Source organism: Anopheles merus, chromosome 2L, assembly GCF_017562075.2.
Source record: "Anopheles merus strain MAF chromosome 2L, AmerM5.1, whole genome shotgun sequence".
Lineage (NCBI taxonomy): Eukaryota > Metazoa > Arthropoda > Insecta > Diptera > Culicidae > Anopheles > Anopheles merus.
In genome coordinates this window covers 5,987,071-6,048,018 of record NC_054083.1, presented here as the reverse complement: position 1 = coordinate 6,048,018, position 60,948 = coordinate 5,987,071, and the positions used below count along the sequence as shown (strand labels likewise).

The 60,948-nt window shown below is 39.7% G+C and overlaps 2 protein-coding genes across 7 annotated transcripts; one reads left to right on the top strand and one right to left on the bottom strand.

The window, feature by feature from the left end:
- Nucleotides 1–2,227: 2,227 nt before the first annotated feature.
- Nucleotides 2,228–46,951, bottom strand: LOC121591436 (ras-related protein Rap-2a). Of its 6 annotated transcripts, none has more exons than XM_041911906.1 (6): nucleotides 46,653–46,951; nucleotides 45,431–45,544; nucleotides 23,885–25,765; nucleotides 7,457–7,594; nucleotides 6,351–6,468; nucleotides 2,228–3,782 (listed from the first exon to the last, which is right to left on the bottom strand). In XM_041911906.1, exons 3-6 carry the CDS (start codon nucleotides 24,017–24,019, stop codon nucleotides 3,625–3,627), a joined length of 549 nt encoding a protein of 182 aa, XP_041767840.1. In that variant the 5' UTR covers nucleotides 24,020–25,765; nucleotides 45,431–45,544; nucleotides 46,653–46,951; the 3' UTR covers nucleotides 2,228–3,624. The 6 variants fall into 6 exon arrangements, with proteins under 6 accessions (XP_041767840.1, XP_041767842.1, XP_041767843.1 ...); XM_041911908.1 differs by lacking the exons at nucleotides 45,431–45,544; nucleotides 46,653–46,951 and adding an exon at nucleotides 29,398–29,543 and having other exon boundaries at nucleotides 23,885–24,659; nucleotides 24,888–25,765; XM_041911909.1 differs by lacking the exons at nucleotides 45,431–45,544; nucleotides 46,653–46,951 and adding an exon at nucleotides 29,398–29,543 and having other exon boundaries at nucleotides 23,885–24,659; nucleotides 25,740–25,765.
- On the top strand, nucleotides 39,595–41,652 carry LOC121591435 (periodic tryptophan protein 1 homolog). Its single transcript, XM_041911904.1, has 7 exons — nucleotides 39,595–39,798; nucleotides 39,868–39,929; nucleotides 39,995–40,149; nucleotides 40,231–40,395; nucleotides 40,475–40,757; nucleotides 40,828–41,435; nucleotides 41,505–41,652. The coding sequence occupies exons 1-7, from the start codon at nucleotides 39,703–39,705 to the stop codon at nucleotides 41,603–41,605; spliced, it is 1,470 nt and encodes a 489-aa protein (XP_041767838.1). The 5' UTR covers nucleotides 39,595–39,702; the 3' UTR covers nucleotides 41,606–41,652.
- Nucleotides 46,952–60,948: the final 13,997 nt, after the last annotated feature.

The window sequence follows — 60,948 nt, the reverse complement described above, 5'->3', positions numbered from 1 at the left end:
CACTGTGTTTCAACAGTATCCTCTTATCGAAGTAACAGAGTTATCCGCAAGCACAATCAATCAAAGCAAAGATCAAGCACGATTCAGTGTTTAAAATGCAGGATGTGATACGTACTTACCACCTTTCATAATGTTTACTAACCGGAGCGGTCCAGCCGTTTGGATAATTTTTCGTTCGAATTTCGGGCCAGCAAAAAGTAAGAAAATCGTTGAATGGTACAGCTCACGTACATTTTACTTTATTGTAACTTAGCGCACCATTTTCTATCCGTTCCGCGTTTCTTCAAAATTGGGCTTTCCTCCATCCGTCCCGCAAACCATTTTGCTGCTCCTTTTACTACGGGATACACCTGGTAGTTGTAGGTAATTGTCCTATTGCCATTTACCCTCCTGTAATCCACATATGGTGGTTTCTTTTCTTTTTTCCTTCATTTTATATGTATGCTTGCTACATGGTTTTTGTTTCCTTTTTACATTCCTTCCCCTTTGTATACAAAATTTGATACGATAAAAATAGTCTGTTTCTTATTTATTGATCGATCCTTTCATTACATTCCTAGCTTTCTTTCGTTCGGATTCTTCTCGCGAAGAACTCGCGCTACTATTATATGCCATGAGGTGATCTTCTCCTTCCTAAATTACGCCTAATAATATGTATGCATGTGTTACTATTTATGAATGTTCACCTTGCTTTACCTCTCTCGCTCTCAAATGTTCGCTCTTTCGTGCACCAATCCCCGCCCTGCCAGTGGAACACGCGGGTTCGTTCTTAATGTGTAGATTAATGCTTCATTTGATCTCCAATTGTTTTAATTCTTGCTTTTTGGTGTACATACCTTGGTAAAGAAAACCAGGAGGCGAAACTAAGGAGATGCGCATCGTCCTTCCGGAACGTTCGCGCGCTACACGCACCTCTCATCATGATCATCAACTTCAACATCATGACAATGACCTTCCATCATCTCCACCTGTTTAGGCTGCTTTGATGTTGATTTCTTAAATGTTCGGCACCGGCAATTTGCTAAATGTTCGGCACACCGCCTGCTACAAACACAATTCCATGTTTATCCTTTGGAGTGGTGGGTAGGGTAATTGCTGCAATCAATTTAGGTTTTGCATCGGGTTCACGTCTCCGTAGCTATCACATTGGCAACGTCTAAGTGCCGTTCAATGCGGCTCCACCACTCCATTTCACTAATAGAATGTTGTCGGAGAGGGGATGGATAAGTGTATTACAAATTAGGAGCCGATCATCTGCTAGGAATAAAAAAAGCAATATTGCGTGCTAGTGTATTTGCATACGTCCTACCCCCAACCCCGACGACACCTCCCCCCTGCGTATTTCAGTCGGGACCGGATTTCGAATCAAAGGGTGAATATGCGAAAGAACAACGCAATTAGAAAAGTTAGTGTGTGACAGACAAAGGAGTGACAAAGGAAGGAAGCATCCTGTGTACCAGGCCATCGTGAAATGGCACATATTTTCGTTGCATAAAAAAAACTTCTACAAAGATTACACCTTATTAAGCAGCGACTAAAGCGACAGTGAATGCCTGCACGTGTGACACACACACACACACGCATACATACGCGCACACACAGACACACACACACACATACACACACAGACACACACACTCACACACACACACACACATGCATACACAAACACGCGAAGGAGTAACAGCGTGTTATGGATGTTTCTCTATATCGATCAGCAGCAATAAACGAAAAACAAAAAAAAACAAAGGAAAACAAACAAACATAAACCTCTCCGCCGTTACAAAAGTTCTACCCTCATTATACATACGGTTGATCTTGCGTTTCCCGATGCGATGCCTTTTGCGCGTCATCCCATCCCACACTGGCAGACAACATTGTTACGGATGTATAGTTCCCGTTTTCATGTGCAATCATGCCACATGAGAGATGCATTCTCGCATCCCGAATTATTAAATCTGAGAGATCGATCGTTTGGTTACGGCGCTGCCTTGTTTTGTGTTTAACTATACATCAATTGATTCGCTTCTCCGTTCTCCAAAGCGACTCCGGAACGATGCTTCATGTGCTTCGCGTGCTTCGGTGTGTTGTGTGTTGTGTGAGAGATAGAGAATTGTTATGCTTGTTTGTTTGTTTGTTTGTAGCGTGTTGGTTTCTTTCTAATGAAATGTTAAATTTTCTACCCAGCCTTTTCTGGTGCACTTGCAGTCTCATTCCTGTTTTTTTAGTGTGTGTGTGTGTGTGTGTGTGTGTGTGTGTGTGTGTGTGTGTGTGTGTGTGTGTGTGTTTTTCATAAAATATCATGTAAAAATTTGAGAACCTTCCGTGTGACTTGTGTATATTACATCCGTTGTTTCCTTTACTCTTTTTGCTTTCCCTACAAGAGCGGATTTCCCAGTTTTTTCCCTCCATCTGCTACCACCCGGCGGCGGGGTTGCTACTTTTAAGAACCATGCGAATACACCATGCGAGTACTAAATCCCGTAGGATTGTGTTCGCTCTGAAGCATATATCTAAATGTATACACACTATACCACATTTGCTATCATATTGAGGTGAAAAACTGGAGGTTTCGGTAGGGATTTACAGGTTTGGTTTAGGTTGGTGTGTGTGTGTGTGTGTGTGTGTGTGTGTGTGTGTGTGTGTGTGTGTGTGTGTGTGTGTGTGTGTGTGTGTGTGTGTGTGTGTGTGTGTGTGTGTGTGTGTGTGTGTTTTGTTGTTGTGTCTTTCGCTGCATTGTGTAATTGTTTTGCCGTTTGTTGCTATTTATCGCACACTTTAACATCCCTCATATACACATAGCTGTTGTTGTTAGTTTTACTAATAATTATTATCTGTTACATGTAATATTTTATTTCACTTCTTTAGATTCCCCCCTGTTTATTGTATGCGCGAAATTTGGTTGCTTTCATTCGATTCTGATGCAGACAATTTGATAATTTTCCACACATCCACAAACAAAATTCTCATCCATCCTATTTTCCACCGTTGCCGGGATAAAGTCAAAATGCCCAACAAATACACATACACACACATACGCACGCATACACAAGTGGTTCCTGTTCCTGCCTCAGTCCTATAATAATTACCCTGTGCGCGGTGTAGCAACCATCCTGTCCCATTCCCATCCTCCATAATAATCTATTGTAAATCCCAAAACGGCATTCATTTGGGCGTTGGGTTTGCCGCATTCCAGGAGGAACCTTGTAAAATCTGCTTTTCGTAGGTTAAAAACAAAAGACAGAAATGTATAGCAATAGCTTGAGCCTAGAAGACTCGTTCGATCGATCGCTCTCTAGCATCGAACAGATTCACAGTGAATGTGGAGCTTTCTTCTGGAGATTGAGGAGGATCGTTCGTTCTGTACAGTTGCCACACAGCACCACCACAGGATATCGAGTGGGGGAAACAGCCTAAGATTTTGCACCATCAAGTAGGCTATAATTCTAAGCTTTGTGTGTTTATTGTTTTGCTGCATGTGGCCGGCGCATCGTCTTCTCGTCCGTTTAAGCGCTTCACTCTCCTGTTCGCCGGCGCATGTGGAGTGTGTGTCTTGATGTTTGTTTTTCTTTTATTAATTATTATTATTATTAATTAGGTTAAAAATTAGACTTAATGCCTGTTCTATAATAATGTACAACAACAGTAACTTTTCTTTTGACGCTTTTCGGAGGTCATATTCATCTCTCGGACGACAGTAGCGAAGACTTCGTTCACGTTGATGCGATCTTTCGCGGATGCTTCGATGAACGGACAGTCCCACTGTTCCGCAAGGGCGTTACCTACGGATAAAGCAACATGGAAATATAGTATTAAAAAGTGTAGTTTCAGGCATGTGTAGTGTTACTGATAATTTAAAAATAAAATGTCATGTGAAAATGGAAGATGGTACAAATACAATAACATCCCTTGAAGCATCTCAAAGTGCATTATCCTCGATAGTGTATTATTCGCCGTTGTAGGGATTAGTACTAGGGATTAAATATAAGACAAAACAAATATTAAGGAAAACTAAAACTGAGCGTCCGAAAGAATGAACGGTAGAGAAAGAAATTTATTAAAATGAGATTCGAATATTCCTGCGATATGGAAGTACAAGCTGCGCAATAACGTTCAATTAAAAAAACAAGGGAGCACCCGAAAAGCTGAGAGATGACAGAAGCGAAACCGGAGAGCAGGGCGAAAACATACGGCAACTGAGGAAGCAGAACGACGAAAAACTTCAGTCTTGTGATTGATCTCGAAGAGAGCTGTTGGCTGTGCAAGACGGAAACGTAATAAAGAATCACAAAAATTGAGTGAAAATGAGCGGAATTCACCACAGCCGTATCAAAAGATATGGACTAGTGATATGAAGCGCACCCACGACTCCGATCCGACTCCGACTATTGTATGTTCGATTCCGACTCCGGCAAAATGGAACCACTAGATCCGCCCGGAGTCGGAGTAGTTCGGAGTCGTCCGAAGTCGTCCGGAGTCGTCCGGAGTCAACGACTCCGAACGACTCCGACTCCGGGCGACTCCGGGCGACTCCGGACGACTCCGAACGACTCCGAACGACTCCGAACGACTCCGAACGACTCCGAACGACTCTGGACGACTCCGACTCCGGGCGACTTCGAACGACTCCGGATGACTCCGAACGACTCCGAACGACTCTGGATAACTCCGACTCCGGGCGACTCCGGGCGACTCCGGGCGACTCCGGGCGACTCCGTACGACTCCGGACGATTCCGAACGACTCCGGATATTGCAGCGCGGACCTACCTTCCGGAGTCGATTCCGAATTTATTGGAGTCGGATCGGAGTCGACTCCGGATTTTTGCCAACTTTACCCATGACTAATATGGACAGCAACAAAGCCAAGTAAATACACAAATTATACTTTTGTGGGATGCATGCATTATCTTTGTTCTACTATTGTGGGACGCTTCAAATAATACTGGTTTTGTGTATTTCTGTCACAGTCCTAGGTTTTACGTATCGGGAGCTCAGTTCATATCGGGCTTGAACATATGACGGGCATGATTTTAGGTCGAACGCTTCGACAAGTGCACCATGGGACTAGCCTACTACAGAGCCAGCTCAACACAGAAAGCGAAGATAACCGCAGTGTGTTCTTTATTTCTTCGACCTTGAACTGGACTGGACCTACCGGCCGGTTTGTTTACGCTTAAGACAACACATTCATTTCAATTCATTTATATCGGAAAAATATTGCACCGTCGCGTCTAGCAGGTGTTTGCCGCAAATAACAATGCTCTCCATACACATCTATTCATTTTAGGGGATCCAATCACTATACAGTCGAAAGAAAGCAAGCACCTCAGCCTACTAAGGATAGGTGTGATACATGAAATTATTTATAGCGCAACACGTCATCGAGCTCATCTCGCGCATAGCCATTATAATGGAACACACATAGCATGCACGCATGGCGCTCACCACTTCATTTCCGGATTGCACAGACTACACGCGCTCAATGGTCGGTGGAGAAAAAAGCTTCCCATTCCTAATACCTAGTAGACATGAGAACAGAACGCGAAAAAAGCTGTTTGTTTTTGTTTTCACAAAATATGCCATACTTAGAGATACTAGATGAACAGACCTTTGTGTGGTGCCTTTTATTCACACTCAGCCCATTAGGGCGCCAATAATACCAGTATGTGCCATACACAAGAGCACAAGGCAAGCACGCACAATGGCGGAGGAACTGACTGTTGTGCCAGTAACTGATTTACATTTGATGCCATTTTCTTAAGTGCATGGTACAGATTCACTCAGCGTGGCTAAATTTAGATGTCATTTCATTACTAGTGCAGGCCAAAATGGTAAAACGAAAATACATTTTCCATCGCGAAACACAATAAATACATCACACATTCGACCCGTGCTGGTGCGCGCGCGATGCTTTGGAAAACAAAACGAAAATCCGGCACATTATGTGTTTTGTCGAGGCACTACCATCTCTGTTAGCTTCAATTTTACAAATTTTTGAACACAATATCTAAATGGTCAGACATCAATCGTACAGTAAATAGTAAATAGTAATAAATGTTTGCGTAAAGTTGAAATTGTTTATGGCATACAAGAATGTGAGTACGGGCACGAGCTTTAATCACTACGCCATAACAACAACGTTATGGTAGGTAAGAAACCGGTTGGATTTTAAATTTTGAAGGCAAAGCAGAACACTAATTTGCTTACTCCCACGTACGTAGTCGGTAGATGAACGGCTTTTAAGGCTTCTTTTGATTAGAAACGTGTCTGAAGGCACATGAATGTCCAGTGATGTAAGCTGATGCTAGAATACTAAGTACGGAAACACAACTCCGCCGAAACAACTTACCTTCGGCCGTGGACACTTCTCTTTGGCAATCTAAATCTAGCTTATTGGCGACTAGGAGGATTGGTGCTGGCTGACTACCTTTCACACGACTGATCACATTTCTCATACTCGCAATATCCTGTAACAAAAGAAACAAACAATCCCAAACCATTACATTTAAAATTTGTTAGAATGATTAAGAAGTGCTGTATTTGAAAGTATGCAGGTAAGTTCTGGTAAAGTTGCTAACCATACGAATAAGGCGGATTATCATCATCATCGATCGCTAACATACATATACAGTGATGTGTATTCAAAATCGGACGCTTTTACGAAATTCACATCGAAGTCCAACCGCTCTTGCTACTTTGCGATCCATATATCATTTTCCTAGAATTATGAATCGTCATGAAAACTGTGCAGTGGGCTTCTTATATTACCTTTCTACACGGGAATGTAAAATAAGAATCAAAAATAAACTTTTTATAGGGGAATAACGGGGGGAACATTCTTCATGGTAGAAAGAGCGTCCGAATTGGAAGTGTCCGATTTTGAATACCCACCACTGTATCGGTTGTAACGTCTTTGTATCGAAGTAGTAATACTTTTTAAACCAACTTTTCACCAATCAATAGCCATATCATTATCATGTCTAGATTTAAATAAAAACTGCATTCAAATCTGACCGCAACAACCAGATGCTATCGCCCCCCACAGCCAGTGCATTGCCATTACACACGCCATTAATTATCGCTTTTTTTAACTACGACGACGCTGAGACGGCGGCATGATAAGAGTAGAAGTTACGATGAAGCATGAGCGGATGCAACTCAACAACAACAAAAAAGTAATGTTTTATGCATTGTCTACAAGTATCGCTTCATTTCTAACAAGTGGACGACGAACGATTCCACACGATACAGTACTGCACCAGCATAGATCAAAGTCAGTCGCATGCAAAGATGAACGAGATGAGACATATAGCAAACGCCTTTTCGCTGATTTTCGTTTACGCTTTTGTAGTAATTATTTCATTCTTTGACATTTCTTTAATATAAAATTGTATTACTGAACAGTATTGCACATTGCAGCCTGTTGAATGGTTCATTTTTACAGTTTCTACCTACCTGAAATGTCTGGTGGTTGGTTAGCGAATACATGACGATAAAGCCATGCCCGTTTTTTATATATAAGTCCCGCATCGAAGCGAACTGTTCGGTTCCCGCTGTGTCCAAAATTTCCAACACACAAGGAGAGTTGTCCACCTGTGAATTAAAAATAAAATACAATTAATACAAACATGGCTTCTTTTCAACGTTTCGTGTACTATTTGTGACAGTAAATTAAAGTGAATGGTTCTATGGTATCTTCTGTGTCTGTTGAAATTAATAGTTACTTCTTAGTCATAATGTCTGTCCTGTGCACTGTATTGCTTGAGGATTCCATAAACAGTACATACCGGAGGGCAAGTATTGAAGTTTCCGTCATTAAATATAAACGACCATGTAAACGACTATGTAATGTAAATTTACTCTAATGTTTGACGTAGAAAAAAACTACAAAGAGTATTCCACAGAAGAACAACATGACCCTAGAAAGCTGACAACAACACACACAATCGTGTTACAGTGTCCAAATTTTAGGTAAGAATATTAGTACCTTTTTATAGAAGTTTTAATCATCAAGTTATGAGATATTTTGTAAAAACATGTCCTAACTTAGCTGACCAAAGACCCATTTGGTCGTCCTAAACACAAACACATGTGAGCGTTGACGACAGAACGTCTCGGAGTTATTATATACACCCGTAATTACCGTTACAGTTTACTAATACCGGTCTAGAATTGATTCCGAACCTATGTCGATCTTGGAACCTTTACAGAACCCATACCGGCCCTGAAACTGATTCCAAACCCGAACCCGTCTCAAAACTTATCCCGATCCCATATCGGTACTGGGATTGATCATGAACCCATAACGACCATGCAACGATCATGGCTGGAACTGATACTGAACGCCAAGCTCGACTGGACTAGTTCGGACTCGCCTGGAAGATATTTATCCGGAGTCGGATTCAGTTTTTCAGAGCAGATCCACGACTCTCTACCTGTGTTTGTCTTATTAAAGGAATAGATAACGAACCTGTCCCGGTTGTAGGAAACGATTCAGTACCCAGTAACTGATCCCTCTACCATACTGGTCAAAGAACCATTCCGTACATCAATTTTATGAAAACACGAATGCGCGTTTTCTCTTAATATAATTTGTACATCAAGGTTCTCAAAACAGCATACTTTTGCTTTAGCAGAAACCTTCGCTTTAGGGAATGATTTTTGCCTTAAGATTTAATTTTTTATTATTATTTTATTGCTTAATTGTACATGGACTATATCGTTTTGCACTCCAGATTGTACTTTGGAATTTAATATAACACAACATCTTGTTCCAAAACGTGAGCAATAATGCCGATTAACATTCATTTGAATTTTATCGTTATCACGAGCTTAATTGGCTCTTAAAGTGGTACTATAAATATTGCGGGCATGATTAACGTAGTTACTTATTTCGCAGGTGTCTGCAGCACCGTTCATTCGTACATTATGAACGAGTTGGTGGCAATAATGTGTATGCTTTCGTGCAGTTCTGTCGTCGGTGAGTAGAAGTAGTTTGCGATTCATTTGTCACATTTCACCGTCGCCAAATACCATGTTCTGTTGACTTTATACCATTCAAGGTTTCCAAATCATCCACCCGATGGCCAACAAGCGATCAAATCAGCTGGAACCACCTGTATCGATTTTAAATGAGACAACTCAACGGATCGTGGGAGGACACGAGATTGACATTGGTGCTGCCCCGTTCCAGTCATCGGTTCAGTCGCACGGTGTGCATATGTGCGGTGGCTCCATCATCCATCAGCAATGGGTTTTAACTGCAGGACACTGTGCAAGTTCATCGAAAGAGCCCAACAGTTTGAGTGTAAGAGTCGCTAGCATTCACCACAACTATGGAGGCCAGATTGTCAACGTTGAAGAATCTATCAGACATCCTCTCTACGATGAGCAGCTCATAATCGATTATGATGTTTCGCTTTTAAGGCTGGAACAGTGTTTGACATTTTCACCCAACGTACAAGCCATCCAACTTCCCATTCAGGACGAGTTTTCCAGGATGGAACTGTGTGTGTGGTCAGTGGATGGGGTGCTACACAAAACCCGGTCGAATCAAGTGACCGGCTCAGAGCGACGGATGTACCGCTGGTTAACCATGCGGTTTGCCAGACGGCTTACATCTCGGCCGCAGCCACTATGACCGACCGAATGATCTGCGCTGGCTATTTCAGTGGGGGACGGGACGCTTGTCAAGGTGATTCCGGAGGCCCTCTCTATTACGAAAACACATTGATTGGCGTTGTCTCGTGGCGAACAGGCGGCTGTGCGGAGGTCAACTTTCCAGGCGTGTACAGTAGGGTAGCTTTGGTACGTGCATGGATCTATGAAGTAAGCGATGTGTAGTTTTCTAGCGTGTGCACTTGTTCCCTAACCCGTTCCCTGTGGTCAGAGATTGTTGGATTTGTATATTGTTTAAGCAATTCAATTTTCATTACAGTTTCAACATGTTTTTTATGTCGTTGTTGTTCTGCTTTCTTTATGCTTATTTTGTTGCGTCTTTGCACACTTATGCAAACCTTTTTTCCACACTGTGGCCCATGCGTACCCATTTGCTACTGCTGGTGCTAGGCTCTCCGATATGTCTACGATGCGTGTATATGGCGTTTTTGGATTCAACCCACACAACAGACTGATTTTCAGCGCTCAGATGAAGTCACCACTTCATCATTCGGCCAAGGAAGATGCTTCAAACTTGCCTATTTTGAATACATTTCGATTGCATGTGGGTGCATCGCCATTAATCGTCACTTTACCGTCACGAAATTGTTTTGTTTTCGGAAACAACAGTGATATTTTTGGGTGAAGGTTATCTTCTCAAGGTCACTAGAAACCGTCGGTAAATAAAAACGCTCGTACAACACACACTTTGACCAATATAAATAATAAATACTACCATTCTGCAACAACCGAACACCACATGTGATAGAAAAAGCGTTATTTATCATCTTCTTGTGTCTGTTACACTTTCCACAACGAACTTACCACAACTAACTACATAATTTGATAATTTAGACTAATATTGTTATTTCATATTTCACCTCAAATATCCCAAGATAAACATCCTATACAAAAATGCATTCTCTATACAACATTGCTTTGCCGGCCATTTACAAGCCAGCTCAACATTGGAAGTAAGCATCATATCGTACTCGTAGCAAAATGCATTTCAACTATAAAAAAATGGAAATACGAATGTAATGATGTAACGTTAATTACGTTTTCACAATTGATAAGTGAAGCGATTTGTACGATAATACGATTTGTGGCCCTGCACACGTGTAGAGTAGCTTCGCTAGAATTGTTCTTATACATACCATGATCAAAAAGAGATACTCACACACCAAGCCTCTACCCTTTTTACAGACGGTACAATATTAACATTTTCCGTCAGTTTCCTAAGCGGAAGTGACATACCGTCATTGAAAGAGACATAAGATCGTGTGTAAAATATTGAATGCGCTCACATTATCGCTTCTACACAGCCAGCCACTGGCTGTGCTCGGCGGCGGTGGTATTAGTTTGTCTTTTTTTCGCTCTTGTTTTTTTCATTTTTTTCTCTCTCCCTTTCATTCTTTCTTTCTAGTTTTTTTTACTGTTTGCTCGCTTTGCTTCTCTCTGGACACTATTTATTAATGGACAAAAGGAAAGGAAACATCTTCTGGTTGCTTATTCCGTTTTATTGACATTTATGTATTCTGACCGCTTGACTAGTCACCCGTCCGGCATTTTCAATCGTATGTTGCTGCTCTGTGACAACTCAACGTGTTGTTTGTTAGCGGACCATTTATATTGCAATCGTCCTATGCATTATTGGTATATTGGGATGTAACATTTTCGCACTACGATTTATTTGCATGTTAGTAGTGATGCGGTCTAGTATGCGGGGTTGTGTCCCGTAGTACAGTCGTCAACACGTATGACTCAATAACATTCCTGTACTAGGTTCAAACATAAAATGGACCCGCCGTCCCCCCGTAGAAAAGGACTGACTATCGCCAGGCTGCGTATGGTATTGAATAAAGCCTCGAAAGCCTATGTAGATAGGCCAGCATGTGTCCACGCGTAGGACGATTACGGCAAATAGAAAAAGAAGAAAAAGTATTGATACGTTCAAAAAATAGATCCTTATGCAACTTTTGATTCGAAGTTTAAATGCCAATTTGTTTCTTCAGCTCTAAAATTGAACTCATATTGTACATAAATCTATCATCCACCAGCATGCTACTGCCCCCGTGAAGTTTAACCGTTGTGCTTCGCCTGGTATGGCGCGATGGCAATTGGCAATGGTTTCTAAACGCCAGTCACTTTCACATCACTATCGATGCGTGTCCAGCAAAACAATGCCCTTGAAAACAGCCTAACTATATCACCCACACACCCACTTATTGAATCACGAGCAGTGTGATTTTACAACAATTGATCAAAGTTTGGTAACATCTTATAAAAAAAAACGATTACTGTTACTCTTTATTGGTATGAAATGCTGTATCGTAAATATATTAAATATATTCCCAAGAGTTTTTCCACTACATCGGATTTGAAGCGTCTAAACGTGTTGTAAGCTGTTTGTTTGTGGTTCGCGTAGTATGTTCTACACATTAGCATTGAGTAAAAATCTACACCATAGTCTGCGTCATACAAACGAAGGTCAACAACTCGGCCAGTGACGACAAGTGACAAACATCGACTGCCTGTTGCTTTGCTGCGGCTTGTGTGTAGTATGTGCTACTTTTCGCGGACTTAGCTTGCAATTGGGTGGAAACGAACTTGATCTCGCTCTCTCTCACATCTCACAATAGAATTGTGTTGTGCGCATATATGTAACTGACTGTTAACGAATTTAGCCATTCAAAACAATCACCATTTCCTTTCGGTGTTCAATCGTTCGATAAGACCATTTGGCCGGAAATAATAATTAACCGAATGTCCTTACAAGCCTTCTGTCCCAATTCATGTCTTTAGTCATGTATCCACTTCAGCTACAGCTAGAACGAAAAATTGGACAGCTAAACGACTTGCTATGTTGCTCTGTGTAAAATCATTGTTTGCTCTACAACATAAAGGATTTGGTACAAAACAGATCGAGAATCGAGAAATATGTTTGACGTATGTTCATATCTCATTATCATATTATTAGTATATAATTATTCTTGGATTTAATTAGACTTCGGATACGTTAAATCAATGAAATCGAACTGAAATTTTTTATTAGCAGTGATTAACCGCTGCTACAATTTAAGCCAGAAAGTAGAATTTTAAGCAGAAAAATACACGTTCACTAGGGGGCGGATTCGAACAAATCACGGTCATAGGTTATTTTTGGTATCTTTACTTATAAAACATGATTTTAAGTGTTGTAAATTTAGATGGCGCCACTGTACATAGGTTTTACAGGCGATTTCACATGTTAGAATATTATGGAACACAATATAGAGACCTTCGGCCCAATAGCTGATGCTGATCAAGGAAATCATTGCATCATGTTGATATTTACACTCTAGAAAAAATCTTTATATTGGTGGCAAAGTATTTTGAACAAGTGAAAACCCTGTATCCCTTTTCTGTACATTGCTCTACAACATAACACAAACACATATTGCAAACGGTGAATACAAATAATAGTAAAATAATAAAATAAACGTTTCAAATATCCAAAACAAAATTTAAATCACTAATAATGCAAGTAGTTAAAAAAATAGGCACCATCTATTTTCCTTGTGCTCTGAGCACCACCTTACCTTAAACAATTCGTCATTTAAAAAGGAAAATAAAATAATGATTTAGGCAGCAACTTTATCTCGATCAAGATTTTTGAATAAAACAAAATATATAAATAAAATCAATATTGTCAATTAATTGATCTAAATTTAACACAACGTTTTCAATCCCGCTTTGCGCCGCTTCGAAGGCGGTCAGTTCATTTTAGACTGGAAATAGACGAACCGAGATCGTCGTGGTACCGCGAAAATCGCGTATGACTTGAGCTGTCAATTCTGTTATAAAATGTGACAGATAGGCGAGATAATCGCGGTTCGTGTACGGAAGCATCCGAGGTCTGGTGACGATTGAATGTGCCAAGAAGCAATATTGTTTCAATCAATTCAATCAATTTGCGAATCAAATTATTACATAATTCATACAAAATAAAATACAAAATTCGTTTCTCGACACGAGTTTTCACACAAATTTTCCACCAGAAAAAGTAAAAATAATCTGTTCGCGCTACCGCGAAAATCTCAGCAATACCGAAGTTGGGTATATATGCGAAACAGCAGGCGCGATTGGAGGCGCGGAAGATTTGACAGCTCAACTGTTCTACAACTCTTATAAACAAGGCGCGAATTTCGCGGTACCGCGACGATCTCGGTTCGTCTATTTCCAGCCTTATGTATCTTTGTCAACAACGCTTGAACCTTCCGTGGATACAAACAATGTGTTATGGTTTCTGGATATGTTGTTACAAAATTGAACATCAATGAAGACAGTGTTTATCCATTCTAGACCAAATTATGTATGTCTCAGCAAATATATTCCATCATACATGAGCTAATCTGATGGAGCTTGCGACGAATCGGCGATTGTTTGCCGTTTGGTTTTGTATAGTGTTGACATGATTTTAGCCGCCAACCGTCGAACTTTTTTTTTTTTAAACACTCAGCTTGAATTCTTCTAACTTGAAGAAAATACATTTTAAACCAGCAGCAATGTTATGCTACTGATTCCCTCAGGTGCAATTTAACACAGTCAAAACATTAATGTCCAGGGCCGGTCGTGGTGGTACAATCGTCAACTCGTACGACTTGGCAACATGCCCCCCTTCATAGGTTCAAACCCCGAATGGGACAGTGCCTAAAAAGTAGGACTTTGACTATCTTGCTTACCGTGATTTTACCTCAATTTTACATTAAATCGACATACCTTTTCTTTTTATACAATTTTTGCCCATAGCACTATCGTACGAAGCAAACATTAGTATAATAGCCTATTTAAAAAAAAAAAATAAAGAGCCTATTTTTAAACTATAATTAAAAATACTCATAAAATCAACCAAACATAAAATGTCCTTAAATAAAATGTTCTAGTAATCGATTCGTTTGCCATCAGTTTGTCTACTCGATTATTATAAATAAAGTGGAATCAACATCTTACATACTATTTTTGAATTATTGTTAGTACCATCATTTTTACGAAAAAGCAAAGCGTTCACCATTATTCGTGAGAAAGAGAACGATTCAAAAAAGGGAAATTATAAAACGTCCTGTTATGGATCCACCAAGTACGGTGAGATTTACGCAAACAAGGGCCTGCAAACGACCATGGCATGACAGCATCGTTTGAACCAAACACTCGCAAATTGCCTCCGGGAGTGTTGAGGAGTTGCGACAGCACCTTCTCTAAACTCAACATCGCATTGAACTTCGTTGTTGTGTGGCGTGGCATTAACCGCAGTGCTGGAGGCAAAACTACTAATTTCGAACACCTTAAGCCAAACCGCTTTTCGTTCAACACATTAGAGTACATCAAGGGCAGCAGACGGATATACGGACAGAAAAAAAAGAAGCATCGGTCACCGGAAATGGGGATCTTTCCCATCGTGTCTTTACCATCTTGTACGTTGTTTTATTGTGCCGCTTGCAACACTATACATGCAATGCAAACTCAACCAAACCATGCATTCATGCAGTTTCAATCGTATTATATGTTGTGGTTTTATTCGTAACACTGATAAAGTATTATATATGTTTTAAATTTAAAATAAAATAAAAGTACATGACATCTAAAACCAAGACATGGTGTGGAGGTCAAAACTATATCAACAAAGTTTTCAATGTAACGTAAATTAAATTTTATCAACAAATGCTACAGTTCTAACCAGCACAACAACAACCATAACATCATCCTCCACCATGCCACTGTTTTAACATTCCGCAATGTCGCAAGAAAGTGAAATGGAAGATAGTTTATGGGATGCAAGAATTTCTCAATGATACCGCAAAGTGCAGCTTCCATTGCCATATAAGATGGATCATCGCTTCGCAGTTAAAAGACACCTGGTACACGTCGTTACCGTCGTTACTTACCAGTTTGGTATGGAATGTAACTAATACAAAAATAGAGTGCCAACCGACGGCGGTGGCACCTTCTAGATCGGCTCCAGTTAGTACTAGACACTTACTAGTTTTGCTTATATGGCTAAATGGGCAATTCACTGATATCGATCCATTAGGATGTAATTGAAAAAGGGCTTTCGTAGGAGCATCGGTTTGAAGAATGGTTAGAACATACAGGGTTTTCCATTCCAATTAACAACTGTCCACAGTCAACTAGCAATCCTCGATTTGAAAAACACGATTGTCTACCACTTACAAACAAGTCAAGCCGTTTTTGGTACACTGTCCATTTCAATTTCACAATTGTCGTCTTCGAAAACACACGTCAGATGCGGCACGGGTTGTTTTGGTTTTGGCTGGAACGTGTATCACTTGTGTATAAGAATTGAACCATGCTGTAAACAGGTCTTGATTGAATATGAGAATATGAAAAAGTTGAGCAATATGGACATGCTAAGCAGTTTTATCATTTGGTTTTAGTTATTATTGGAGCGTTACAGTTTTTAAGTTATTTTGGGACGTTGTAATTTTTTTTTTTTTCATTTGCTACCAGTAAAAGCACTGATTAATGTACAAATTTTTGCATTGTATTAAAAATTAAAATATAGATAAAACTGCCTAACATGTCCATGTTGCTCAGCTTTCCCAACTTCAAGTGATACACGTTCCAGCCAAAACCAAAACAACCCGTGCCGCATCTGACGTGTGTTTTCGAAGACGACAATTGTGAAATTGAAATGGACAGTGTACCAAAAACGGCTTGACTTGTTTGTAAGTGGTAGACAATCGTGTTTTTCAAATCGAGGATTGCTAGTTGACTGTGGACAGTTGTTAATTGGAATGGAAAACCCTGTAAAATAGGAACAGTAATTCCTTTGTATATTGTCAAACACTCTCGGAAATACAATCTACTACACATTATTTTGTACATTTATTCCATCCCAAACCGCATTACACCGGATGATGTGAATCGCTTTGTACGTTCGTCAATATAACGCTCCATTAATAAAATGCTTTTCCTTTTCAATTTCTGACCCTGCCGTTTGGCAGTTGATGGGCTCAATTAAGAGTATTCCGGAATAAAGGCGGTTATAAGAAAACAACCTTCATGCATTGCCGTGGTAAAACATTGTCCAAACATCTTAATTAATTCAAATAATTTTAATAATTTTATTTTTACATATGCCAAGCGTTCTGTATCTTGCGCTAGCATTAATAAAATATGAAAACCCAACATACACTATAATGCTTTTGTTGCAGCCTTTTTATATTTTCAAATTCACGGGTAATTGTGGCACAGTCCGGGCTCAGTTCTCAGGTCCGCTGCTTCATACTAGGATGAATTTTATCGCACACAGTTCTTAAGCATCTGGACCGCTAGACTTAATCCAAGCAATTAAAAAGAGTTTAGTTGTAGCCCACCGCCGGTTTCTTAACAAGTATCGAATTCACCAACACTACTGCAACCAACACTGCAACAGAAGCGCAGTAGGATGTGTTAGTGCACGGTTTCGTACTTTTATCCAGTCTAACGTGTTATGTGGCATGATTGTACGCATTTGCTCTGGAAATAGCTTCTAAAATGGGACAAAATTCCCTCCCACTGGCCTGCTTTGCCAGCAATACACAACTAAACTTCAGAGAAAGTAGAATGATAGTATCAATGAAACGAAGGATTTTAAGCGCCTAAACCAAGCCAAAGCTTTGACTAGAGCATGTTATATTTCCCCACGGTTTCCCACCTTTGAAGGATGTGAAGACTTCTATATTTAATTATTTATTATTTGATCATTAAATATTTGCCTGTGATACCATAATACACTCATTTGAAGTATGGACAATTATAACAAAATGCTAATAAACTATGTAACATAGAATACCGCAAAATTTAAGTTTTACTTTGCAATGCACATGTAGTAATCTGTATCGATTACAGTTTACTAAGTATACTTTTTTTGCACAAAGTTTGCATTTACAATATCGAACGACTACCATAATTTATTGTAAACTACGAAAAATCAAAATGTTAGGCAAAATTTTACGATTCGCTTTCGTCTCTCCCCTTGCTCTACGGGTTTGCCGTTTTTCTGGCATTGGAGCATGTTGGGCTAATAATCTCCGCACCAGACATCGTCAGCTTTTTGTTTGTGATGCTATGCTTTGCACAGGAATTTTCACTGCCAACGCTAACGCCGTGAGTAGCCATGTCGATGGAAATCAATTTCACTGATGGGTGGTCACAGTGTATTGTACTCAAAAGCACTCCCACTGGCTCTCGTTGCTCGTTTTGTGCCAAACCCGTAAGCGTACGTTTAATTTACTTGATAACTACAACTGGTTAATCACCATCAAGTTCATCACGGTAAGCAAATTCAACTGTGCTTAATGAGTGATTTCGTTTTGCTTCGTGATTCATCATCGTGTACCGTCTTAGCGAAGCAAGCCATATCCGCCAATTGGACGACTGCTGAGCTCTTAACAATCTAATACTTGCTCATACAAAATAGATTTATGCTGTTTGCTCAAAACTTTGTCTATTTTTTGTAACTAAAAGTGGCATAAGAAATAGATTACATGATAAATTCAAATCGTATTATTACGTATAATCAAAGAGGCACTATATGCTATTGCGGGCCCGTACGATACGGGGTGACGTTACGATAACGTTAGGTATCAAATAACGTCTAAAAAAGTACTACATACAGGGTCTATGAACATGTAATTCATCAATGGCACAAGAAAAGTCCCCTGTCGGAGAGTTAAAAATGCCAAATCGTCTAACAGTGCAACGCTCTCTTTCTGCATTGAATTTGGTTCTCTGCGTCTCAAGTGGCCTACAATCAAGTGCCATTCTGGCATTGCATTACAAGCCCCACGTGCAAACGATATCTCATCTGTGCAAAATAGCAGTATCCGTAGAACATTTATATGTGTGGGGTTGCGTTTGTCTTTCACAGTTGCTGTTAACAGTACACTGCTTTTCAGTGCAGCACACTAGCTACAACTGTCGCCTTTTAATGGCAGGCACACGTGGGTTAATAAAACTTGTGGTTCAAAATACACCACAAATAATGTGTCTAATTTTATATGCTTACATGTTTTTATCTGTATTCAAACACTGTGCAATGAATATCCCATATGCTGGACCTTAGCAAATCTGTTGTTCAAAAAACAGTTACTCAACTATTGAGATTCCTCAACACTTAAGAGCTTAGTAACAGTATATGTCTTGAATGATGCCTTGAAATATACCTTAAATAAGAAATAAAATAGCGCGAATTGTGGATTATGAAACTAGAGCATTCTCTTTTCGCACGCCCAGCTCTCAGCCCAAAACAATGATTTTCATCAATCACTTTCACTTGCTAATGGACATCCATGGGGAAGAAAAGGGAGGTGTCAACGAATGAAAGGTGACGTAAAATTCTCACATGCACATAAGAAAAGGAAAAATGTCATTATTGTACTACCGTCTTGCGATGTCCACACAGCACCAAAGAGTTCATAATGTTCAGTTATTCGCATTAGACGATGCAAAAACGTCCATCAAGCGTTTCCGGCTAGTTGGATGACTTTCAGACATCTTATTTGATATTGAAGCAAGATAACATTTGATTTGAAGGTAAATAACAGAGGTACCAAATCAAACGACACAAAACATTCCTTAGAAAGTGTATCCCAGCATAAGTTTATATTTGTAATCATATACATAAAAGTAATGCAATGAGTAATTTGTACGAATTGTCCCTTTTTTGTATTCAATCAAATGTCGATTATAGCATCGGTTACACACAGTAAGCAAACCTTGTATGTAACGCACTTGGCCAATGTCTGATATGCTTGTACACCCATATAATGGGCCTGACAGTAGAAACATACACCAACGTTACATTATTTTGTTATTCTTCCACATACGGGCGCAAAACATTCGTTTTCTGTAGGTGTAGCCGCTATCGAGAAACTGCGGCATGGCACCATCATGGAACCTGAAGCAATGTGAGCAAAGAAAAAACATACCGCTTACATTTACCATCAAGCGAGCTAGTCGTTGACGGCGCTTTTCCGGTTAAGCATAATTTTCTTCGTCTTTCGAGCAATGGAAATCCGTTACGTTGGAGGAACGAACACACATTACAGTTTGGGGCGAGTTTTCCTTGGTTTTCGCTACAGCGCTCTCTCTATTCCTGTACAGCCCCACACATAGAAACACACACACACAAACATACCCCTTACAGGCCCCAATTCACTCTATCGTTGATAGGTGTTCAACTCAACCCTAAAAAAATGGTATGGTGCAAAACAGTGGCTTGGTCAATTGGAATGCTATGCCTACTGACACGCTACCCACATACAGGCGAGCCAAGGCAATGTGGTCTGGTATAATACGCGTGGGGCTCATTGTCTGATACTCACACAACAGGCGACCCTGTTCCACGGGGACGTTAGAGCTTACCGCTACGATGCAGTGTGGCACGCGGCTCTGAGGATTTTCGCACGTTGCAATTAGACTTGTCTGCTTCACACTGTTAAGATCGTACTGCTCTTAAAGCTCTTATAGTAATATAAATAAAATAGGGTGATATGCCCCCCTCATCATAAAGCTTGGCGGAGAAATAGAAGGGAGCAAATAAAAGCTCTACAGCTAAAATGGCACACATTCAGCATGAAGATAGCAAAACAACACTAACAAATACCACATTCGCGATTTCGCTAGACGCAATTTTCCTAATTTGACAGTTTTTCTTCTTCTTCTTATTTATTTGATAGCATTTGACCTCCTATACTGTCCGCATTCACGAATTTCATATTCAGAGGTGACACTACCCAGTTTGATTATGGAAACGATCATTACCCAAACAACAAAATCAGATACGTTAAAGCAATAAACTATATCAAAAAATAAATGGCAGAAAACGGGAAAAATAGGTACACCGATACATGAAAAACTAAAAGCAAAAAGGTTTTTCCCAATTTTAAAACAAGTTCAAAACAAAATTATGCCATACATATTTAAACTTCATGTTATGAAGAAGATATATAGATACTTGATAATATAGAGACGAGAATGATATAAAAACAAAGAACAGAGTACCTCTCTGAGTCTGGTACCTTTTTGAGTACTGGCTACACAAAATGAAGCTATCTGAAAAAGGAACATCCGATGTAAGTCAATCCCCGGAAACAGGGAGACACAAAATCCTGGAATGTAAAAAAATACAACCGTAACGAAGATATACCAAAAGAAAATATAAAAATGGCTAAACCAAAATGACAACATTTGCAAAAGATATCATAGATTTCATCAATGTGACAGTTCTTTGAGCAAATTGTACTGATTTGACACAGCAAATGTTCAACGCAAAATAAATCCCCTTTTGGTCGAATTTTGAAACCATTGTAAAAAGTACAACATTGTAATCTTCAGTTCAAAGCAGATCAAATAACTAAAGTGACTTTAACCTATCCCTTCAAGATAAATTAAACGAAAATTTTGCTACAATTTTACTAAAAAACCTTAAAATTCGTCTGACGCTATTATTCGAGATACGCGATTGCCTCTGGTCCGCATTAATAGCTTATATGGGGGAATACCTGTATTCACATTTCGCCAGGTCTCTCTCGTTGCCAACTTCTACAACACTGATGTAGCTTAAGAAGAGAGCCTGTAGAGGTGAATAGTTTGTCGACTAGGTGTTGTTAACGGTTGCAATGTCATGATGACACGCATTCCTTCCTTTGTTGACTGTTTTTTTCATAATGATGCCAATTATCGAACCACAAACTATAAACAAACATACTCACCTTGCTAAAAATGAATCTCTGAATTCCTACGGATTTTAACCATACATTATTTTGTCAAATATTTCCATAAAAGGTCCCCGCCAAAGGAAAATCACCCAGAAATGCTATAATTTTCCATAACCAAGCTTTTCCAGCCTTATAGTAACATGTGTGGCAAAAGTATAAAGCACCTGTAAGTGGTAAGTGTTTCAGACGGAAAAGTTTAGCGGACGGAAAAGTGTCAATTGTACTTAGCATATATCTATACAGAGCTACGCCACATCGTTATCCAGGTTCAGTAACACAAATAAAAAGTAATCGGTCTCGGAAGCTTTCGGGTTCGATACACTCTGATCCCTCAAAAACATCATAGCATTGCCATGCCTTACCAGCAAGTCTCACCCCGAGTATTGCTAGACACAAGGGCAAGCACCATACAACTCTATATGCCAGCCAAAGAAGGTGAAAGGCACCAAGCCGTGATGGGTATGGGCGTTGATTTCAACGGTGATTTACTCCTCACCGTATAACCGCTAGCCTGAAAGGTTCACAAATTGGCGAGCAGCCAGAATTTTAATGAGAATTCGCGGTATGCGCTTTCGTTCTACGCCCGTCAGAATGGTTTCCCCGACATGAGCTTCATGTAAATTAATCGTCTCGCTATTGATTCATGTACACCTCAACTCTGCTTTTTCTGTAATTGGTGTGAATACTTTGCTCCCGAAAAGCATTACATTGATAATATACTAAATACACCAATACACAAGCACACATAATTCGCAATACCGAACTCCTGGGGGTGTGCGGTGGCAGTATTTGACAGTGTGTAGCGTATAAAAAACTGGAATAATTTTCTTCTCTTCTATTTGCCGCCTAACGATTGACTGAGAATCGTTCTAGAACGCTGGACAGTAATCGAACTTTGCGAAGCACAATTGTAAATGTGTTTATGAGGAATTACGAGAGCGATAAGAATCTTAATGAGTAGATTTCCTCAGACAACGGTTCTCTTCTCCTCATTCCTGTTTACGATTCTGCCGCCAGTCTATCAACATGGCCATTCTCCGCATTCAGGGGTCTTTGCCTTCTTATGGTACAACAACAATAACAACAACAACAACAACAACAGTCGCATGTGCTAAGAAGGAGTCGAGAAGTTACTGTTGCATGAAGATCATAATTCCCCTTTCAGCCACCACCAAGGGAAATGCGTTGCAAAAAAAGCCTCCTGCCATTCTGGCTTCCTGCAACTGAGCAATGAAATAAGGGAACAAGCGATTCATATACAAATCTTTTCAAACATTGTAGTCAAGTCCTCCTGCTGCTAAACATGTTTCTTACTCATTTTTATATGCATTAATTAAACACACGGCGTGAAAATATGCGAAAAAATGCAATACCCTTTCATCACACAAGCAATACTACCACGTTGACGATACTTTTAAATACTATGCGGAACTTTCTACGCTTAAGTAGCGCTTATATGTTAGGTTTCTTCAACGTAGACGAAAAATATTATATAGAGTAGCATTTTGCAACGCTAAGCACTGTATTGAGTAGTTGAATGTACTCACAAAACTATGATTTAAGTTATTAAATAACTGCAAGAGAAACCCCTTATACAGTTCCTACAGCATGATCCCTTTTAAAGATTTGTTTTTTCCCTTGCGTGGTGGTGGTTTGTTAAGATTCTAAAAAAGAACACATTAGTGCGTCCGGTGCAGTATTGCGAAGCGTTCGTTTTATTTATAAAACTATCCCGACGAAATTCCGTGTCTTTGACATAGATGCATTGGTTAAAATGTACGTTTGTATGTTGCTACGCAAGATGCCGTGCACAGAACAAAGCAGAAACTACTGCTTGTGTTAGAGTTATACCTTCATATATTGTTACAACACCACAAACTACATAATAACAGAAAAAGTAAAAAAGAGATTTAGAGAAAACACAACTTGTCTAGTTATTTTCTATGTGCATTTTGATCAATTTACCAATTTTAAATAAGAAATCAATCCTCTCGATCATGCCTTTTACAGTTATAATAGGCTAATTTATACCAAGCCTAGTATAGCCTGTATAATCAAATTACGTGCGGCCTATACAGTCGCGTTTGCTGTTAGATCACTCAACTGCCCGGAATGATAAATAAGCATTTGGCTATATGGCTTATGATTGTTAACAAAAGAAAATCTTACAACCAGTTAGATAAGATAAAACCATTTGTTAAAGGGTTATCGTTTATGTCAATGAATCGCTCATCATTCTTCAAACATTTTTACACCCATACAGCAGCAGAACATAAATAAAACAGACACGACTGGTTCGTCAACAAGGTCTAACGCAAGATCGAATCTCAAATGAATGAAACCATTCCTTTCTTGCCTGCCTAATTGCTATTGCTATGTGCTATGTGTCTGTGTTCGGAAGGTCTAAAGAGTCCATAAGAAGTTTCGTAGAAGTACCAAGCTAACTAATATTAACTAAACTTACCTCAATCTCTTTTCGATAGAAATCCTCAATAGTAGGGTCATATTTTTCTATGAAGCAACCCGAAACGAACTGCACCGTGAGGGCCGACTTTCCCACTCCTCCGGAACCCAAGACGACAACTTTGAATTCGCGCATCTTGATTAATTGATGAATTCCTATTCAAATTCTGAATCACTCCACAAATAGGAAAAGTGAACTAGCTGGTTTTATCCGCGTTGCACTTACAGATGATGTATGCACAACTTCTTCCGATACAGATACACTTTTTGTCCCGAATGAAAGGATCAAAACACTCACTTAATCCTCACAGGAATATTAAGACCATTTCTCCAAACACTCCTTTTACTGGTAGCACGGAACAGCAACAATTTTGCACACAAATTGGTAGACACTGCTACAAACAGATGAATATATTTTTCCTATACTGAAACAGGATCACTGTTTGGTACAGGAGTAAAACTTATATTACACACACGCACACATCCAGAAACTTCACTTTGCAAATACCTTATACTGTAACAATGACACTCTTCCGTTTCGTAATCGGCTTCTCTTCTTAGTCGACGGACAGGAAGAATTATCAACCAGTTTTACACGAATGGATGATATGAGAAGCTACCAACACTACACGAATACACAAACGGTCGTTATTTTTATCGGTAACACTTGACGACATGCAGCTAAATACGAGCTGTTCGTAATAGATATGCTTTTCGCGCTCACTTCTTTAAATACGTGGGTACAGTACAAGAAATACTATTATCGCGGTTAACACCTACAAGCACCATATGCAGAAGAAAAATAACACACAGATACAGATACAGATGAGTTTGTTAAAAAACAAAACAGCACAAAACCTTGTGCGTCTACCAGCCAGCTTTGAAAAGGATGATTTCAACACTTTTAATATCCTAGCTCTTCGATCTGCTAATGCACCGTGTCGCGCAGGAAAACAAAAAACCTTTGTGCACACAATCAAGCTACGATGACGGAAGTAACCTACCGCTCTGTTCTCTGCAATCTGGAGCGTGAAGGAGACCTAGTTATTGCTTCACTGATAAGACGATCCACGTCGCTTCACTGTATATCACCTTTTTCAATTTCTTTTTATTTCGAACAGAGCTGTTGAGTTGATTCATTTGCATCCACTCAATTTCATGTTAGTTTTTTTATAGTTGTTCTGCTCTGTTAGAATGTCTGATAGGGTAAAGATTGAGGCTTGAGCATTATTTAAGCAATCGATGCGATCAGAAGCTACTCCAACGCACGTTTATCTGCACAATTGACATTTGATCAGCACATTAGTTGGATTTATGATGATATTGCTTTAGTAGGAAACCTTGAAACATTGATCAAAAGATGGGGTATTTTGAGCAGTCGATAGTCGTTTGAGCAACCAAAACAAAACAACAGTACAGTGAGTATGAACAAAACAATAGGCCCTTTTTCTCGTTGGCAATACGCTGATGTTCTTCGCCGCTCTTGTCAACCTTAGAGTAGGTGGATTCTATGGCCGCTGCTAGTTTATTGTTGTAATTCCTCACAAAACTTTGCAACTGGCAAGATCAACCTTACTGGCGGATTGTTTATGTTCGTTGCGTGCCTCTGAAAATTCTGTTGCTGCTGCTGCCTGTGTGTTTGTGACTCTGCTTTCCGCACTGACGATGGTCAACTGCATTCTAATTATCCTATTCATATTCCATGCGTGCGTCGCCTTCGCCTCACATGGATTCCACATCAACACACATACACCGCGAGCTAAGTGCGATCAAGCCAAGGGGAAGCATAATTTCCGTCTCTTCTCTATAAGAGCGCAAACAAGAATATCATCCGTAGAATGGATTAAACTACGCACGCTCGCTTCTCGCAGCAAACCAGCACCTGCAATTATAAATAGAAAGATAAGTGTTACAATGGCACTGTAGACATAACACAAAGTCTGCTTCATTCAATCAGCATTCAATCAACTTAACAAATCCATTTTGACTGGAAATAACAAGCTCATCAAGATGGGATAAAAGTTTTTAAAATTTTTGATTTTGTTTATGAGTGCAATTCTTTGTTGTGCATTAGTGCTCTATGAAATCGCATCCCCTCGCTTAGCTTTACTCGCCGTACATTACATTTCAACAAGTGCTGCCATTAGATTCCTTTATCATTTCAACGTCGCTCAAACGATGGCAGACAGCGCTAAGAAAACATCAAGAAACACGGAGCAGCAAAGGAATAACATGACTGGACTGATAAGACGCCCGCATTTCGCACAACATGTGATGCCGTCAGAACGCGCCGTGATGAGCGTGAAGTAGGTAGGACAGAAGAAAATTTATTCCCAGAAAGCATTAGTAACAGCTGTATGTGCAACAGAGCATTAGTCAATGCTCCATCGTTTAGCAATCATTGATAGATATTAATGAACTTCTACGCCAAAAAATAAATGGCTTTTCTTTCTTTTGCCACGAACTTTAACCAATATAACATTTAGTATCCTTCACATACAATCAATTTGTAGCCGCATACCAGAGAATATAGTTTTCTTATCAAACATACTAAAGGAACAACAATGTTCAGTAGAAATCCTTTGCTATGTGCACGTGGTGCAGGGGTTTTTTTTAAACGCTCATCAAATCGTATTTTCTCTGCGGAAGGTACATGACATCAAATTTCATTACCTATTGTTGTCGCTTTCTTTACCATATAGGTTTCATCTTTCTTCTATCTCATAGCCAAAACTATCCCCTCCAAGCATGCATGAGGCTTCACTTCAATCTTTTATTCCTTTTGCTGCCTTCTTTCCTTAAAAAGCCCTCATTCATGACGTCAGGCTTAAAAAAAACTTAATGTTGTATGCCAATTTCATGAAAAATCCACCCTTCGTGTGCCTCGCCTTCTTTTCTCTTCGCTCGGAGGCGCGCTTTTCACACACCACCCTCTACACACTGTAACGCTGGGAAAGTTTGACCATCGTGAAGTTTCTTTGAGGAGATTTTGTTATACAGCCAGTACTCGTCGTGAGAGTAATGCTACAATGTTCCACGGCAATAGCATCGTTTTAGGAAAAGCTATGGTGAGCAGACAAAAACATACACCTAATCATACAAACCGACAACTTGTAAACCTTGCCATTCAAAAATGTCAATCGTTGTGTATAGCAAATACGATTGTTATATCCTAATTCTTTTTCATTGTTCATCTACGATGCAAACAACATCAACAACTACAAAACATTGTTTTCACAAACATAATTGAGATTATATCGGGATAGCTACAGTAAATCATACAACGAATGGAAATAAAAACTTTAAGAGGAAAAAAAAACATTGTGTAAAATAAATTATTCTTATTTTTCCACAAACAACTTTTCTTAGTGCAATTTAAAGGCTATGTGAGACTGATATGATATGCAACCCGATCCGTACAAGATTTGAACCCATGATGAGGCCATACTAGCATGTTTACACGGTTGAGGCCAGTACCACGGGAACGACCCATATACAAGAAGGAAATAAATACGAATATTTCACCACCAGACTTTACAGGCATCTTTCCTAAGCAGCTCCCCCACACGTTGAGACAACGCAACAATGTTTTTTTTTCAGACAGTATGAATCAACCGGGTGCTCCGTGCCATTTCTGTGAAATACTGTTACGCACACTCCTTTAACTGATCACTGTGAGAATTTTTGGAGCACGTGCGGTCATCGAACTTTTTTTTATAAAATTATATGAATGGCATATCTGTAACACTTACTGATCTCTTTTTTAGCGGGAAAAGAATGGAAAGACGAAGTGAAAAAAGAGGTAAGACTAATTTAATTATGCGTTATTTGTTCAGAAAGGTTGGAGTAGAATCATTGCCAATTTGTCTATATCTAACGTTGGGAAAAAATACGCTCGGGTAGATAAGAAATTATAACAAAATGGATATTTCATCTCATTGCTTTGCATGGTCAATTATTCCAAATTTGAGCAGAACATAGAAAATAGACATTACTGAACAAAAATCCACTTCCGTTTTGTTCCAGACTTCTCCATAGTGCAGCATCAAAACGCACACCAACACAATTACATTGCCTTCATGTGAGTCACACAGCAGCAATGAAAAAACCCACTCGCACACAGTTACAACACGAGTACGTTTGTCGATTGCTTTCCGTAGGCCAACCTGTGCCAGTCGTTGATCAAGGCTGAGTTTTATGCTCTTTCCTTCTTGAAGGTAGAAACGGGGTATAACTCTAACTCGATTGACACTGTACTTAAGGAAAGCAATGTACCGAAATTCATAAATCCAAAAAAATAAACATCCATTATCAACAGGCTGGTATTTCTGTCCGATGGCAAACGTCACCTCGGGCGTGTGAATTCCACACAACAGTGGGGAAAGAAAACCATTAACCATTGAGCTTAGTTGAGCGCTTATGTATGAGGGAGCCATGGCAGAGAAAAGCAACAATCGACACAACATGATCCTCCAGTCGCAATCACAAACCTCTCTCACACACAGCGAGATTCGCACAAATACACTCACACACGCGCGCGCGCACATCAATGTAACACACAGCACTGACTGACTGACAACGAATCTGTCCGTGCGGCGTTTCCGTTAAACAAAGAACGAGATCTGTGTGTACAATCATCCAGCCACTTCCACCAGACGATATTTTAATCTTTGGAATTATTGCTTCCACATCATCGAAGACGTTTCGCTTGTCCTACGTTCTGGCAGGGCAACCTCATTAGTCTCTAGCTGGGGCTGCATTCAGTATGGTTTCTTCAGTAAATCTCTCACACGCCTTCTTTGGTCTCTCACACCCATATGCACGCATTCGCAGTTTTCATGTTCACGCACACTATCGCATTCCAGTTGAATCCACCACTTTTTCACATCGATAGCAATGGAACAAAAGCTGGATTTTTACATCATTGAACGCGTGTCATTGAACGACCAAATGCATCCACACTTTCTTCACTCGTTGGCAGTGATTTTTAATCGTAGAACACGCGTCGTCCTCAAAACGATTTGTCAGATTTGTACTCATTTCCAGCATCAGGGAGCGGCTTGATGGTGTGTATTCTCATTTAAGCGACAATCTGCTTACACAAATCTTTTGACCAACCAGACCTCCGCAGCAGAAATTACTTACGGATACCGAAACCACACACAACATCAAACGAGCTCTAACACAATTTAACATCACACAACAATTGATTCCAATAAAAAGCAATAGAAGCACACTTCAAATAGTAGCACAAAACAGATGTACTGCAGAGCCTAACTATGAAACAACATTCAATTCCTCCGTTTTTCGGCTCACACATAAATCACAGGCGCAAGCACAACCCATATATTCCACAATTCGGGACAAGGAACACGCAAACATGTCCCGCGCGATGGCCCGACAAAGAAGGCGTCCGCAGCCAAGGGTTTGAGAGGGTTTTGGTGAGCTAGGGTTAAGGCGTTCCAACTCATGCGATGCTTGGAAATAAAATACTTCGCTTAACAAGAGACTTACTTCTCGGTATATCCCCACAAAAGGGTACATCTATCAGATGGAAACCACTAGCTACGCAGAAAATCACTTAACGGCAGGAGCGCGAGCAGCACAGACACCTCCTTCAACGAAATTTCAAACACAACAAAAACATCTTCCATTGCCTCGTTCGGTTGTGTGCGGTTGTAGAGAGTGCGGTTGTGTGCAGTGTGGCCAGATTATTTTGGCAGATTTCGGTAGGAGCACTAACATTTTATCTGTAGTTTTCGGTAGGTTACAACTCAAAACTCAGTTAAAAAGGAGTGTTAAGCGAGGGGGAGAGGGGGATGCTAATGCGCAAAATGAAAGTTCAATTTCACTTCACTCGGATATTCAAATTACGTGGATTCATCGGGAACGCAGAAACCGCGTAAATCGGGAACAGACTGTACATCGGTATTTCTGGTCACTCTGCCCTCAGGGCAAGGCGAGCTTTTTTGGCGGCCACCGTCGCAAAACCAAGGTGTATGGATATTAGGAGGTGAAGTGCTTCAGAGCAAATTGACATTTCACGACTTAACATAACAATACTGTGGGCTTCGGTATTAAAATCGGGAAGGGCTGGAGGGGGTATAGAAAATTGTATGCGATTTGACATAACAATACTCAATGATGGCGCCTGGAAAACGCGCTAATAATTCACCTTCTTAATAAACACACCTTGCAAAACCGTCGCAAAACGTCAAAAACAAAACGTCACAAGTACTTAAAAACGACCCCAAGCGCCACAGATTAAGCTTAATCGACTGAAAAATTGAATATCCATATAAAAAAAATGAAAGCTCCACAGCTTCATTGGTTTGATCAATAGATGGCGTATTACAACTCATCATTATATTGCTATCCTTTTCTTGCAATGTGTTTCGCTATTATACCTATTATATAGCCTTCTAACTTTCCGAGCAAAAATCTATATGAATGGTCGTGTGGTCAGATACATGGGTATCAACACCAACGACCATTACTCAAATCTCACTTGCTTCAGTACTGGTGGTTTCCATTGGAGTTTAGTATTTAAACAATCGTATCGCCGTTCTAGTTCTAGCGATGCATAACTTCAATGCGAAACCATACAACAGTACAGAGGAAATGAGAAAGCTCTCCTCCAAGCGAGGAAGCTCAACTGGTTGGGTATCCCACAAACAGATGGCGCCACCAGCTTTTTTGCTATTTTTAGAATGCATGAGTCGTTTGCCGTCTGCTAAACGAAGTCTTTCTATATTCCGTTTAGGTAGAGTGCTTGAGTCGTTTAGAAGCCGTTTAGTGGTCGTTTAGTGGATTTGTGGCACTTGGGACGTCACCAGTGAGGAAAAATCGCATCTATTTGGATGGTTTGGCGACGTCGGTTTTAGGTACTTGTGACGATTTTTGACCTTTCGATCGAGGGCTTTTGCGGGTGGCCGCCAAAAAGCTCACTTTGCCCTACGGGCCAGTGTGGCAAGATTATTTTGGCAGATTTCGGCAGGAGCACTGTTGGGAAGGCGACAATTTAAATTTAATCTATTGGCGAACTACCATGAGAGTGACAAAATGCTGACAAATTTGTCAAAACATGAGCTTTTGCCACTTTTTTGAGCTTTTGTCAAAATTTTGTAACCTGCAACAGCCAGGAAAAGAGTTGACAAAAATTGACAAAAAGTGGCAAAATTTGACGTTCGCGAAAATGCATAAACAAACCACAATTTGGTGCAGTTGTGACCCATTGCTATGATAATAATGCTAAAATGCATGATTATAATTGATTTATGTACCTGTTTCGTGCTTCTTAAACAAAATATCGATGATATTCAGATGTTGGACCTTTTTGTCATTCTTGTATATGTTTTTGGTGTGGCTACGAGAAAAGCTCTTTTTTGCAGTTGAAGAGCAATTTTGACAAAGTTGAAAATTTGTTCAACATTTTTTCTCCTCCGTGGCCACGCGCTATATTATTTTAACAATCAAAATCATTTTAAGCTTTAACCGCCAACGGAGAAATTCAAATTCAAATTTAAATTATTTTCTTTGACGAGCAATTCAGATTCGAATTCAAAACAACCAACATTTTCAAATTATTATGAACATTAAATTTTAACGGATAAGATTTTGAATGTAAAACGCATGTAGCATTTTTCAAGTGCCAGGCAAACAAACGTGCATCAGCGCGATAAGTAACAAATGAGGATAGCAATCCTTGAAACAGCATCTCAAGCCACATATTGAGCTTAAACGAAGCAAAATCAAATATCTGTGATGATAAATAGAAAACCGGTAGTTTTAGCACCGACAAACCGACGTGACACTTCGAACAAAATGAGCTTCAAAAGTTGTCTCCTGATTTCAAATGAAAATACGTTAAACACTAGCGCCATCTCTATAATGATTCGCTTACTACACTGACACAGAGAAGAAAAAAGCTAAATCCCCTTTTTTTCGCAAATTCCAATGCATTTCGTTTTATGTACTTCTCACATCTTTTGCATTGATTTGGAAACTTATAAAATGGTTTTCCTGAGTGTTTTGTTCAATAATTCTCACAAAATCTTGCCTCACACTTCCTTCGTAATTTCTATTTAGAAAAGTTGTTTACATCGAAGCAGCAGTGAACAGAGCTTAGGGCGGTGGCAACGCTTTTTCGCATGCGATTTTATCAGACGGCCTGTCAAATTTTTATATGGAATTTGACAGATAACGTCGGACAACGAAATCGCACGTCCGACGTTATCTGTCAAATCCGATATAAATCTTGTCCGATAAAATCGCATCCGATCAGCGTTGCCACCGCCCTTACTTTGACAGAAGTGATCGCCTCACTGGTAAATGACAGTACTTTCCTGTGGGACTCTTTTGTAACGCCAGTGTCACGTCGGTTTGTCGGTGGTTTTAGGCCGAAAATAAACGGACCGGAATTTCGCGCCGCGGAATTCCGTTTGCTGAAAAATGTATGGATATGACAGTTCGGGAAAGTTGCCGTTGACACTTTGTGTTTGACAGCAGGCGGAATTCCGTTCCGTTTATTTTCGGCCTTAGGGCGGTCATTTGTGAATCGGTAGGCATATAAAAAATCGGTAAGAATACAGATAAATCGGTATTTCTGGTCACTCTGGTTGTGTTTCGCACAGAAAAAGCTCGCTAGCTGTCAAACTCTGGACTAGTGATGGGTAAATACAATTTTTGTGCCGGAGTCGGACTCGAAGTTTCTCCGGGCTGTTTAGCGGGGTGGGTGCGCACGGGAAAACCCTCGGACTCATCGACTCCGAGTCCGGTATCACTCCGGATAACTCCGGATTACTCCGAATCACTCCGGATTACTCCGGATCACTCCGGATCAGTCCGGATCACTCCGGATCTCTCCGGATCACTCCGGATCACTCCGGATCACTCCGGTTCACTCCGTAGCAGTCCAGATCAGTTTCAGTCCAGATCAATCCGGATCAGTTTTCGTACATATTCGATATACGACTTGAAAGTCGATGAACTCATCAAGAATTGTCTAAACGATAATGGACAGTCATTTTGAGAATTAGCAATTGCAACGTCAACTTAAACTACTCGCCCGGACTCTACCAGTTTCGTTCCGACTCAGCCGAACTCACCCAGACTCATCCGGACTCATCCGGATTCATCAGATTGATCCGGACTCATCAGATTGATCCGGACTGATCCGGATTGATCCGAACTGTTCCGAACTGATCCAGATTGATCCGGATTGATCCGGACTAATCCAGACTGATCCGAGTCCAGACTGAGTTCAGCCCGGCGCTTGTTTTCATCAACATTCCGTTCCGCCGGCATCCAGAACGCAAGCTGATTGTAAAACCGGCATACTGGAAAGTTCACTGGCAGTCCCTGGGGCCTGCCATCGAACTCAACGTGTTATACGGACGTCACACGAGGCCTAAACTCAAAAAGTTTACGCTTGATTTGAATGGGAGAGCGTAAACTTCCTTTCAAAAGATTATAGGGTTGTATGGCTGAAATTCGGTTTACGCCAAAGTTTACGCTTCGTGTGACGTCCGTATTAAGCATTAAGCATAACTTTGTTACATTAAGCTTTTGCTTTCGTATGGTGTAGATTACACAGATAGACTGAGCCGTCTGCGCAAGGGTGTGAGTGTGCAACACTTTCGCCAAATGTGTTTTCTTCCGGAATGTTATGATCCATCGGTCAAAGAAAGGAAGGTGTACATGAAAGGTGGAAAGACAAATTGTTGTCACCATAGGGCCATTGTCGTTCGACTCCAGACGACTCCGAACGACTCCGACTCCGGGCAGATCTAGTGATTCCATTTTGCCGGAGTCGGAATCGAACTAACAATAGTCGAAGTCGGATCGGAGTCGTGGGTGCGCTTCATACAGCACATCACTAATCCCAATCATTCGTTGGGTTAGATTCCCTAGAACAGTCTATTCCCGAGTTACACGGTTCTCGACTTACGCGGATTCGGACCCAAATAGCCAGCTCGTACTTTGTAGCTGATTTAGGACTGTTTAACGAAAAATCGTTCCCATGTCGTACTTTGTGGCTGATTAAGAGATAGACGGTACTTTGCGGAACTATGGAGCTTTTTAACAGGCACATGGTACTCTTTGGAACTTTGCGGCTGATTAGCACTATGTGTAGGGTTCATGATAGAACTTTAAGGCTTGTTAAGAGTGTGTATCGAACTTGGTGGGACTTTATAGTTTTTTAATGTATGACATCGGTACAAGGTGGCTCTTGTCAAAGTGTCAAAGACGGACGCCGGCAATAATCTCATTGTTGCTGCACAAGTTAGATTCGGTAATTGAACAATGAATATTGAGTGAAGTGATTGTGAATCATCAGTAAATTGTGTAAAATTTTGTGTAATTTATCAATACAGAAGATTTAAAAATATACATATGTGTTTAAACGAAACAATCTTGTTGTTTATTTCATCGATGACGCTTGCTTGAAAATAAAACACAAAGAAAAATAATCCCTGGCATCGTGGCATAAGGAAGCTGCTTAGGCGCTGTTTGAAAGACCCACATAGAACTTTGATGCTGATTATCTACTGCAAAAGGCGAATTAGAGCAGCGATCTTTAGCGTGCCAAGATGAGCTGCTTAAGTAATTCTGGCTATTTTGGGAGCTACGCGGTTTTCTAAATTTGAGAGATTAAATGTCAAATCAGTACAATTAGTATCAAGTTCGGTAAAAATTGCATTTTTGCTAACAAATTGAAACCGCTTTAAAGCCAGAAATGTTATAATTTTCTGAACGAATCATATCAAATATATGATAAAGTGTATAAAAATACTGTGTAAAAAAAGTGTATAAAATTGAGTTGCCCGCAAGGATGCTGGCTGCCAACCGGTCATTCTACAGCCTGAAAAAGCAATTCACCTCAAAGAACCTGTCGCGACGGACGAAGCTGGGACCCAAATAGCCAGAATTGCTTAAGCAGCTCATTTTGGCACGCTAAAGATCGCTGCTCTAATTCGCCTTTTGCAGTAGATAAACAGCATCGAAGTTCTATGTGGGTCTTTCAAACAGCGCCTAAGCAGCCTCCTTATGCCACGATGCCAGGTATTATTTTTCTTTGTGTTTTATTTTCAAGCAAGCGTCATCGATGAAATAAACAACAAGATTTGTTTCGTTTAAACACATATGTATATTTTTAAATCCTTTGTATTGATGAATTATACAAAATTATACACAATTTACTGATAATTCACAATCACTTCACTCAATATTCATTATTCAATTAACGAATCTAACTTGTGCAGCAGCAATGAGATTATTGCCGGCGTCCGTCTTTGACACTTTGACAAGAGCCACCTTGAACCGATGTCATGCATTAAAAAGCTATAGAGTTCCACCAAGTTCGGTACGCTTTCTTAACAAGCCTTCAAGTTCCACCATGAACCCTACACATAGTGCTAATCAGCCGCAAAGTTTCAAAGAGTACCATGTGCCTGTTAAAAAGCTCCATAGTCCCGCAAAGTACCGTCTATCTCTTAATCAGCCACAAAGTACGACATGGGAACGATTTTTCGTTAAACAGCCCTAAATCAGCTATAAAGTACGAGCTGGCTATTTGGGGACTATCGCAAATAGCCAGCTCGTACTTTATAGCTGATTTAGGGCTGTTTAACGAAAAATCGTTCCCATGTCGTACTTTGTGGCTGATTAAGAGATAGACGGTACTTTGCGGAACTATGGAGCTTTTTAACAGGCACATGGTACTCTTTGGAACTTTGCGGCTGATTAGCACTATGTGTAGGGTTCATGATGGAACTTGAAGGCTTGTTAAGAAAGGGTGCTGAACTTGGTAGAACTTTATAGCTTTTTAATGCATGACATCGGTTCAAGGTGGCTCTTGTCAAAGTGTCAAAGACGGACGCCGGCAATAATCTCATTGCTGCTGCACAAGTTAGATTCGTTAATTGAAGAATGAATATTGAGTGAAGTGATTGTGAATTATCAGTAAATTGTGTAAAAGTTTGTGTAATTCATCAATACAAAGGATTCAAAAATATACACATGTGTTTAAGCGAAAAAAATCTCGTTGTTTATTTCATCGATGACGCTTGCTTGAAAATAAAACACAAAGAAAAATAATCCCTGGCATCGTGGCATAAGGAAGCTGCTTAGGCGCTGTTTGAAAGACCCACATAGAACTTTGATGCTGATTATCTACTGCAAAAGGCGAATTAGAGCAGCGATCTTTAGCGTGCCAAAATGACCCTACCAGCATTAAACGGCTTTGAAGGCATTCAGAAGGCATTTAAGGCCTTATTCGCCTTAGAAGGCGAATTAAGATTTCAACCGAAACTTTCAAGGCTGTAACGGGCTCTTTTCGAAATCTTTCAACTTTTTGATTCAACAAGAACAGATAGCTTGCCGCCATCTTCGCTTGTATATATACTAGTTTTGCACCCTTACTAATGTAACTGCCAAATAGAGCAGTGACAACACTTTTGGTTCCGAACCGAGAAAGCGTGTGTTCAAATCCTGATTTTTTATGATCTTTTTTCTGTGCTTATTTCTTTTTATATTAATATTTTCTTGCTATAATGAATATAAACAAACTTTTTGTGAAGCAAAATGAAAATAATACCTTTTTAAAAAACATAATAATTACTCTATCTTCACCCATCATTATCAGGATGGGAGAAATATGCATCTCATTTCTCATTTTATTAGATTTATCGAAATGAGTTTGATATATTAACACCTTTCAACGGGTTGGTCTTTAACAACCGAATAATGCAGACCATCATTAATAAAGTGAAATAGCTCAGAGCTTAACGCAAGAGAACATAACACGTAAATCGTGCTATCGAACCTCACGCTCAATCTGGGAACACTACAACAGTGCAGTGTTGAAGACACTTGTAAGGTTTTCTTTTGACAGTTGCAATTTCAAATTTTAAATTAAAAGCGAAATTTTTCATTGACATATTTCAAAGGCATTTAATTACTGCTAAATGCACTGCTGATCGCCTTCAATTCGCCGGCGATTACAAGGCGATTAGAAGGCATTTAACGGAAATTTGCGGGTAGGGGAGCTGCTTAAGCAATTCTGGCTATTTGGGATATAGCACCTATATAGTTCCGGTACTCACATACGCCTCTGAGACATGGCCACTGTACAAATCTGACGAAACCCTCTTAGCCGCGTTCGAGAGGAAGATGCTCAGAAGGATACTTGGCCCCGTATGTGTTGAAGGACAATGGAGGAGCCGCTATAATGACGAGCTATACGAGATGTACGGCGACCTCACTGTCGTACAGCGTATAAAGCTCGCCAGGCTCCGGTGGGCTGACCATGTTATGCGCATGGAAACAGACGACTCAGCCCGTAAAGTCTTTTTAGGCCGTCCACAAGGACAGAGGAGGCGTGGTAGGCCCAAATTGAGGTGGCAAGATGGCGTGGAGGCGTCCGCCATTAAGGCCGGGATAACGGACTGGCAGACGAAGGCGCAAGACCGTGAGCGGTTTCGGACACTCCTGAGGCAGGCCAAGACCGCAAAGCGGTTGTAACGCCGGATAAGTTAAGTATAAAAATACTAAATTACATAAAAAAGTACGAGTAATCAATAGTATTTTAGTCAAAAAACGTGAAATTCGACTTAGGCGGATATTCGAGTTACGCGGATTCGTCGGGAACGCAGAAACCGCGGAACTCGAGAACAGACTGTACAGGCGGTCCCCGAGATACACCCCAAGTAGCACAATCCCGTTAAGAAACCGTTAAAAGTATGCCTAAAAGTATTACTTTTAGCTTTCCATACAGCAGTAATTTTAGGGCTTACAACACTGCGTAACGCTTTCCTGGCTTCGTCAATGCTTCGTTAAAAATTAAAATTTTGCCGGTATTTTTAACGAAAAATATCAAACTCAACGAACAAATCGACAGAGATGGCTGTATTGCTCTTTCTCATTCTATATGCATTTTCTAGATCTTCGTTAAGTTACAACAGAAGGTGTTAATATTTCTTGGAATAAATGCATAAATTCACCACAAATACTTTTATTCGACATTTCATCGTTTTGTCACTGCATATTGTCACTTTATCACATAAGTTTCTTTCATTCCATGGGTTTCTTCCATTATATTAGCATGGAGGTCAGCTGCAGCCGTGGACGAAAAACTTGATGTCCAAACGCTATCCAAATCCAATATGCTGCGGAATATAAAACTTATGTAGCTCGTGTGAAGATAATGGTAATATCGATACACTGACCTGTTATAAAATCATGATGACACACAAATTAAACATTAGTTGATAGAAATTGTCGCAGACGCTTGGTTTTGTTGCCATCTACACAAAAGCTACACACACGAAGCTTGACGAACTTTTTGACATAAGAAATGGAGGCGCCATGTACGTGACCATGTACAGTATGTCTCAAAAATTATCGTCATCAAGAGCATGTTATTTTTCCCAAGAAAATATAAATTTTTATGAAATTTTTTCTCATTTGCAAATATTGCATACACTTTATCAAACTCTTCACATATATTATTTGAACATATGAAATTTTATTTTTTTATTTTTAAATTATTTTTTTATTATAACCGCAGATTCAAATAGAGGAATAAAAGAAAACACATAGTTTTCAAATAGTTAATAAATAAAATGGTTTGGTGTAAAAAAACGCATTATTACATACATAAGAATGAAAAAATGATTTTCCGAATATTGAATAAATTGGAAATGGTGTAGATAAAATTTGAAAAACACTGTGTGTTATATTAACCCGAATCGATAAAAACGAGTGTAACGGAATACGTCGTTATGATGTAACGCTGTCCAATGTCATATTCTCTTAAGAAACTCTATTTGATTTTTAAAAGCTTTAAAAAACTGTTAATAATCAAATAGAGTTTCTTAAGGCTACTTGGGACGGTACCTCTTATACGCGGATTCGGAGATACGCGGTTTTCTAAATTTGACAATTCTTTGAGCAAATTGTTCTGATTTGACACATCAATTGTAAATTGCCAAATAATTTCCGTTTTGATCTAATTTTAAAAACAATTTCAAATTGTTTAAAACTGTTATATTCAGTCAGAACCATATCAAATAATCCATAAAGTGACTAAAACCACCTCCTACTTGTAAAATTACACAAAAATTAGTGATATTTTAGCTGGAAATCACGAGATTCGACTTATACGGACGTCACACGAAGCGTAAACTCAAAAAGTTTACGCTTGATTTGTATGAGAGAGCGTAAACTTCCTGTCAAAAGATTATAGGGTTGTATGGCTGAAATTTAGTTTACGCCAAAGTTTACGCTTCGTGTGACGTCCGTATTACGCGGAAATTCGAGTCACGCGGTAATTTGCGGCCGTTTTCGGTCCCCATTAACCGTGTATCTCGGGGACCGCCTGTATCTCCGAATCCGCGTATAAGAGGTACCGTGTATCTCGGGGACCGCCTGTACAATTTTCAGGCCTCATGTGGCTGATATGAAATAGATAAGAGATGTACTTTCTCGTGCTATTGAACTTTCGTTGGGCAGATTAGCTACCCAAAAAACAACCCCCCACCCACCCCTGCCCCTTTCCCTCCCCGTTTGACACTTCAATCCCTACCGAAAACTACCGAAAAAATCATAAACTCCTACCGAAAACTACCGATAAAATTTTGATGCGCCTGACGAAAACCGTCAAAATAATCTGGCCACACTGCTTTTGATCGCTGTTTGACGTCGACGTAGCCCGTTGTCAGTTAGAGGCGTACGTAAATAAACAATTCGGATTAAACACGTGCTTGGTGCATTTGCATTGCCTGAGGACAGCCTAATTAATTTTATCACGCTGTAACGATGGAGTCTGACCAGGAAGATGAGGTTCCCAATGTCAATTTCGTCCCAAGCTTGCTGTTCGTAAAACGTGGCGTTGCGAAGGCCAACCCGGACAAGGTATGGAATAGTTATAAAGTGTTCAGCCGGCTTTCACCCTCACGTTCTTTGCGCTACTCGTAATTGCAGGTTACATTAACCCCGGCAGAGCTGGCAAGAATTATAAACGAGACCAGAGAAGATCTGGAAGAGTAAGCATCAATACAGAGTGGGTTGAAGATATTTTCCACAAAAAGTATACGTTTTTGTTTTGTAGAGAAGGGGCGGAAGGGATGGACACATCCGACGACGAAGAGAATGAAGATAGTGAGAGAAGTTTAGCTGAAAGAGCTGGCAGACTGGCAGCGATGAACGCAGATGGCACGGGTGAAGGAAACGATGAGTATAATTTCGATTCCTACGAGCAAGAAAGTAAGTAAATCGATTACTATAGGTTGTTTTCTTGTGGCGGGTCTAAATGTAAGTTTTTGCTCTAAACACTCCACATTCTAGCCGGCACAACCGGATTACACCTGAGTACGGTGGCCGTAATTGATCCGACAGAAAACATCCAGGATGATGAAGATTCGGACGCGGAAGATGAAATCATTAAGCCTACTGACAACCTGATCCTTGTCGGACACGTGCAGAACGAGAGCGCCTCGATGGAAGTGTACAGTACGTAATTGTGACTACGATCTTTTCATCAGCTTGAGAAAAACTTACTACTAACCTTGTTATGATGTTATGATTTTAGTTTACAACGAAGAGGAAGGAAGCCTGTACATTCATCACGACTTCCTGCTGCCGAGTCCTCCGCTGTGTATCGAGTGGCTCAGCTTTGATGCGGGTAGTGATAAACCGGGCAACATGTGCGCGATCGGCTGTATGGAACCTATTATTACAATATGGGATTTAGACATTCAGGATTCGTTGGAACCGGTGTGCAAGCTGGGGTCGAAAGGCAGTCGTAAGAAGAACCTCCCAAAGCTTGGCCACACGGACGCTGTTTTGGATATTTCCTGGAATCACCATTTGCAGTGCGTTATTCGATGTTTTTTTAGATACGCGTTTATTTGAATTAATCAATTCGATGTACTTATTTTGCAGACATATCCTAGCTAGCGGATCGGTGGATCAAACGGTAATTCTATGGGACCTGGAGGAGGGCACACCCCACACGACGATCCGCGACTTTGGGGAGAAGGTGCAGACATTAGCGTTTCACCCGAAGCGATCTGAAACGCTTCTGGTTGGGAGTTGCGATGGCAAAGTAAAAGTGTTCGACTGCCGCTCTACAACCGAGGACAGCAGCAGCTACAAAATGTGGGATCTTGGTGGCGAAGTGGAACGTGTCTGCTGGGATCACTTTAACCAGAACTGCTTTGTGGCCAGCACCAACGATGGAAAGATGCACTACATTGACAGCCGCCAGGATGAACGTCCGCTGTGGTCGAAGGAAGCGCACGAGAAGGAAGTTACCGGGCTCGTGCTTAGCGCCCATGTCAAGGGAATGCTTTCAACTGCCTCCGCCGACGGCTCATTGAAAGTATGGGACATTGATGAGCAGGATGCGCGCATGGTATATCAAAAGAATCCTAAAATCGGTGTTATACAGTGCTTGGGTGAATGTGACGAAAGTCCGTTTACACTGGCATTGGGCGGAGATTTGAAGACGAAGAATTTTTGCGTGGTAAACCTGCTGGACAACGATATCGGTAAGTTAAAGCCGCCGATTTCCCAACCATTTGTTACTTGCGAACTAATCGTAATATTGTATGTTACAGTGTCAAACGTATTTAAATCGAGACACGTTGCAAATGTTCCGGACAGCAGTTCCGAACCTCCAACGGAAGAAATGGAAGAAGCCACCATCGAAGATGAGTAAATTTCTAATTTTCAGTATGCCAATAAAGGTTTACACATGATCGAAAATAACGTTACTTCTATATTTAGACAAGAGAAACTTTACTACATGGCTAGACTCTACTTGTTTTTCAATCGGATGTTTCGGAGATGGTAGAGAAAGCGAATTTTCTTTTTATGAGCTTTTTTTCTTTCATGTACTACTGTTGCATAAAAACGGTAAAGTCTAATTTCTAAATTATGCTATTGTATTTTGCAAAATGTACGTTTTAAACAACATTGTTCCTCTACCGAAGGCTGATTGATTTGACCTGATCGATCAAACCAATTCACCATAGTTATGAAGCCAAAACATCAACAATCCTTCGCCTTCAAACTGAAATCTAATCATTTCACCCTGAAGTTGATCATATGCAGTTTTGTTCTCTGAGAGAGAGAAAGGGAAAGAGCCAATGATTCAAGGTTTGGCTGATAACACATGAATAGTGCAATTCGAGCCAGGACAATTCGTATAAATTAGTTTGATAAATCCAGAGCGTTCATTAGTTGGCAGGCAAGTGTATCATCGGTAAGCTGTAATACCACACACGGGGCAAACCTAATATAGCATGGAACATAAAGTCGATATTGATCGTGCGGCTTATAGCCACTTTGCGAAACCGTCCGCGTCAATGGGATACAGGAAAGTGATCTACACGATCTTAGCTTTCAGCTCCATCGCTTGCGGTGCATTCGTGATGGCAGTTTTCTACCAATGGAATGATGTACAGAGTATCGATAACCGAATGCAGATGCACGATGTAAAGGAAGTAATTCGACTGACGGATATGCTGTTGGCCAAGCATGAATCCAATGCGGCCAATATTGAAAAGCTTCTTGTACTGTTTCAACAGCAATTGCGAATGGAATCGGGAAGGCAATTGAACGTAGAAGCAGACTTCGAGTCAAACTTAACGTTTGGTGATCTGGCGAAGGACAGGAAGCAGAACCAGAAGCCTTTGGAAGCTGAGCCGGCAGCTACTAGCCATTTCGATGGAGAAGAAAAAGACAATCAATCACCGGAATCTGCAAAAACAAACTCGAATCCTGCAGATGATATCATGAACCGGACGGATGATCAACGTCAAAATACTACACCTGGTCCGGTAGAAGACAAACAATCTGCCGAGAGTTTTCATTGGAAATTTAGCATTCCGCGGGCTGGCTGGTTGCAGCTTTCGCCATTTGGTATAAGTTACGGTACATCGGGTGAATCCGCTGACAATCAAATTGTGAGCTAGGAAGTGGAATAATTAGCGAATAAAAACATTCAGAAACAGTAACAGTAAATGTATCGTTTTTTTGGCTTTAATTTTAAACGGAAAAAGGAACAGATATTTACCGACCACATCAACGTTCATTTTTCCACTTAAATAATGAAAATTTGTTGAAAAATCATAAGTTTAAAAGAGATTTGTAAACAGAAAAAGTACAAATAATGCTTAAAAGCTGTTTGTATGTTAACAATAGTGCGATTATCAGTCGTCTTCAATTAAGCACCGGGTCTAAATGCGGTATGGCAGCAAAAGAAAAAAACGATTACAGTCATAGCCGTATAAGTCAGAACTGAAATTTAACATTCACAAGTAATATTGAATTTCAATTAAATAAATTTAAAAAAAAAATTGTTTTAAAAACTCAGTTGTATATTTTTTTTTCAAAGTTATTGTGACTCGTTTCAATTTTAGCTTTTATGATTAAAACTACTGATAGTACAAAGAACGAAAGCGTAAATAAATTTGGTCTTGTCAATAAATGATCTGCTAGGTGGAATATTCATTCAATGCTCTTTTTACACCCATGCTTTACACAAATAAGAAAAGTAATTCATCACTATTGTAATTGTGTGTTTTAGTGTAGATTTCTTTTCCTGGAATGGTTTGTGTTGGGGTTTGTAACCGTGTGGGTAGGATCGCGAAGAACCTTGCCAGCCATTATCAATCAAACAGCCCAATGGTGATAATGAGGAGAAGTGGCGCAGATAGTCTACAGCAGATCGGTTGATTCAGTCATCGGAAAGCGCTCCATAATTTCACTATTTACCAACGAATTTACGTTCACGGCAGTTGGTTCCATACGTGCTCCGTGTTAGATTTGCAACGGTGTGTCAGGGTAAAACAAGATCGGATCATAACGGATCCTGGTGCTGAGCGTAAGATCGATCATCTCCCTTCTCCTCAGCAATAATAATGGTTACCATTCGGAACGATATAGAATCGAACGGGAGCGCCAACAGAGCGGACAGTGCAGCTAGTGTGGTCGAGGGTACCAAAAACATAAACCAACTAGCGAACGGATCGCGCAGATCCACAATGGGCGATATAAAGCAGAAAGCTTTCAACAAGAAGTGTGTCGGTTTCTTGGCATTGATCGTGTGTGTTGGTGTTTGCTTCGGTGTTGGGATGCTATTTCTCTACGGTCATTTGGTGGATCGATTGAATGAAAGTGCCAATCACGGGTCAATGTTGCACGACAAAAATGGCAATCCTGTGAAGCATCTTCTTACCACTACATCAACAACAACGACCACTACATCGCCATTATCATCATCATCGCCGCCACCGACAACATCAACGGTACCGACAGCGGTGACGGAAATTGCGCCTACTACGACCAATACAGAGGGCTTCATCCAGCCGTCTACGCCAGGAAAACGCCAGGAAGATGATGTGTTTGACTTAGATTCTGGATTGAACGACAAGGGAAAGGCTGCCGTAGCGACGCCCCAATCCTCGATGGAGATCACCACCGCTCGCAACGCGGGCATGCCGCCTGGCTGGGGCAAGATACAGTATAGTCCACCGCAAGGAATGGGCTCTAACGTACAGTATGTGCCCTCCAGCGGTAGCGGCGATTATTCCGGCGATGACAGTGATGACGATGATGTACAGAATGATGCGGAAGGCTCGGGAAATCATAAATAAAACACAACGTGCTGTACGGTAATCGAACGTGGCGCGCAATTGTATTGCAAAAGTTGCGAGCTTTGCTAATATTAAACTCCGATAAGTACACCACAGCTCGCATCCGACCAGCGCACCGGATGATGCAAGATGAAGGCAATTGTTCAGATGTGGTCGTTACGTTACGCAGTTCGTTGAGACGCATGCTTTGGCACAGACAAGTGATAAGAGCACCTTATTATGGGTGAGAACAGGACGTGGAAAGGCGAAGTAAATTTTGGCAAACTGTTCTACATCACAGTCAATAGGAGTGCCAACAGTGAATGTAAAGATTGATGAAAAATAACACTTATTACCAACTTCACATGAGTGTAACGTCTAACGTCACCTCGTTTCGTATCACAGCAAATGTAGCATTTTATGTTAGAAGTGAATTATAAAATTCGCGTGTTGCAAAAATCATTGTTAGAGTGTTTTATTGTAGTACTTATTCAATTAAATATAATAATATGGTGAATACTAACGACAAGAAACCAATTCTGTTGTTCAAGAAAGTAGTAGCAATATAATATACGAAAGTTATTAGGATCTATGTTAGTGAAGTACAGCTGAAATTGACGAATTTGTATTGCGTCTTAATGTTGCCTTTATGTCTTACCATTTAGTGCTGAACTATCTGTCCCTAATTGGTGTATTAATTGATAAAAAGATAGCCAGTCCTTTGAAAACCGGATTTGAATCCATGATGGGTCTATTGTAACATCGTGAACCTAAGGAAAATACTACCGCGATTGACTCTTTTAAAATACTTTGCTCCATATTTCATGCTTACTCTTGAAGAATATGTAATTCATTATAAACTGAACGAGATATAGTGTTTTTTTTATGAACAAAGAAAAACTTACCATAGAAACTTAACTTTAGTGTATTCATTTACATTGATTCAATTAAAAAACACGAATGATTTGGTTGCATTAGAAAGCAAGTAAGTTGGTGGTAAGTATGTCTGTTTTAATGAGCTTGAAGTATGGTAAAAGATGAATAGAAAATTAGATTTTAGTTGTGTTGCCAGATTTTCACAACAAAAAATATTGAAAAGTAGAAATAATGAACGTTGAAAATGTTTACGCTTTCTAATTAGGGTAATTTGTCAATTGTTGCACACCACCCAATTATTGCGCACTGCGTATAAATTGTTGTTTATTAAAATATTTATAACCCATTGATAAAAGCCAGCATTTTTCCTTTAATATTGAGCATTTTTACCGCATCTTCTATTAATAATTTTTTTTTAACGAGCTCTTTTTCGATTTTTTAAGCACGAATGAAAACATGTCAACAGATTTCGACGAAAACGAATAGATTTCTTCGTTAAATCGCTAAGAATTGTGCTTCACTAAATAAGGTCTATGAACCACTTAAACTTAAACCAAGGACAAACGTGTAATGTAACAGCGTTTCGTATTGCCCTAAACACTATTCGATAGAGAAAAAAAAACATCCAGAGCCATTTCTGGGCTCTTTTTTGCGTTTTTCAGAGTGTTGGAAAGTGTTCAATAATTGGCTATGAAGTGTGCAATAATAGAATTTTGAGTTTTTGTAAGTTTTTGAATAGATTAAAAAAGCAGTATTTCTTCCCAATATTTGTAATTTTTTTTGCCTAAAATAAAATATACATACTATTTTTTAAACAATAATCATGTGTAATAGACAAATACAACAATAATATTATAATTTTATCTTTCTCCAACGTATGAAATATGTTGGCTGTTCCCTTAATTGCGCAACAATTGGAAAATTACCCTATGTATGGGAAATAAGAAATGCACGAAAAGCCAACATATCAATTGCCTTTAAATTGAAGACAAATGACAAATGTTACCACATTTCTGCGCGTTTCTGCTTTGACGTAAGTGAAGCGGCCGTAAGTGAATACCTTTACTTTTTATTAATTATTTCATGAGCACTTGCGTTAAAAAAGCTTGTTTTCCTGTATTTGGATTTTAAAAGGTACCACAAATTCCATAGATTCAAAAAATAAAACATTAAAGTTAAAAATTGAGATACCACGAAAACACTCCTCAAAATACATATTCAAACAGAATGATTGATGAATAATATACATACCTTTTAGATTGTGCAGGATGTCTACCATTTTAGTAGCGGGAACTTTTACAAGAAAGCAACTTCATTATGTACAGAACAACAGCCATCCTTTCCCGCTGACGCATGGCCTATCCTTGTCTTGCTTCCTTACACTTCAGAGAAAGCCAATCCTAGAAAGTGTTATATACGCTTGACGTTAGCGTTCCTTGCCGTTCCTCCGGCCTTTAGCCGGGTTTTCAATTTCCCACGCCAACTGTAAAACATAAATGCGTATGTAACAGCCTTTCTCTGTTTCCTGCCTGTTACTGTACTGCTCATGCCTACTGCTTCCTTTTTGGGCGATGGTTGCCATGGCTCCACCTACTCTGGACGATACCAGAAAAGAGAAAGAAAGACAGAGAGTAGATATTCCTAAGATAAGAGCGAGAGAATGGAACAGGAACCGGAACATGAAAGAGACAGCATACCAGCTGTATAAAAAAAGCGTCGGAATTTATGCTGCCAAACAGATTTGCTCAACTTTTTCAAATGTAAAAAACAACAACACTGTGGTGAAATATGAAAGAGGAGGATTTTTTCCTCTTTTGGACAATGGAACTCAAAATTTGCTCTACCAGTACTGCACGGACGTGTTGTACGCATGTGCATAAATGCCCGATTCCCTGTGGATGCTTCAGCACATAGCTGTTTTTCAGGAATGAGAGTACGGAAGGAGGCAAATCGTCTTGCGAGGAGATTCTTTTAAATCTTGAAGGAATTTTCATCTTTCTCCTTCGTGTTACGGGCCGCTCCCAAGCAGCTGCGTCTCGCAAGGACTATACTATAAGAGGCGCAGCAAGATATGGGCAACGTTTTACGATGTTCCCTTTGATTGCTTTTCTGGCATCATATTATCAGAGCGCGTTCGTTGGTTGGAAGGTATGGCGCTCAAATCGCATAAGGGGGAAGCATTTTCTTTTGAAAAGCATCGCCCACATGCACAAATAGTAACACACATACACATACAGAGGGAATTGTATTGGTTCTTAATCTTAAAAGTGACATAACAGGAAGCAAGAGAATTGGGAAAAAGGTTTACGACCACAACTCCCGCTACATAACTCTTCGTTAGGTGCTTCGTTGATTTAAGACACTTTACGACCAACGATTGAAATTGTCTTTTTCAGTAGAAAATGAATATCTCCATTGGGGTGGCACGGGGTCTACATTCATTCGAATAAACAATCGTTTGACTAAGCTACAGTGAACCCTCTCTTATTTGAGAGGCGATGGGATTGTCGAATAAGAGGGGTTTCAAATTACAGAGGTTGAAAGTGAATGAAAGGTCCATACAAGACAAGAAAGAGACAGAACATTTAGTATTTAGTTTAGTACTTTCAATAACCATGGCAACACCATACTCAAATAAGAGGTACACAGATTTCAGAGGTTTTCCAAATTAGAGGAACAAAAATGTACTGGAAAACAAGGGACTGTGCAAAATGTTCAAATAAGAGAGGTTTTTCAATTTGGAGAGGTGTCAAATAAGAGAGGGTTCACTGTATATTTTTTCAATAAAAGTGTACCATTTCTTTAACTAACCTTTTAACTTTCGATCGCCATTTCTATGTACGTTATGCTAACCTAAATTGATGGATTTTAGTTTAATGGACAATATGAATGGCTTAATATTTTTATGCAAATATTTTAATAATTAACAACAGAACATTAGAACATCTTTTGTCGTTATACGAATGATCGTAACGACCGATCGTTGGACGTTTTGACGAAGTGTGCTGTTTTCAAATAAATCTTTCCCTATTTCCACGCTCACTATGATCGTACTATATGCACGAGGCATGGTTTGTTCTCGGCATGTAGCCTCCTCGGACTGCATGAATCGTGCGTGCGCCGTACCCGTCCTTTCACCAGGTAGTAAAACAGTGCAAACGGGCTCGGAACTTTCACGTGCCCGGGATCCATCAGTTTCGCAGCGGTGAAGGTCTACCGTGCCGTGTGGAGGTCTGATTTTATGATTGTCTTATTGCCATAGAAGGCAATACTGGCTGTGAATTGCTCGCTCGCTGGAATATCACTTAAGGAGCCCAGAAGAAAGAGTACGTGTGTGGCGCTCTGGACAGAATCGTATGAGAATACACGTAGAACTAAAACTAGACCTGATACCAGTTTCTGCACAAGGCAAAAGATCAGCAACTTATTAAGGAGCACAGCTTCAGCTTTGATGCTTTACGCGCTGCCAGTCGAACCACGGTGGAAGAAACAACTTTTCCGTCTTCTTAACGCAATGGAGCTTTCGTATCGAAATAAACACTCAACATTTCAATTTGTTCGCTTTCGGTGTTTTACTTTACTGTTGGTTGCATGGACAACGGCCATCGGCTGCTATGACCCAAGGAGGAAATCACAATCCTCTGGATGAGTGCGAGTACGCTCTGTCATCGAGATATCCTTGAGCTATATTTAAAATGTCATCCATATTTACGGACCCTATGCATGCAAAAGCTTCTGAGGCAAAAAGTGGTTCTAAACAAACGAAAATAATAAACCTTCACTTTATATAGAAATGAACGGAAACAAAGCAGAAAGTTCTTTTTAGGTTTGTAAAGAAACAAAAAAAATTGAAGATAAAAAAAACCTCGCCAGACTGTTACCGTTATGTGGCGTAAAATGTAAAATCGGGGTCAAATCATGGTCAGAAAAGGGGGTTGTAACAGTTTTTTTCAAGTAGTGTTGTTCTTTGTTGTTACTGAAGGATAACACAAAATCGTTGCCTTTGGTGCTAAATACGCAACGCGCTTGTTCACCGATAGGATTGGATCTTTCTTTTCGTGCAATATGCCAAGGATAAGAGTGCAAGGATAATTGAAGCCAAATTTGAAATTGGTGTAGAAATGGGTGTAGAAATTTGTTAGAAAAACAGAGCAAGGTCATGCCGGCTTGCCGTTGATTTCGACCTCTTTTTCGAAACGATATAGCTCCGAAGCGCTGCCTGTCACACGTGTTTGTACGGTAGTGATTGCCTTCAGGGACTCGGCTGCTTACAGCGGTGGCGTGCCTTTTCGGGTGGGCTACCTTCAACCGTACAGTTGCTCCGCTTTAATCATTTAACTGGTTCGCAGCGACCCAATGGACTGACAGTGTTTTGGACCATTTCGCCCGTCCGATCCCACAGGACATTTGTAGGGCAAGGGTTAAAAGCGTATACATGGATATAAATATAGGATGCACTTTTATAATGGTGCTGTAAACCAATAAATAAGCATCGTAAAAAGGTCGTCCGTAGGAAATTTTTCGACAATCACATACATCTAGAATCCTTCCGGCTGGCCTTTTTTCAGCCCGAACCGAGGTCGAGTTCCGCGCCCCAAACGACAGGCAGGCAGGCAGGCAGTTTGGTTTATTGGGAGCGTGTGGTACCAGCACCGTCCAAATCTACTGGGAATAGCGACGAAGGCCAGGACAACTAGACGCTGCCGCGCCGGACCGAGCATGACCGTGGGGATTTGAATACGGTGGCATCAAACACCACGCCCGCTTCGGAAGGTTTTATGACGTTCATCAATGTTTCAAAACTCAATCTTGCAAAACCTCCACCACTAAAAAAAGAGAAAAAAGTGGCGCGAGCCTTTCCGAGTGTCTTTTTGATGGCGTTACGTTTGATGCCGATGGAGACAGTACGGACCATACCGACGCGCCCACTTCCTCCGGGGCCCGTAAAGTGACGGGCCCGTTGCTGCGAATGAAACGTGACGGAACTATGCGATGGTTGGATTACATCGGTATTGCGGTCGTTGCGGAGCATTGTGTGAAGGATTTCACGCGGGATGGCATGCGTACGGTGGCTCGTGCCATAGAGTGACAGAGATATTTTATTTTATGAACAATTACAACGCCAATCTCATTCTGGACGGATTTTCGGAAGCTCACCATAATCCCTCAATTATTCAAATAGGTAGAAAATAACATTATGTGTCGGGGCTTTTGATTCAGTGATATGCTGAGACTTATGAATGGAAGGTTATGGCTTAATGTGACTACCTGTTGAGGGATATAAATCGAATGGATTTAATTGTCAGTGCTGTTAATGGCTGTGTGTTGTGCCGTACTCTATTGCATAGGGTTATATTGGATTGATGGACTAAAGGAACCCTAATAGGTAATATAGCGGTAGCTTTGGAGCAAATTGGCGAAAGGAATCCAAATTGAGACATGAAACTATTCGCTAACTTGACAAATTGATTGTTTCGTGTACACTGCATGAGGTGTGGTAAATTGCGACTCTGATAGTTTCGTTGTCTGCATGTTATAAATTGAAACATTCCTTTTCCCCAGGCTCAAATGGTATGCCATCTTCAGTGTGGAAAAATTGAAGACTTTCGCGCATATACGCGGAGATACGCGGTATTTTGCGACCGTTTTCGTTTCCCATGAATAGTGTATCTCGGGGACCGCCTGTATATTACTTAGCATCAACATGGTTTCATGCCAAAACGTTCGACCCCGTACAATCTGATGCATTTCGTCTCCCATCTGTTTAAGAATATTATATCAAGCCGGCAGGTTCATGTAATTTATCGAGACGATCTTTGCAGGTCAAAATAGAAGCACATTTTTCAAACACTTTCCACACGAACCCTTCTGGGGTGCTTCAAGGTAGCGTGTTAAGTCCACTCCTCTGTGTTGTGTTATTTTTTCTAACGACTGTATTAGTATTCTACTTACAAACCATTCTTCATTCTTCATCATCTTAATAAGTTGTCATCCTGGTGTACGTTGAACGGATTAGGATTTCAACCGTCTACACATGCAGTTATATTCCTGTTCAGCGAGTCCATGTAGAGAAAAATGGATGAATCTTTAATATTGAAAGAACTTATCAATACTACTATAAGAAAGGCTAGGCAAACTTTCGGTATTGTGTCTCGTTTATCTCGGAATTTTGATGATCCGTGGTGTTTAAGGGCTCTGTAGTGTTGTTGGGTTAGATCGATTATAGAGTACGCTTGCATAATGTGCCCCTGCAAGTAGCTCAAACATAGAGAAAATAGAGAAAGTGCAAACACAATCCATTCGCATAGCGCGCAATAAGGCATTTAGAACATCAAATTCACAACTTCCAGATTTTAATATACGCTGTCAGTTAATGCAATTGGAAATTGTGCTTTTTTAAATGCAATGTTGATTGCTCATATTCTTAACAAAATGATCGATTTTTCTTATTTGGTGAACAATTTTAATTGTTATGTTCCGTTACGTCGATTACGTGGTCTGCCTTCCTTGTATGGTCCGATTCACCGTGCCTGGAGGGAGAATTGGACTAGTTATGTTTGGAAATTATGTTAAGTTCTTATTTCACCGTTAGTTGAGCTAACCGCTTACAGATGGCGCAGGTAAAGAGCTTTTTTATGCATGTTTTCGTTGCTTTGAGGGGGTTTTAAAAATAATTTAACTACCGGTCTTACGTTAATTAAAATGTACTTTATTTGAAACAAAACAATGTTTTAATGGTTCATTTTCAATGATCAAGAAATTAATTATTTCAATTTCTAAATAATTAAGCAATACGACCGTCGGCACGGTCCATTTACGAGATAGGTCGTACGAGCTGACGACAGTACTACGAGACCCGCTCGTAAAAAAAAATATATACTTAATAGCACAACAGAGAGTATTGATCTAGTTCCTAAATTTAAAAAGTAATGTTACAGTAATATTTCATAAATTCAATCATTTTTTATGATGATACATTTTATACACATTTTAAACATTTAGGGTGTTTAATGAAGTTCGTCATTTGTTTGATTTTGGAACCTCAGTGCAATCCTTTAAAACTGCCTTAGAAACGAATTATTAAGTAGATATTTCTACTTATTTTAAACTACTTAAGAACATTCACACGGATCTATTGTTATCAATTGAACGAGAAATAAACAATTAAACTCAATTGTAACTCAATTGTACACAACTTAAACGAACGGAATGAAAAAATTACATAAAATAGCAAAAAGAGGGTAATGTCGATGTTCAACTCACTTTATTACTGAAGTGTACTATAATCCGGCAACGCCTATGAATGTAAAAGTAACAATAATAAAGAAAACAAGTTGAGAATTGTTTGTGTTTTTTACCACAACTATGTATTACCTGGCATAACCAAGAATATTTATTTGGATTAAACTGTGGCTTTTACATCATGTTTAACTAGAAGAGTGTCAGATAAAAACTATGAAGAAGAATAGTAGGATTGCATTACAAATTATCGCTTCAATAGTTTTTTAGTTAATTTCTTATCATGAGGTGCAAAAAGGGGGAATATTCTTTACACGACATTTGTTACTATTCTTACTTAAAGGGAGAACACGATATTATTTGGTTTTCATTAGTATATTAAAAAAGGCATTAGATTATAAACAGTAGAATCTGTTCGTGGTATAACTTTTTCTCATGTTTGTATATTTAAAAACCTTATTTTTCAGTGAAATTTCCAGTAAACCCGAATTTAAAAAGTTTTATATTTTGTACGATAGAACTCATTCGCACCTACGCATTGAATTTTTACTGCGATGAGGTGTCCCTCCACGAGGAAACATGATCTACAAATAAAAGTCCAATGGAAAGAAATTTCATATTACTTAATACCACCTTCAACAATTTCACTTTCATTTACGCATTGAATTCTCAGCTAAAATCATACAAGCGTATAGCTATTCCCCAGTTTGCCGTTCCATTGCGAAACCTTTCCGTTAGATTTCTCAACGACAGTGAAACAAGAGGAAACCAACCACCCGCTCATGATCGGAAAGCTCGGAAGGGTTCGAAAAGATATAGCGGCCACAAATATAAACTGACGGGGGAAAGGCTATCTTTGAAAGTGTGCCAACATCAATGGCCACGGCCAAGCATATACTTTTCAAGCGCTCCGGACAACGGTGCGGGCGTCCCAACGGTGAGACCACTAGGCTCCAGCTAAGCTCAGAGCATTGGTCACATTGGGGCCCGTTTAGTTTAAACCTCAAAAAAAGACACATAACACAAAACCTACGACCCACTGGTGAACGGCTACGAGTCGAAGGGGATGGAAAACGAAGCAAAACCTTATAAACCCAACACCACTGCTCGCATACAGCATGGAATTGCATAAGCGCCACGGCACTCGGCTCAGCTGGGCTCTTTGGTATAATAACTGGTTCCGAAACTAAAAATGGAAAATAGAGTTAGACCGTTTTCTCCATCACTGTCTTTCCTTCCACCAATGCAGAACAAACGACGAACGGACGCACGGTCCAGGGACTTGCTCACTAAATGTTATTTTTGGACACACGGCGTGCGACGGTTGACGGCGGCTGGTAGGGACCGCGGTACATGGCCATGGTGCGACAGAGATTGAAAAGCACCGAGGAATGGCTGTGTTAGTTAGAGGCTGTTTCATTGATGCAGGGCCCGACTCGTGCCTTCCAATTTGTTGTGTGTTGGTGTTGGTTAGATAGTTACCACCTCAGTGGTAGTGCCTATTTTTTGGGGTGAGAAATATAATAGTGCCTCATAGGAGGCTAGGCCTCCCGTAGCCACTAAAGCTCAAGAGAAAGGCGGAAGGGTTAGGAGGATGGGAGGGGGGGGGTGATGGTGGCCGACGACTGTGGCGAAGGAGTATGGCGGATAAAAGGAAAGATAAAGGTTGAGGCATATACGAATAAATTGGTAAGCTGGAGGGAACCTTCAATGAAACGAAATCGAAAGTAGAAGCCTTCGCCATGGTCAATGGAGGAGAATTTGTGATCGGCCATGTTGGCGGTGTACGGTGAATGTTAAATGTTTCTTAGGCTTTACTCTTTCGGGGGCTTTATAAAAGCATAAGAATTTTGCCACTTGAATACATTAATTATCGCTGATAAGAGTAAATTATGCAAATACAATTATTTTGTCAAATTTGCATCAGCGTTATACAAAAACTCCACATTGAAAAAAAACCTTGAACAACACTTGCATTTTTACCCGAAACTCTTGTCATTCTTTAGGAACTTGTTTTGTTGCTAACAGCAAAACAATGCATGAAGCTGTGTAGCTAAGTAACCGTACTTCAAGTTCCCCGCTGCACAGCAATCGAAAGATTCGACCAAACTCTCACACAACAACAAAAAGCATGCACGTGTAGTAATGTTGAGCTAACCCGTGCCCCTCCACTGCTGTAGCGAGTTACTAACTTTTCCGTTGTCCTCTTTATACTTTTCTGCATAGGCGTTTGAAATACCAGGCGCTCAGCAGCTGGTGGAGCTTGGGGCTAGTAAACATACACCAAGCGGCCGCAAAGACTCGCGCGTTTTTCTCACCCATATGCCCATGCATATAGGCTGCTTGGTTTCCCGTCTTGCTTTGGCTACGTCATGGGACTTTCTTTGATTCCACACACATGCAAACGGATGTTATTGTGCTGGAGCGACCTACGGCGTTTGCGATACAGTGATCGGTTCTTTTGCTGCTTCGCTTTTCAACTCCTAGTCCATTAGCAGTAGCGAGGGTGGCTTAACTCATGGGGGATTGCTATGTATCATAGTAAAGCTGCATAGCAACGATCGTTGCAGCATCGTACCGCCATTGCAGGGTTGGAGAAGAGCGCATGGGCCCATGCTTGACGTTGACCCATATTTCCTATATTTTTCTGCCGCTGTCTTGTCCCCATCTACCCACGAGCATGAGACTGTTTGTGGTTTGTGTGTATGAGTGTTGAAAGGTAAGAGGTCGCCGTGAAGTTGGTTGTTGATATTTACTCTCACCTAAGGCTAATTCAATTCCTCTCGAGTAAATGTTTTGACTTGAATGTCATTTCATTTGGACCATTTGGAATTTAGAATTTGGACCACAATTGGGTAGCCATGGATCTATTTTTTCTGGAATTGGAATAATTAATCATGAAATAGTGTGAAACAAACAGTAAAATTTAGGCACTGCCTAAATGCTGGATTAATAAATTGAAAATTACCTTTTTTAAGTACAATTAATTAAACATTATTTCGTGTAATTGTTGTCTTATACGTCAGCTAGTTTAATAGTTTTGCTGTGTTAAAACAGTGGCTGCGTTTGCTTTATATGCTTTAGAGTTTTGTGAGTTTGTTCTTCGAATTAGAATTATGGCAGACGCATCCGCGTTTGTAAATATTGGACCATGATCGAGGTTCCAATCACTCTCACACTTTTTAACAAAGAATCTAACTATCACCCTCGATGGTACATATGTATTAGTTTATTAGGCCTCTAAGGCAGACATGCCAAACATTTGACCCGCAGGCCACATGCGGCCCTCGAAGGCTTTCAAAACGGCCCGCCAAGAATTTTGGCAGTTATTTGAATGAAACAGAATTAGATTGTAGATTATAAGAGTTTTTTAATTTTCGAAAACTGAATACTTGAATACTCAAGAAATTTTTTTGATAATTTTTATCCGATAAGGAATAAGGTGTCAATCTTCAGTCGTAGTGGTTCGATTAACGAAGAGTGGAGTAAATTACCTATAAGGACATCTTTGGTTAGATAACCGCAAAGATGGCTGACTTTCTGGCATTCTAGTAATTTTGTAGATCATGTATCAAAAATACCACTTTCTAAACATCATTGATGTGGGTACTCTTAAGCTATGCTTCTTCTCTAAAATCAGGCAAGTATATTTAAAACTCTTGAAAAATTAAACACTTTAAAAAATATGTGATTTTGCGAAGTCGACTGAAGGTCGGATAGTCTTTCGAACAAAATGGCCTCATAGCTTGCCAATATTGGCCGATGTAATACTATAGTTATGAGCTGTTATGAATCATTACCGTTGTCAAAAAGCTGCATTTGTACTTATTATATGACTTATTATATGACTTAAGTTTAGAGCACAAGTTCCAAGCATATATATGTAGAATGGCTATGCTTGGTTTTCCATGAGTTTTTTTTTAAACAGGTCTGATTTAAACTGGACAATACTATTTGGCTATGCGAGTGAGAAGCATAGCCAAATAGTATCGTCATCGATGTGCGTAGAAGATATTCTGGTACGAGGATTTCAGAACTGTTCAGGAAGTCTCAATATTCGCACACATCCTGAACTATGTAGAATTATTCAATGTCTGAGCTAGGATGATGGCCACTGAATGAGTAAATATCATGAATTGATTTGCAAAGTATGATTTTATTTCCATGTTCTCTCAATTCTACATAACCAAAGATGTATTTGAAGAGTTTTAAATGCATGAATTTGTTTAAAGTTAAAAATAATGTGAAGGCTACGAAAAAAAATTATTTAAGGTGCAATGATAAATCTCAAACGAAAAAGAAACCAACTATTGACCAAAAACTAAAAATAATTAATATTTGTTGAAAACAATATGATGAAAGAGACATGCCCATGCCCAAAGTCATTCGTTTTCTTTACAATCAAAAGGTATCTGCATAACCCCTACAACCTTTCTGACTTTTGGACTTTTTTTAAATTTTGTTTAAATATTTTGAAAACTGGATACTGGAATACTTAAGTTGCGTTAACCTTTGACCCGTGTGAAAATGTTTAACTGTGAACCGACCCACGTTTCTAAATGTCAAACTCATCACTGCTCTAAGGAATAACTATGTTGATATTGTTACTTAATAGCTTTAGGAAAAAGATTCATCCCAGTTATCTCCTTCTCTTCTTTTTTTGTTTTTAATTTTGTGAAATAATTGTTTTTCTTACAAACTATAAGTAATGTAGAGTGAAAATTTTGTTTTGCGCAAAGTGGTAGAGATTTCCCGTATGAGAACTATTTTTTCCTCATGTATGTTAGAATTTCCCCTATTTTATTTGTATCACTTATCGCTGACCTGTATCCTAATGACCTCGCTAGGATCCATTCCTTAGTGGATATTAGCATCTCTTTTTCTTTGATAGGGATTTGGCACGTCGAACTGGTATGACCAGGTGACTAATCAACGCTAGGCGTGAGGGTTCATCCTTTCATCGACGCAATATACGAAAGGTGCTTCTCCAAAACCATTTTGATAAAACATAAAGCATAAGCATAAAGCATAAAGTATAAAGCCACTATGCTCAATAAGTGATGTGCGAATTGATCAGCATCTACCCGTTTTGAACAATCCGTAAGCGATCCGGTTTCGGTCGAATAAGGTGACCCGAACTTACAGCACCAACGACCATTCTTGCACCTATTGATCACTCGGATCGACCCAAACACGCTGCCGACCTAGCACAATCGCTGCATCCTCGGGCAGGAATTTATTCCGATAAGCTCATACTCGCATGCGAGTCGCTTTGGGAATCGATTCGTATCAATCATATCACTATTGTCCTCCATACATTTACCAGCCAATCTATGCTGCCGGTCTTTATGACTTTCCACACATTCGGTTCAACGAACAGCTCGGCAAACTTGTGGTTCATCATTAAACAATCGCTTTCACGTGCCATGCTTAAGTATATCAACAAAAATGGTACGGAGAATGTGGGGTTAAAAACGTCCAGATAGGTCCGTTTTTAAATTTTGTGGAAATGAATCATTAAAATTGGTTCAAATTAGCTCAAGTACCTAGTGAATTGATGATGCTTTCTACTAGACTATAATGCTTTCCACTATCAAATTCTACTGAGCAAAATTTTAGATGAGCAATATAAAATGTCAATCTTATGCGGTAAGAAATGGTAGTCTATAGATAAAACTTTTTTTAACGCAATCGCTATTAACAAAAACAACTAACGGATATAAAAGTATCAATCCCGTGGCACTCTCATGCACCGCTGGTACTGTAGCATATGATTAATGCTGTGAGCTTCCCGGTAATCATTTTATAGCTGAACTTGTCAGCTTTTTCCTTTTTGAGGAAATTGTGTAAAAATTGCATTTGTAAAATGACTGAAAGATTAACGAAATTCAAATTATGCGGTGAGCTTTTATGCTGTTTAGTATGAAAATTGTGAGTCGAAATTGAAAAAAAATAAAACAAAATCTGAAAACTAGTGAATCGAACATTCGGTGAAAAATGTTATCGCTTGCGCTCTCACAATGGATTTTATCTATAAATTGTTAGCACATTGAAATGTAGCCCATAGATGTGGATTTAAAGACTTTGAACACATGGGAAAAAATGCTTCAGACTACTATTTTTATATGTTTTGTAATCTATTTTAACCCGACAAGATTTTTTTTTATATATATAGTCAGACTAAGCCAGCTGCTTATGTGACTTAAGCGAGGCTCGTGAATGGTAGCCTATACTATAACACCAAGAACAAATCTAGATTGTCTACGTCACATTTTACAACTCTTGTTTTTATTATTATTATTATTATGTTTCAATTTATTTAAATGTTAATGACTTGTAGTGTAGGCTACTTTTGTTAGATATGTTTAGTCCGTTTATACTAAACTGACCTGTATTAAGGAATTTTAACAAATAATGTGTACTTATCTAAACGTATAAAAACAAAAAAAATAGTAAACAAAACATCAAACAAAGAAAACCATCCTTCAATTATTTTAACCATAAAATATTAACCATTTTCCTGTTTGGCTTATGTTTAAAAAATGAAAATATGAAAAACATCTCACATATGTTATCGGGAGCTGTGTAGGCAGCTACTTTCTTTAATGTAATATTAAATCCTAAATTGAGCGTTATAATTACAGTTAAAGATAGTTGATTTTACTAAATTGGAAATAAAAAAAAACGTGTGTTGTTATTTGGTAGCTATTTGCTAGTGTTGCTGTTGATGCTACTTTATGTTAGGGAATCTTGTACGGTAATGTTCTTGCTGACTTGCTTTCCTCATAGCCTCTCTTTAATTTGGAACTGGGTTAACTGTGGTGGATTTAAATCCATGATTAGCATTGTGCTATTTGCTCATCAAAAAAAGGGTAAATTTATTCGTTTTTTTTTTGCTTACTAGGTTCAAAATCCATAGTGGGTCAAGGACTGCCATAGGTAATCCATTGTTAGACAACACTTTGCTTTTGATTCGACACATTGGACTCATAAGAGTCAGATGCTTTACCGTGTGCTATCATCAATAGGTACCATAACGAAAAGAACTAATTTTTCATTGAATTGGTACACATTTTCAGAAAATACTATACAATACTGACACTTATTTGTAACTACGATTTTCTTTGTTGCTTTGAGTAATGAGAGTACAAAAAGTCAGAAAAAATAATTCATACCTAGTACTATTTTTTTTGTTTTTGATCAGTTTTAAAAGAATTTAAATTGAAACAAACTGCAATCCGTGTACAAAAAAAAGATCCGTGTTAAGAGCAATTTCCTTTCAAAAGATATCAAATACACCACAGTTCTGGGGAGAATTCGAACAATGGGGGCCTTTCCGTTTTAAGCTCGTAGGCTGAAATTTCAGCCTGTCAGCTTTTTGCATTGTATATCAGTTTTCGAGCAGCTATCTAAGTGGGTATAATATACAGGTGGGCTTATTCCAAGGTGTATGAATTTAGAAGACTGATTTTTATCGCTTCTGTTTCTGAATGATGATTTTAAGAGTGTTTTGTGTATTCGTCATGCCTTCAGAAAGCTTGTTTGAACAAAAACTTTTCACCCATCCTGTCAAAAAGTGATATTCAAATTTGGTTATAAAACATGCTATGAGACCACCTGGAGTACATGCACTTTGATTCTGGATTCCATCACCAGATCTCTTTAATGCACCTTGGGATAAATGTAAACAAACCCGTGTTTTCGAGCAGGTACTCGAATCTAATTCTAGCTTTGTGGCTAGAATAATCTAGACTGAAAATTGCAGGCTAGTTTTTTGTGTGGTTTTGTATGGAGTGTTTACATGATTTCAGCCTCCAACTGTCAAACTCCATACAAAAAACTAACTAGAATTGTGAAGGCCCCCAATGGTAGTATTTAATTAGACACGCTACCTTAATTAGTTAGTTCTGGACCTTTAAAAGCATTTATTTATTCCGTTCATCATTAATGAAATACACCCTAACACGCGTCACATATTGTTGATATATTCATTTTGTTGATTGGTGGAAAAATGCAGCCATCGTGCGTGCTAGTATCTATCATTAATTTCGTGGGTGAGACAGTTGCAATAGTTGTGAAACGGTACACAGCCAGCGAATGTGTGTACACTCACCGCTTCTTCTTGGAAGAAATCGTAAACCCCGAACGATAAATTATGTTTTACTTACAGTTTAACTACTTTGTCGATAGGAATGGTGGGATAAAGTTGGCTTGGCTTTTCGTTTCTTCTTTAGGGAACGAGTGGAAAACAGATCCTGGGACTTCCCCTTTTTAAACCAGCAATGCGTACACCCAGTGTTTCTTGCGT

Excerpts from the sequence above, each read along its gene's own strand:
- LOC121591436 (XM_041911906.1), bottom strand. The coding sequence starts at position 24,019 with ATGCGCGAATTCAAAGTTGTCGTCTTGGGTTCCGGAGGAGTGGGAAAG. Across the intron at positions 7,595-23,884 it reads TCTATCGAAAAGAGATTGAG|GTGGACAACTCTCCTTGTGT; the intron begins GTAAGTTTAGTT and ends TTTAATTCACAG. Across the intron at positions 6,469-7,456 it reads CCAACCACCAGACATTTCAG|GATATTGCGAGTATGAGAAA; the intron begins GTAGGTAGAAAC and ends CTTTTGTTACAG.
- LOC121591435 (XM_041911904.1), top strand. The coding sequence starts at position 39,703 with ATGGAGTCTGACCAGGAAGATGAGGTTCCCAATGTCAATTTCGTCCCA. Across the intron at positions 40,396-40,474 it reads CGCCTCGATGGAAGTGTACA|TTTACAACGAAGAGGAAGGA; the intron begins GTACGTAATTGT and ends TTATGATTTTAG. Across the intron at positions 40,758-40,827 it reads TCCTGGAATCACCATTTGCA|ACATATCCTAGCTAGCGGAT; the intron begins GTGCGTTATTCG and ends CTTATTTTGCAG.